The following is a 72,089-nucleotide window of genomic DNA, read 5'->3' on the forward strand; positions in this document are numbered from 1 at the left end:
ATACTTATGTAACTTGCACCGACCATAAATATTGATATTTATTATGCATGTTAAGAAATAGAATACTAATTTTGATTGACAAATTTATAAGGTTTTTAAAATTTAAAGAAATTTTGTATATGTGAAAGATATAAGAGAAATTTAAATAGTGGTTACTCTTGAAGGTGCTTGTTCTAATTAATTAATTTCATTTAACTATCATAATATGTTTGATTTTGATAGTGATGTACACTGTTGCTTACAAAATTTATTTTAATCACTGTCAATTTTTGTTTAACTTATTTTGACAGTGTTATAAACTTTTGTTTTGATACTAGAAAGCAAACGACTGTGCTTAATTTGTATGGTTCTATTTTCATTTTTCTTTTGTTAAATAATATCAGCAGAAGTATTCATTTCTTATGTGAACAAAAAAATTGCTTTATTAATTTCATAAACATAACCAACAGTAGAACTAAACACCAAAATTATGCGCATAATTTAATCATATCACTAACTTCAACTTGCGGTTTTTATTAGTAATCCCATGAAAAGAGTCATAGATGAACAATTCCCAGGTCAATCGAGGAAAAGATATATATATATATATGTACAATTTCCTTTACAACGAATGAACTAATGCTGCACAATATATGAAGGTTGCATGGCATATTGCCATCAATTCTTATAATGAAATACTGCCATCTAATTCTGAACTGCGTTATTTGCAAAGGTTTCCCTTTCACATACTTCCGACAGTTACTGGACGGCACTTAATTGAAAAAGAAGAACTTAGATTCTGCATAATCACTTCCCTTTCTAAAACTGTTGTTTCATAGTCATAGGTAATTAATAACTGGATAGTGTATCCACTCTCCTTCAGCTTTATTTTCACTTGTCTTCAATCTTGACAAGTCAATTCACTTCCAATCCATCTTCCATGCTTTTTATATTATTAGAGATAACTCCACCAAGCAAATGCTAGTCCTCTCAATTGCTAGAAAAATACCTGAAGTATCACCCTTTTGGGCCTTCAAACTACCATACTCAATGATATACTTGAGGAGATACATAAAACTCACTCTCAATGACAGCTGGTCTTAGATCTTCCTCACGCATGAACTCCAAAGGAAAGGAAACAAGATGACCCTTTACACACTTCAATTTCTCTATGGGGTCTATTACTTTTATTTCTCCATTCTCATGAGAGACTAACTTATCAGGGGCTATTCCCAAATCAATGGTTGTATGGCCAAGTTTTTCCTTCCAGTGAACCTTGCTTTGCCGAAGTGCAGCTCTGTATGTTATTGTAAAGTATAACACAATATAAGTAAGGATAAATAGAAGCAAAAAGTGATAGTTAGAAATCACAGAAGAAAACTGAGAAAAATCCACACACCTTGAGTGTATCTGATCACTGGGAATGCAAGCAAAGACTTCATGGTATATCCTAGTATTTTCCTGTCACACTTATAGCAGTTTATATACCATAGGAGTACAAAGTAAAATAATGTGTGTTCACAAAAAACCAAAATTAACATGTGACTATATATTGTTCGTTTAAGAAAATATTTTTTGTTCTGCCAACTACATTAGCCACTGTGTTGTCAAGAGAAAATTCAGCTCAATTGTTAAATATAGGGGTTTAAGGGAGGATCAGATTTCTTAACATCTTGAATGCCTACAATGTTGTTGATAAACAATACTCTGTGAGTAGTAGGCCCAAACCCCAATTAGAGAAGTCTATGTAAGGAGGCCCAAAAGAATGAGAGAAGCCCAATTAGTTGAGGATAATTGTAAATGACAAGGAATAAATAGAAAAGTTAGAGAGAAAGGGGGTGTTCTGTTAGACAAAAGTGATTCGGGTGGGAGAGACCAGACTCTCCAAGTCCTGGAGATATTCTTTGTATTCATTCGATTCTTCCTCTAGTGTGAGTAATTCTGCCCAACAGAGAATATTCAATAAAGAAAAGTTTATTTTTCTGTTTCTTTCTTCAAGAACTGAACCAATTCCTTACATACCCCTCTATAGGTGCCACCATAAATCACCAATATCAAGGAGGAAATATACAAACCAGTAAGGACATAATAATCTGGCAAAGTCTAACCTTTGCAGTTGCTGACCACAAGTCCTTATAGGTTGTATCTGCCACCGGATCGCTGACTTTACTGATCTGTTAAGAGAAAGAAAATATTGTCAGGAGGGCCTTATCAAGTAAGGTAAACAGATGAACATGTCTAATGTGACCACAAATGAACATGAAAACATCGGTTGTGTAGTCAGGGCAGTTGTGAATGGAAATTATGGTTGAGCAAACTAGAAAAGCAATTATGTGTAGCTCATGGTCATGTTGAGCCAATTCGTTGAGGGTGGTGACTATCACTAGGGTGTGAGTTTCACTCAGGACAAGAGCCAGAAGTTTCAAGCTTGTGCCAATGGGTGTGACTGTGACTGATTCCAGAGGGATGCCGGAGTGGAAGCCTCAACTTGTTTGCTTGTGCTTTGGGAGAAAGCTAAGACATGAGGAGCAATTCATAGGGACATACTACATAGCGACTTCTAAGGGTGATTGGTAAGAGAGCCTAAACTTTGAGAAGCACTTGGGGAAGGCTTGGATTAGGCATTGATCTACGTTCAATCCACATTAAGTTTAATGAAAAAAAGGAAGAAGGAATAGGCATGCTTTTCCACTCTATGACTAACATTAGAAACATGCCAGTATGAATGTGATAAAACTTCTAACGCAACTTCATTCTTGCACAGAGCGCATTTGTACTAGTTCATCAATCCAATAATAAGAAAATTAAAAGTCAAGGTATCTAAATTTCCCTAACTTGTTTATTCTTACCATTAATCAATGACAAATAAACTGCTAGGCAAAGCCTGTGTTTGTTGCAACGATGTAGCCAAAAAACTCATTTGATAATTTTGACTTACCTCTCCAGTTTGAAGACCAAGGTGCTCAGACCATAGGGAGCAGCGGAGGCTATAAGAAAATTTCCCAGCCTTCCATGGACTTCCATTCATCAATGATTCAACATATTCTTTGTCTTCTATGAGCACTCCAATCTGGTTGAAGAACATTATAAAAATTACACATGCTCTTAGAAATAGTATATTATAGTAACAAAGCAAACATCAAATGCACCTCAGAGTCTCTTAATCCAAGCAAACTCCGGTCATTTATATTAGATGATCCAATAAAAGCTACACGGTCATCAATTATCATCAATTTACTGTGTACATATACCTGTACAAGTATGGGAATATACATCAAACAAGGAGAACATTTATGCAATTAAATCATTGTAAAAGCTAAACACAGGAGATCCACACTGCATTGTTTTCAAGCCCTTAGGGTATTGGTGAAATATTTGATGAAACTATCCCTAATTTGATGTTTTTGATAAGATACCTGACTTGTAGCCATAGGACCATTCTCATAAAGTCTACCATGAGATCGTAGACCATAGAAAGAAATATAATCATGTGTCTTAGAACCAAGTATAGCCTCAAGATTGTGTAATATGGAGTGCTTTTCTCTAGAAATTGTCCTATACTGCCAGTGGGTTAAGGCTCTCACAGTAGCCGCACCACCATCATCCAGACCACCCTGTTAATGACAGTTCATAGCAATAAAAGATCCACGTCTACAGAAAAGAGAATTGATATTATAAGAAGGTAATCATTACCTGGAATCCAGGCAATAGGGGCATCACAATTATAACTCTAAAATCTTTCTGTTCTTTGTGGGCTTGCAAAATTCGCCTGTATAGTGCTTCCAAGACACGGTTCTGTATTATGTCATCCCCTGCTAGACCTGATATGAAAAACTGGTTCTGAATGGAAAACAAAATGAGAAAGACAAAGAGAAGGAGGGGGGGGGGGGATGGGGGATGAGTTTTTATTTGTCAGAAGTTTGAAATTCTTCAGTACGTTACCACTATGATACATGCATAATATAAGCAACAAGTCAACTTAATTCAATAGTTATCACAGACCTAATATTGCTTTAACACAGGTTATTATCTTAAGGATAGGGATCCTCAAAGTGCACCTGCACTTTAGAGGGTAAAGTGGCAATCACCAATGTAAAAAATAATACTGAGTTCTATCAAATCTAGAGTCTGTTTCCATGTTCTTGTATTTTATTAAAATCCATATTTTTGTTTAATAGACATTAACAGTGTTAGCATCAAAAGTGCAGTGTGTGTCTTGATCCTTATATTAACATCTGCTTGTCAGCACTTCAACATAATTTGTAGGTTGTAGGTGTCGCATGTGGTATTAAGTTTTGCTCTTACCTAACCTGTACTAAAATAATTCCCAAAGTGGTACTTTTTAAATATGGCTTGCAGATGATGATTTTATATCATGGCTTTGGATCTTGATCTTGTCTGCCAGGCTTCAACCGACCCGATACAAAGATTGGGAAATGAATACCTTACTGACTAACTTTCATACGTTTACCGCATAACAACCCCAAAGGCCAAATATTTTAAGATACTCCTCACAGGAAAAATTTATAAAAAGAAGCAATGCTACTCAATCATATATGACATTCAAATTTGTTAAGCACAATAAAATAAAAAAAATTCCCTTATGTTTCCTCAAGTATTTGATAATGCACAAGAAAAAAAAAAAGTTAAACATTTATATTGAGATCACCATGAAGATATACATTTCATTTGTTGCAATGCTAAACAGGAGATAGTTATCAATATTGAAGCAAGCTCAAGGGAAGTACAGTTCCCCATAATTAATTTACCTCAATGTAGATAAAATGCTTTGCTTTTTGAATGAGAGAACAATATGCAATGTGAATGCTTTCTTCAGGCTGACTTGTTCCAGCTGACCACTGGCTGACGCTTCTGATGACCTGTGGAATTCACATCCAACCAAGATTGTGGCCGATAAATAATTATGCAAAATTATATTGACATAAATTAGGACAGTTCCCAAACTAAGAGCCAATATGTTGTGCTAGATTCCGTGCATGAATATGAATAAACAACTGTAAATATGACCAATTTTTTTGGTACAAGTAAATGTAATCACATTACAAACCCAAACAGAAACAGTAAAATGATTCTTCCCAGAAATATTCTAAGAGCAAAATTTGCAAATTTCTTTTTATAGTTTTTACATCTTCTGTATTAAGCAAATGGTTTCGGATAACTTTATAGGCTTGCAAGTTTCAATTTTCTTCTTTCTCAACTTTCACATGGCATGTCATCCAAAAAATAGTTATTCTTCACACTATTGTAAAGTTTTTCCCCTTTTATAAGGAATTTCTGCAAATGTAGAATAATGTGTATTTGTAATCTTATGTTGGTGACACTGGACTGTTTTAAGAAAGAAACTATTTATTCAAGGGCTGGTACAAAGATGAAAAACTTTAAATTTTACATATAAGATCTAGAAGACATCATAACTAACCTGACAGTGGCAGGTAGTACGTGGACCAACTTGCCCATATTCCAAAGTAGTGTCATCATTGGTACGTCCTGAATTTTCCCACCAATTGTCTAGAGCATCAACAACAGATTGTTCCTCCAAATTGAAAGGAACAACTTCATCTTGAAACCCTTTCACCTGGGTGTCTGAAACTAAAGTTTCATGTTCCAGCTCTTGTGACAATAATGGAGAATTTTCACTAAAATCTGCATTATCTCCATTTGAAATAACTAGTCCACCAGCTTCCTGAGGTAGAAGTAGTGGTATATCTTGCATTGGAGACTCTGAGGAAAATGAATCCTGCCTTTCTATTTCTTTCGGCTTGTCTTCATCTTTCTTTTCATCAATGTCTATCTCTTTGCTTCTTCCCATGTAATGAGGGAGGACCATGTGATGGTGAGGCATAAGTAGTGGAATTTCATGTTCATTTGGAGCTTTAGTTCTCTGTGATGTGTTTCAACACATAAGAGAGGACGAGGATGATAATTAAAAGAAACATGTAAGATGAAAAAACATCATTTATACCTTAGCATGGTTCCAACGTTGAACAAAGTGCCGAGCAATGTCACGACAAGGAGGTCCCCAAAGAGCACAATGGACATCATGCCATGGCATACGGGGACATTTCTCACGATCCAATTCATCTCTCATGGTCTCTTCCCATGAATTAGGTTCGGATTCTCTATCAATGAACAAAAATTACAGAAATTATATAATATTTCTGAAATCTTAGAATAGCACCGAGCGACAATCCAAATTTTGGATGTCATCACTCATCAACAAGACAAAACAGCAACGATCCAACATGTCTAAATGTAATACGTATAAGACATGGCTAAATGCATTACATTGGAGCGTTAAGATACTTGGACCTTTTCTTATTGTAACATATACAGTAGCTACACTGTTTCAAAAAAAAAATTCCATGTTTTTTTATAAACAAAATAGGAAAAAAGACCTTGGGTTGTAATAATCCTTTCCAGGCCAAATTACAGAGGGGCAATCACCCACTTTATGCTCAGGTGTGTCATAACGACCAAAGCATAAATCTAATCCTCCAATATAGCAAATCTTGTAATCAATAATGACAAGTTTTTCATGGTGTGACCTGTAAGAAGCCAAGCCAGTATTCATCATATACACTTGAAAAAGGTTCACCTGAATTTATGTTAAGATGTTGTTCAAACTTCATTTATACATACCATAAATATACACGAGCAGCAAAATGATCTGGATAGCGCAGTACCCTCACATTCTCATGAATTTTGAGCAGTCTTCTCATACTGTACAAGCTGTTGATTTTTAAAGCTAGAGAAACTTCCTTGTAGAGAAGCACATAGATCTGTATAATCATAAGCAGAATTCTCTTTACTAAAATTCAATCTTATAAAGCATAGAAGCTTCTGACTATGAAGATCACAGACAGAAGTGATTAATATCAAAGAGAATAGTATGTTTACCTGAACCCCTTGCTTGGCTTTTTCTTCTAATAATGAGTCTAACCTAAAGGTAGAAAAATAATGAAAAGGCCGTCTCAGATATAGCTCTGGGCACAGCCACCAACCTGTAATGAATATCTGCATCCAGTTTCCATCCTCATATTATTAAGAATTGAATTAGGAAACTAAAAGAACTTATATTTACTCTTGGTAATATATACCTCTGATTTTGCATCTTGAATTGAAGAAGCAATTGCTTCAAATGCTGCCTGCCCATCTACAAACCATTGGGCTTGGCTCCCATCTTCTGTCAAACCTCGTGTGGGAGCAAATGAACCGAAGCGATGAGAACAACACCAACCCTCCAGGGGTCTTAGACCAGCTTCATTAATTGCAGTAACCCAAGCTTTTACTTTAGCATTGCTGGTGGTTCTCAACCATATGCTCCTATTTCCACTAGTAACCTATTAATAATTTAAAATAATTTTTAATAAATTTTGGAAGCAAAAATGAAATTTGTTGTCACAGGTTTTCTCCAATAAACTGGTTGTTCTTGTACTAAATTCTTCTGAGACCAATAGGCTATAGATTCTGCAGCATTAAATTTGATGACCAATATTTCTAATGGTTAAAGAGAAAATGAAAAAAGAAGCTGAGAACAATTTCTGAAGAAGGTAAGCCTTTGATCCTCTTTGTTGTTGACAGTTGTCATATTAGTTAACAGGAAATCTAAAAAGAGTTACTTCATAATTTTGTAATGTCAAGTTCAATATACTTTCTTTGACTAATTACGATAAAAAAGAATAGATAGTCCAATAGAGACTAAACTATTTTTAATCAAGGTCGAAAAGACTAAGACAAATTTGATCACCTTGAATGTATTTCGTTCCTTTATAGGATCAGCTAAATATATTTTGGTGCCTCCATCTTCCTTTGAGGGTGGGAGGACATCAAAAGTAATTACATCCAATGGTTTGTTGTGTAAAGGATCATCCAGCAAGGCCAAAAACCCAGGTTTCAAAACAGCCCATACCTGTGTGCAGACAATGTAATCTAGATTATATAACTAAGATTAAATGAAATGAAAAAACCAGTTGCAGAGACCATGTATATATAAAGTGGGATTTTTATATTAGAGGTATTACATGTTTTAAATCTGTTCCCTAATTTAACATTTTATGAAATCATTTCAAATTACTATCCATTAATGTTAACAAATTTAATCGGTCAAAATGAACCCAATAGAGAAAAAAAAAAAACATTTGATAGGTCACGGCTAATACTCTATACATACTGACAGAGTAGTTCATTTATTTGTCAATATTTTTATAGATCTATCCGTCGAGCTCCATACAGAAATATGACTTGAAACATAACATGTAGTGGGCATTTACAGCCAATGAAGTCCAAGAGAATATTGTAAAATGTATAAGCACAATATTATGACAGTAATATTCAATTTTCTGTTAATGAAGAACAATCCAAGAGTGCTCTTCTTGGCAGCGTACTCCCTTGATATGATAAACCTACAATACTCTTCTAGGGCAGAGTATTCCTCTGGCTCAAATATCATATATACTTTCTAAATAAGAAAAACTCAATATCATAAATTAATCAAAAGCCTCAAATATTTTCACCAAGAAAACAACTAACCTAATCCAAACGATAAGAAAACTCTGACCTAATATCACATAATCCAAATCAAGATAAAATCCCTAATATGATAAAATCAACAAAGTCTAAGATAAAATCCCAAATAGCAAAATAATATCGAATCAAAATCCTACTTACGAAATAAAAAACCTAAAAACAAAAACTACTAACCCAATTTACAATCACTATATCATCGAGGTAACTGAAGGTGTTTATAGAGAGAATGCTAGAGATAAACCATGTAATGCCAACTAAATGTTGTGTTTAAAGCTAAACATTATCTAGTATCTACCATTGCTGACGTAGCATTGGAGCATTCAGCCATAAAACTCAGTAATGCACAATATGTGACAGCAAATATTCACAGTAAAGGTAAGGATTAACTGTATGTCAGGAAAATGTTGACTTATATTCCACTTAGACAAGTGAAAATAAGACAAGTACTTAGAAGAAAGGTCAGTAAATTTATATCCAAAGATCACTGAGATAGCATAGGGCATTTATAAATTGTCACTAAAATGAACTTCAGAACCAAACCTTCTTCCACTTGTTATTAAAACAACGAAACCAATCACAAGGGAAGCATGATACATATGAATCCTGTGAAATATTTGACAAATGGTTCACTGTTATATATCCTTCTTTCAGTTTTGGACCATACTCCTGTAAAAAAGATAGCCTAGAGACCTCCAAAAACTTGCAGACCTATAATTCAAAACCATATGTTAGGAAAGATAATTTCAGCTCTGGAGAACTCATATTACATACATGGTAAAGGAACATCAAAAAATTAAATCTGTGTATATAAAACAGATTTCTGTGGTCCTGCTATATGTATAAACAGTCATTTGAACCCCATTTTGATTTCACTTTTTTAGATGCAGAACCTAATGCCACCCATGAACAACATCCCCTACATTTGTATGAACATCTGCTAAGTATTATCCATGCAAATGCAACAATTGTCACCTTTGAAGCTTTGTTGTTACCTCTGGAGAATTCACAATATCCAGGTTTCCTAAAAAATGATTCAAATAACCCTGCATTGCGACTTTGGCTCTATCTGCAACTGACTGCTGCCCTCCTAGTGATGGACGAATTATTGATAAAGCAGCAACCGATGGAACATATCTTTACAAAAAACCAAATTAATAAGTATGTTTGTTTGAGACTTTTGAAAAAGAAAACATAAGGAATTATAGCTACTAAATATAAAAGGCTTTATTTGGTATAACTTGATGTTAGAAATGTAAATAACTGTATATTTCTATTAATATAAATAACATGAATATTGTGCCATCAAAATGCTCAGCTTTGGAAAGGCTAGTAGTATTGAGTGTAATCAAGATTCAAGACAGGAAATTCTGATTCAACCCCTTCTGCACCTGGTACCCTATTTTACAAATCAAATATACCATGCTTTGTGACCAAATTAATCATGGGAAGCTCTAGGCCAACACCTAAGAAGTACTTCACATATAAATCATTAAGTTCCTGACACCTAAGTGCAGCACACGTTAAGGCATTGATAGTTTAAAAATGTATCAGATAGCAGATTTCTATTTTATGGAGATAAAAATTAAAATACCTGCTTTTAACACTGCCCTCATGATGTAAAGGCACTGCTCCATCATCAGGTTCTTCATCATCTTGCACCATTACCGTTTGATCTACCATTCCCAAGTTTTGAAGCCATTCTTTTACCTTCAGGAGAAAGTTAAATATTAGAAATTAGGCTGAATCCTTATATAAATATAATGAAGGAAACTAAAACTATTGGAAACATGTATCTTCACTTAATAACAACAGAGTAATATGAAAAGTCATCTAATCATGGAATGGAACTTGTATCGATGTGTGAGACTGGGGAGTAAAATGCAACATATATTGCACAAACCTGCTCTTGCTTGTCGTGAAGGTCTTCAATTAATGCACGTTTCCTCAAGGCAAACTGCAAATACAGAACTTGTGACGCTTTCTTCAGTAGACGCCACTTAAACTGTGAAATCCGAATGAAACAAATGCCTTCACATTAGTTGGATTGAACTGCACCACTTGACAACATAATTCATTACATCAAAAGCTTATATTATAGTCTAGGTCCCAAAAGGATATATATAAATTATTAAGTTGTAAACTGTAATTAACTGGCATTCATATTGTTTCTGAACGACCAAAACTCGTAGAAGGACCCTCAATGAATGTGTAAAGACACATATTGACACCTAGACATATTAAAATCCATAACAAGCCATAGGGGGTAACCATAAATAGATAATAAAATTATTACTAAGAATATCGAATGACACTGTGCAAAATATTCAAATAGGCAAAACAATCCATAAAGAATGATTTCCAATTATAGTTCTCTTCAGTCTTAACATCTTTCCAATTGTAGGCATAATAGAATATGATCCAATGAGGCTACTCAATAGAGTTTATAAAGTGGCTAAAGAAATTAAAATCACCCATCGAAGATCACTTGGCAAAAACAAAAGAAAACAAGACCAGAGCAGTTTTTTCATCTTTCACGCTCAAATTAACCAAATAATATTTGACTCAGCTCCAATAACTTAAACCACAAGCATAAAACTCTTAAAAATTATCATCTCCAACTCATCTTCCTTGAAGAAGAGAAAATTGAAGTTACTTAACATTGAAAAGGAAGAAGAGAAAATGAATGAAACAAGTATATGTGTGTATGCCTGTTTGTACTGCAACTCAATGGTATAAGAAAGGAGTATGGGACTAATGTCTCCGGTGTCTGGTCGCGACACGGAAACGATGGTGGCTTTGGGTAACTCTTCGAAAATCCACCCCGTTTCGTTGCATCGCCGGAAAGACTGAGATGTTGACAATGCTTCCGACGGTTGAATTAGCGGTTCAGACGACATGGACTTTCCAACACACCCACTTCACCAGTTAACTGCTTTATTTAATGAACCGGACCCAAGACAACACAACACAGGTTTTATAGTTTTTGTCGTAGGTTTCCGTTTTTCTTCACTTTCCGTATAAAACTTATAAATATATTTCACAAAATATTAAATTATTGGTATAAAATGACAATTGGTACGTTACCGAGTTTCATATTAGACATTCTCACGGTAATTCGTAATAATGAGAGAAATTAAAAAAAGAGAGTATATATTGTGTGGTAATTTTCTGTTGGAATAACGTTATTTTCTATATTAACTTGGGTGGTTGTGGAATGAAGTAAGAATGCAAGTGTGTATGCTAATGATTTGGTCCTTAAAATGATGCGGCTATTGCTGTTTTTGTGGACATGCTAATGATTTGAGCCTCCTGAAAGCCTCATTGTCATTTGGTGAAACGGAGGGCAACTTGGTAAAAGAGGGAACTGATTAATGCACATAAGCTGAAAATGGACACGGTATATCCCTCTGTTTGAAAGAGAATATCCAACTTTTGATGCTTGCAACTGAGAATATGCCAAAATGGCTTATGATTGATATTCCTTAATAAAACAAATTCAAGTTAATACGGTTTGGCATCTTACCTCAATTGGATGCTTGTTGATTCTATATTCCACCATCAAGAAGCCAAGTCATGATAACTAAACAAATAATTGGTGCTTGTTTTGAACACAAATTGTGTGCCATTCATTTAACAAAATGGATTGCGAACCATCAATTTCTGGTTTTGTGTATGTTATTCACTCAAGTAGCTTTGAAACAGTCTAGCACCAAAAACACGAAATACACAAACACACAAAGTACGACATTGCCTTAACATTGCATAATTGCGTGTCAACTTGGGGCGCTTTAGGTAGTATGCTAACATAAGACCAATGTGGGGTTCTACTAACCCAAAAAATTTATTGAAATGGGAAAGAAACAATAGAAAAACATCCACCATGAGACTAGGACAAATGTTGAACATATGATTAGCTGGAGCAGTCATGCAATATCTCCTACCCATTACATCATTTCGCTTTTGGTGTTTTTCATCTTTTCAACTGTCCATTATAGTATGATTTAAGCCAAAAGAAAACAAGAAAAAGACTATATCACCCACTGTAACCTAAAAGTAAGCTATGTTTAGCCAGAAGTTATTAGATCTATGCTTTAACGCATATACTTTAGTAAGACTCCATCATGTGACCCTAAATCGCTGTGTGAATATCATGCATCACTCTCGCTTGAAGTTTCAAATTTCCTCCATTCTTAAGATTTAAATAAAATTAAAATATTGATATAGTTGTGGTTGCACATGTACTTGATCAATACATAAATACATGCAAGTCACCATTGTGTCCATCTATCCTTAAAGAGTAAATAAACATTATAATCCTTTCGAAATAAGAATTGTAGGTATTTCCGTGTTGATCACGACCAATGGCTTCAAATCACTGGTGTATTTATCTGTTTCTTTCCTTATTTTTTTAAATTAGAAAAATGATAGATCAACAAAAAATAAATAACAATCGGTGATGTATTGTTTTCCATTGGAGGGACAAAGAACATATAAAAATGAGAGATGATTTGGATTCATGTGCAACACGGTCCCACGTATCTCTCACCTTGGAACAATTATAATGATACTACTAAGAGATGCATCATATTAATCCACAACAGATTATTTACATCAGTCGCCTAAATTTCTAAATTTGATTAAACTCAATCCTATATTGAGATAGACCACATTTGCGGAAGTTGTGCATTTCCTTCATTGAGTTAAATTTCAATATTCATGTAATAAGACGACTTAAATATTATTTGGAACACTATGAGTATGTTTGTTTTTCTTTTTAAAAAATAAAAAATAATATAAATTTGTATTATATTTTATTTTTAAAAAGAAAAACTATTTTTAAAAAGAGAAATAATCATAATCTAAGCAAAATCAACCTCATAGAAAACAAATGATAATGTACTCATCGGAAAGTAATTTCATTATTTCAACACGGCAACAACAAAATTTTTTATTTCTTTAACTGAAATTCACAACATAAATCACATGAAAATTAGGCTTGATTAAAAACCGAAGTCTATGAAATAATAGTTTCATTATTTCAATAATGTTAGAATTTTTTCTACTAGTCTGCTAATATTCGGATCACCAAATCATGTGGAAAGGTAAAGGAATATGATAAATTCTCTTAACCGTTCCAGTAGCACAGTAACAAAAGCTAATGAGTAGTGTATACAGAAACTGATCGTGCTCAGTGAACACATTTTAAAATATTAGACCCAATTTCGACAGAGACAATGAACCTTGGAAAGAGAAGCCATATAATCATCAGACCTGCATTGAAGAGTGGACATCTTTCATGTTTTCCTTTTGCAGTCTTTGTCTAGCTAAGAAATGTGTACATATTCAAAATCAAACCTTTGCCCATAAGAAGATTGGCATGCAGCAACTATATGAACTTTAGCAGCATCTGTTTCGTTCTACACATGGAAAAATCATTAATACACAAGATTCCAGTTTGGTCCACTTTCTTCAACTCAACAATTGTGCTTACCAATCCCAAACTAATAATAAAATGCGTAAACTAATAAAAGAATACCTGAGATTCGTAATAAAGACCAGCATATAATGAAGAATAAAAATAGTCACTTTCTCTGCTACTGGAAAATGCAGCCACAAGCTACACAGGCAAATCAATTAATTATGTCAGATTGCATTCACAAAGGCATGGGGAATCTTAGAGTGCCAATAACAGAGTCAAATAAAAAAATTCTATAGCCTTCTATACAGTGAAGTGAAGGTAGATAAGTATTGCAAACCTGGTTATAAGCTAACAGTTTGATAAAACAAACAATGAGAAGGTAAAAATTGTAAATATGGTATCTTTAAGCGTCGAACATATAAATTTTAATAAACAAAAAAAATAAAAAAGAGCCTATGGTATCAAAAGCCAAAAAAATTAGGCTATCAACACTTTTGGTCCTTCACTCTTCAAATGATTCTAAAAAGGTTGAAGTATTGACCTTTTATTTTCAATTTGAATAATGTCACCTTCCTAGATTTCAAATTGATATAATTTAGTCTCTGCCAATATGTTGCAGATGTGATTAACAGTTCCTTGATGATAAATATCAGCCTCCAAACATCCTCATTGCTAATTTTCCCCTTCTTATCTTCTCACCAAAAAGAAGTCGATCTTTCATTCAAATTTCTATTATTTGTATGAAAAAAAATTCAAGAGACTTTCCAAGTTACTAAATTTAGTAATAGATTAATAGGCGGAGGAACAAGCAGTGTCCTCTTCACATATGGCATCAACAGCATATTAATTAATCTTCAAGAAGATAAGCTCAACTTTATAGCATTTGAGCAAACATAAGAAACATATCAGCATTCGTGAAAATTAGATCAGACAAATACAATGGCTCAGAGTTACCAGATTATGAGGTAAATATCCAGGACTAACTCTCCTAAAACTAGCTAAAGCTATTAGGGGAAGACTAAAGCATAGTTTTACATCCAACAGCAATAACTTAATTTTAATTGAGAAGGGCATTAAGCACACCTTTTCAGGATCTCCACCGTCTTTAAACATGTTATATGCTTCCCGCATGACTGGCCTTGGGTCTTTGCCAACCTAAATTCATTTAGAAAGTGGATAATTACTTGAATAGTTACATGTTCCTTTATAAAGTTAACTTGCTTGTTCTTAGTGACAGAATCAATGACTTGCCACAAGATATCGCTTCTTTGCTTCCTCCACTCCATATAGTTGAGCTTCACACAGATAACACCATATGGATTCTTCTGTATCATTCGGGTTTTGTGCAACATCTAACCGAAACTGCTCAGCTCCCTCTTCAAATCTACGGCAAAAGGGATCCAATTCAGTCTCCTTTTGAAATATTCTGATGCAGCACATTGTAACTGCGCTTACCAACACCTATTTCCATTTGAATTTGTCACTAACAATTTCAACAACGATTCTATCTGAAAAAGGTGTACTTTATTTACCTATTAAGGTAGTAAAGTGAGAGCCCCCTTTGCCAAAGATCTGGTAACAATGTCCATAACGAAAATATCAATACTCCAAAGTCATACGAGCTTTTTCCAAAAAAGAGTAATACACTAAATTAATTTTTAAAATTATAAGTATCAATCAATTTAGCCTCTAACATTATTAACTCCATGATTGGAAGAGCTTATAAACAACTTATATAAATCAGCTTAGGTCCTCTTAAGCTGTTTTTAGTTTATTTCAATAAACTTATTGGTATAGTTTATTAAAATAAGTTTTTTCAGCTTATCCTAATAATTTATATCATTAAATTTAAGACATAAGCAATTGATTTAAAAGAAGTTTGTTGAATAAGTGCTTAAATAAGCAATTATCCAAACAGACACCTTAAATATGGGTCATTTTAGTCTATAACGTCAAGGACCAAAAGAACTGTTATTTTGTAACTACGAGGACTAAAATAATACTCTCTCTTTTCCTTTTTATAAAATGATTTTAACAAGAATGTAAATCAATAGAATAAGTTAAAGTAGTTGAGTTTCTTGAGTTTTTTTAAAAAATTATAACAATGCTAACCTCATTTAATACTATTGAACCTAAACTCCCTATCAACATTTACTCTTCTTAGTTTTAAATAAAGTTATCACCAATTTCATTTATTAAGAGAAAATGAAAAAAATATAATAAATATATCATTAAAACAATGAAGTGCCATTTTAACCATTAAAAATTTTATAACAATGAAGTTAACTGATACTCATAATTTGATGGAGTAATTAGAAGTATTATTCTCCAGAAAGTATAAACGTACACGCCTTTTGACGAGGGTCCAACTGAATTGCCTTGTCGAACTCGGCAAGAGACCCCGGAACATCACCCTTAACAAATTAATTACAAGCACAAAATAAGACGTGTGACAAAAAACCGAATTGGCACAAAAGGAAGATGCATAAAAAGAAAAAGTGAGGATGATGAAAGAAGCTGCTACTTTGGAAAACAAACCTGGCGGAAGAGAGACATTCCACGTCGAATTGCAAGAACGGCTTCGCGGGCATTGTTGTTGCCGCCGGTCAAGGCGTCCCAGATGCCGGAAACCGACGGAAGGAAGAGTCTTCGGGTGAGAACTGAAGGATTGGAGCAGAAGATGGGTGCTTTGAATGAAAATCGTAATGGGAAAGACGAAGGGTGGTGCAGAGAATGGGAAGGGAGGACCGAGATAGTGGGTTTAAGGTTGTGGGCAATGGACACGGACACGGACACGGACATGGTCGTGGTCGGAAGGTAAGGCATCAACTTATAAAATCACTGTAGTGATAACGGGTAACTGATGATGGCGGCTTTAAGGTTGTGGGTAGTGAGAGAGAATATACTATTTTCATAAAATTAATTAAATTCCATTCTGATAAATGATTTAGTAAATTCCACAAAACAATTTTAACGGAAATTGCTTAAGATGTTTTACCTAATAAGTATATATATATATATATATATATATATATATATATATATATATATATATATATATATATATATATATATAAGTTACACCGTTGAATTAGTTGGAGTGAGACGTTGGGAATTGCATGAGAGGATTAATTGCTTATCATATTTTGCATAAATATATTTTTCTTCTGAAAAAAAAATCATTTAAAGTTATAAGGTAAAAGTTTAGAAATATATTTATTTATTTTATTTTAATGATGAAGCTTTTTATTATATTCATTTTAAAATTTTTTATATAATAAATAAATGAAAAGAAGATAAAATATCTATTTCAAAATGATAATTATCTTAAATAGAAAATTAAAAAAATAACTCTACGTTAAAGTTATAAAATGACTGTTATTTTAAAACAAAGAAAATTAAATATAAAGACTATTATTTCAAATATAAAAAAAAGACTATTATTTCAAATTAAAAAAATACTTATTTTTTATATTATTTGTTGTCTATTCCTGTATTACGGGACAATTTATTTGGTCTAAACTTGGAATTTAGATATAATATAAAAAAACATAAAATTAAACATTTAACTCTTTTTAGGATCTCAAATCGTATTATAAGTTGAGTCACGTCGCATAAAATAAATAATATTTTAACAAAAAAGAAATAATATATAAAATTTATTAATTAAAATTTTATAATTGAAAAAATAATTAAAAAACTGATTAAATTTTATAAAGTTAAAAAGTGATTTATTATGATAGAGATACTTAAGGACTTGTATTATTAGAGATATTTTAAGGTTGACTTTAAGGAATTAAGAGTGTAAAAATTAAATTAATAAAAAATATAAACCTTATATAGAAAATGGTTAGTTAACTAGAAAAGAAATAATACGTAGGTTTATAGAAAGATTTTTTTAAATATGTGTTCAAAAGTATAACGTTAAGAAGTTTAAAATAAAATAAAAAATTAAAAATGAGAATATTATTTTTAAAAATTATAAAAAGTATTTATTATTTCATGAATATATTAAAAAGAGTATTATTAGAATTATATAATTAAACAATATAATTTTTAAAATTATTATTTTTTAAAGTAAAAAAGTGGTATTATAATAGAGATTGACTAACTATGAATTTAATATTTGAGTCAATAAGTGTAAGCTATTTTAGGTTTTAGAATTTTTAAAATTTTATATTAGTCTCTAATCTCTATTTTCAATTTCAGTATTTTGAATCATACACTATAAAATAATGCTAATATTTTATATTAGACTAGTAAGTGTGAATGTTGAGATAACTAAGGAAGATATTGTTTCATTATTCGATTAGTGGTACCCTAATTATGCAAATCTTCTCATTCTTTTTTACCATATACATTTGCATCTTTGGTTAGCTTCCTTTTCATTATTTTTGTTGTGCGTCTGTTGTTTCTAATTGCTATGTTGATACATTTTGAATGATTGTTAATAGCAATAAAATCTTTATTATGATTTCATTTTCAAGGTCATCACTACTACAATTCAGGGAACGGAATAGTAGAATTTTCTATTGTGGGTTTAGACTAATTATTAGAGTCTCACAAACAAAAGAAAATATTGGTATATTGTTCTTTGAATGTCTAAAATATAAGGTAAATATTATGGTTATTTGTGTCAGTGATCAAAGCCACTTTTTGTCAAAACAATTATGCAAAATTAGTGTTGTATTAGGTAACTCAACCTAGGTCATGTTTCTCGACATAATGATCACTAAACTAAATATCATACACACATTAAATCTAATATAAATTAACAATAATTAAAAAGGGAGGGCTTGAAGGTTGAATGAGTATGATTAATTGAAAACATAGAACGGAATAAACAAATTAAAAGTGATGAATGATAGATCGATTTTCCATTCAATTCAACAATCAAGTTATCATAGGTTACTAATTATTAAATTCGAATTCTGTTTTCACTGTTAGTTTTATCTAAGATGATTTTTTTTGTCTAAACAAGGTAACTTGAGAAACTATTTCTCAATATAGGGTTATTGAGAAACAAATTATGTGTCTATATAGGAATAAATAAGTGTAATAAAAAGTATCGTTGACACATAATATTTTTTAATTTTTTAATTTTTAGTGTCAGTTTAATAAATAACAACACAATTTTTTTAAATATAAAAATAGTAGTGTCGATGTATAAAATTGACACTTTTTGTTAGCTTCCACCAATATAAACTTTGTTGTTGATAAGACGAGAGAATACAGAGAGGAACTTCTCCTCTTAGACTTCCTTGTATATTCCTATCTATCCTTTATGTTGATTTAGTATTCTTATTTATAATTTGTTTGCAAAGGCTACTTACATATTGTTAGTTATAGTTATCTTATTCTGTTGTACCAAATCCTCTTCGTGGTGATGCCTAACTGCTGTAACTGTATCAATATCCCTAGGTCTGAAATGAGCCTTGTTCGCAAGGCTCGGAAAAGGAGAATCGACTAGGTGCAAGTTGGGATATAGTGAACGAAGGAGATCAACATTTTCCCACGAAGCAGCATGTTGATCATGCTTATCCCAATCGACCAAATATTGGATTACTATTGTCGTGCCATGTGCAAGATTGCGAACACTAAGTATCCCCCTAGGATAGGGTAAGGTGCTTTTTGAAACTCTTGGGCGGATACTGCGAGTGGTTGTGAAGAAGTAGGGCCATGATAGGCTTTGAGTAAGCTCACGCGAAACACAAGGTGAACAGTGCAATCAGTAGGGAGAGCAAGTTTGTATGCCATTGGACCAACACTGTGTAGACCTTGAAATGGGCCAACATATCTACGATCCGATTTATGGCTGAGTCATTTGCCAAGCGTGTGTTGGCAATGTTGTTGCGGCTTAAACCAAACCTAGTCCCCTGTCCTAAAAGAACGATCTTGGCAATGTCGATCAGCAATGCGCTTCATGCGACGTTGGGCTTTTACAAGCTGCAAAGTAAGAGATAGAAGCAGCTCGGTGCGGAGCTGGAGACTCTCATCCAGGGAATCAACTGTTGCCAAACTTGGTGTATAGCCTGGGATAGGAGAAGGTTCATGCCCATAAAGTACTTGGAAGGGGGTCATACCTATTGCAGAATGATAAGAAGTATTATAACAGAACTCAGCCCAATGGAGGTAGGATGTCCAAGCCATAGGGTAGGAAAAAACAAAGGCACATAGATATTGTTCTAAGCATCGATTGAGCACTTCAAATGGCCATCAGTTTGTGGATGATAAGCCGTGGTCGTAAGGTGGTGCCGCTAAAGCGCATTAGTTGGGACCAAAATTTGCTCAGGAATATAGAGTCTCGATCTGAGATAATGATTACAAGAAAACCGTGGAGTTTGACCACTATACTAGTAAATAGCTTAGCAACAGAATGTGCATTGAAATGGGTAGGCAAGGCACCGAAATGTGTAGATTTAGATAACTTATCAATAGTAACAAGTATGACTGTAGATCCTGCCGAACATGGTAGCCCAATAATGAAATATATTGTAACCATTGACCATGCAGATGTTGGAATTGGGATAGGTTGTAGTAGGCCTGCTGGTTTCTCACTGGAATACTTGCTTTGCTGATAAGTTATGCAGTTTTTAACAAATTCTTTAACATCTTTATGCATGTTGGGCCAAACAAAAATAGTAGCCAAATGTTTATAAGTTGGTAAGGAAACCTGTATGCCCACCCATTGGAGTGCAATGTATTTCTTCCATGAGCCTTTGCTTGTATTGAGAGTGGGCTGCCAATACTATACGATCTTTAAAAAAGATAGTGTCATTTTTTATAGAGTATCCTGGAAGTGGGTCCCCTTTATGGAGATCATTAAGAATACGTCGCAATTCTGGGTCATTTTGAGCTTCAGATTGTAATGCCTTGGTCAAGTTGCAATCAAGGGAAGATATTGCTGCTAAGCTGGTATTAGATTGTGGTTCAAACTCATGTTTGCATGATAATGCGTCAGCCACCACGTTAGAATTGCCACTACAGTAAATGATATCATATGTGAATCCTAAAAGCTTGCTAAGGTACTGGTGTTGCTCTGGAGTTTGGACAGTTTGGCTCATTAGTTCTTTTAGAGTACGATGATCAGTGAGGATAGTAAAATGGGTTCCCAAGAGATAATGACGCCACTTAAAAATGGCTTGAGTAACAGCATAAAGCTCACGAACATATGTTGAAGAACGAAGAAGCTTTGGGGAAAGGACCTTATTGAAAAAGGCAATTGGATGCCCATCTTAAGAGAGAACTGCACCAATGGCAATTCCAGAGGCATCAGTTTCAACTTGAAATGGTATGGAGAAATTTGGAAGGGCCAAAACTGGTAAGGAGGTCATGGTGGCATTGAGCGAATCAAAAGCACACTGGGACTCTGGAAGCCACTGGAATGTTGTTTGTGTCAACAAAGAAGTTAAAGGTTGTGCTATAGCAGCATATCCATGAATAAAGCGTCTGTAATATCCTGTGAGGCCGAGAAACCCATGTAACTGTTTAAAGTTTGTTGGTTGTGGCCAGTCAAGGATAGCTTGTAGTTTAGCAATATCTGTGCATACTCTTGTTGCAGTAATGACATGACCAAGGTACTCTACGGATGATTGACCGAAAACACATTTTCTTTTCTTTGCAAAGAGTTAATGGTCATGCATTCTTTGGAGGACCTGTGATAAGTGCTCCAAGTGAGATTCCAAGGATGGGCTATAAACAAGGATGTCGTCAAAAAATATAGTGACAAATTTGCCAAGAAAATCTTTGAACACTGAATTCATCAAAGACTAAAATGTTGCTGAAGCATTGGATAGGCCAAATGGCATAACCGGAAATTCATAGTGCCCATGCGGTGTTCGAAAAACGGTTTTGTTGACATCATCAGGATGCATGAAAACTTGGTGATAGCTTGCACGAAGATCCAATTTGGAAAAAATACATGCACCATGCAATTTGTTTAAAGGTTCATCAATTGTGGGAATCAAAAAATGATCTTTTATGGTGGCTGAATTCAAGGCACAATAGTCCATGCAAAAACGCCAAGTTCCATCTTTCTTCTTAACGAGGAACACCGATGACGAGAATGGGCTTCGACTATTGCGAATAATCCCTGCGTTGAGCATTTCTTGGACCAACTTTTCAATCTCTTGTTTTTGGAAGTGTAAGTAACGATATGGACGTACGTTAATGGGTACAATGTTTGGAAATAGATGGATTCGATGATTAACGTGGCGAGGTAGTGGAAGAGAATCAGGTTCCTGAAAATTTGTCCTAAATGGTCTAGAATATGGGTGATAGGTTCTGGAATGGTTGTCTGTACTAGGGTAGAGGTGTCCACATGGAACAGGGTGACGATATTGTCTTGGCCAATCATACGATGAAGTTAAGGAGGAGAAATTTGCTCCATAAAGTGAGGAGATTGACCATTCAACTTGATTTGTTTGTTCTACCAGTTAAATGCCATGGTAAGGGCTTTATAATCAGTGAGAATGGGACCAAGATTTTGTAACCACTGAACTCCCAGGATCATGTCAATTTCGTCCATGTCTACAACAAAGAAGTTGATAGTAAAGGAACAACCTTGTACTAAGATTGGTGTAGCCTCGCATTTATGAGTGAATGTAAGAAGGGCACCATTGCCAACCATTACGTTGAACGATGGAATGGGTGACATTAGAATCTTTAAGCGGTGGACTATGCGTCGCTTGATGAAGTTGTGGGTGCTGCCGCTATCAATGAGGAGATTAACGTCATGTCCAGCATAGGTACCTTTCACTTTAAGCGTCTGAGGGTTATGCTGGCCAACAATAGCGTGTAGACTAATAGTGGTATCTTGCATACAATATGAAGGTTCAGAATGTGTAGTGGGTTCCTTAGTGTAATTGATTTCTTCCATCAATTTTGGGGAATCTTCATCAGTGCCCACCATGAGAAAGCAGCATGCCCTGCAATGATGTTGTGGGGTATATTTTTCATCACAATAAAAGCAAAGGCCCTTCTCTCTTTTATCTCAAAGTTCAACTGATGATAGACGACGAAAAGGCACTGTCTTAGGTGTAGAGTCTATGTTCTGAGTAGAAGGTTAAGCAGAAGGGGTAGAAATAGTTGTGCTCGAAGCAGGATTTGTGGCACTGCACGGGTCCAAATGTTCTAAACTGGGCGTGGATTACGTACAACCCCAGAGGTGGCAGGCACTGAACATGTGGATACCTGGTGTTTGGCTTCATGTAAACGTGCCAAAGACGTGGCATCATGATAGGTTTCTGGTCTTGCTAGCAAGAGTTCATAACATAAGTAATCTTGCAATCCTGCAATGAAAAAGCTTATCAACGAAGCTTCAGAGAGACCAATGACACGAGTGGAGATTACCTCAAAGAGCTACAGGTACTCACTAACTGTGGTCGTTTGTTTGCAATCTTTGAGTTCAGCACGAGGATCTTGGAATAGGGTCAGACCAAAACGAAGTGAAATGTCTTCCAAGAAGTTCTCCCAAGAAGATAGCATATCATTTTGAAGCATCCATTTATACCAGGCATGGGTAAGGCTTGACATGTGAAGGGAAGCAAACTTGATACGTTGGTGTTTCGGGGTTTGATAAATCTCAAAGAATTCCTCAATCTTGTACACCCATTCGTCGACATCCAAACCATCAAAATGTGGAATGTCGATGGGCATGCCTTTAAAGTGCTCATGGTCTAGGACGAGGAGTGTTGTCGTTAGTGTTGGGAGTCGTGTTTTGGTGTCGAAGAGTGTAACCAATATGTTGTCGTCATTGTTAGCCTGATTGCATATTAGTAATCATGGTTTCAATATGTTTCATGGCAGCATCCATGGTGTCAAGTCGCTGTAGTTGTGTCGCTGTGTCTTCTTGAAATGTTGTGGCACATTGCTGTGTTGCTAAGAGTTCCGCACGCATATCCTGAAGGGATTCATCCAATATTGCAAGGCGTGTGCCGTCGACCATAGGAGGCAATGAAAGTACCAATGTTAGCTTCCACCAATATAAACTTTGTTGATTAGACGAGAGAATATAGAGAGGAGCTTCTCCTCTTAGACTTCCTTCTATATTCCTATCTATCCTGTATGTTGATTTAGTATTCTTATTTATAGTTTGTTTGCAAAGGCTGCTTATATATTGTTAGTTATAGTTATCTTATTCTGTTGTACCAAATCCTCTTTATGGTGATGCTTAACTGCTGTAACCGTATCACTTTTCTTCCCGCTACCACGTGTTTCTAGTGTTGTAAAATAAAAATATGACACACAAGTGTCTATTAAATTCAATCCGACACTTGTGTAATTAAAAATTTTATATTATGATGCATGAGAAGTGTGGCCAGAGAGAGACTAAAAATTGTTGGATGTGGCTAGAGGCTACATAAGGAGTGTGATGTTGGTATTATTGATAGTTTTTAGTGTGGGTGAGATGAGTAAGATAGTTGAAATGTGTTAGTAAGAATAGTTGAAAATAGTAGTTGAAGAAGTTTTAGTAAGAGACTCAAGAGATGGAGAATTGATGTCTTGATTACTTCTTCTTCATTGCATTTACAATGAGGTAGCATGCCTATTTATAGGCATCATCCACCATTTGGTTCAATATACTAGAGCTATCTAGAAACTTGAAGATTTACAATATTCTAGAACTTTCTCTAGAAGCATCTACATACTAGAAGATACAATTAGTTTTTCCTAGATTGTTCTTAGTATTTTTTCTAGACTATTCTAGAAATTTGTATCAATTTCTAATACTCCTCCTTGGTGCAAATTTCTGTAACTCCAAGCTTCGTGCGTAGCTGTTCAAATTTTGGTCTTGGTAGTGCTTTAGTAAAAATGTCTGCAACTTGATCTTCGGTTGTGCAATACTCGAGCTTGATTTCTTTAGTTCCTTCTGCTTCCCTGATAAAGTGATATTTGATTGCTATGTGTTTTGTTCTACTATGATGCACTGGATTCTTTGTCATTGCTATAGCTAATTTGTTGTCGCAGTAGATTGTAGTAGGCTCATTTTGTTTTTCTCCCATTTCTTCAAGTATTCTTCGTAACCATATTGCTTGACTTGTAGTCTCAGCAGCTGCTACATATTCAGCTTCTGCTGTTGATTGCGCAACTGTTGCTTGCTTCTTTGAAGCCCATGAGATTGTTCCTGATCCTAGTGAAAAGGCATAACCAGATGTGCTTTTCATGTCGTCGATCGATCCTGCCCAGTCACTGTCGGTGTAGCCAAGTAGCTTTGAGTTGCTTATAGTTCGGTACCATATACCATACTCTTTTGTGCCTTGTAGATATCTTAGGATTCTTTTTGTTGTTCCAAAATGAATTTGGCTTGGACTTTGCATGAATCTTGAAAGAAGACTTACAGCATATGTTATGTCTGGTCGTGTGGCTGTGAGATATAGTAAGCTTCCAATCAAACTTTTGTAACGTGATGCATCAGCTTCCGGTGCACCATCATTTTTCTTCAGTTTCTCATTTGTCACCAATGGAGTGCTGACTGTCTTACATTCATTCATCTTAAATTTCTTGAGTAGTGCTTCAACATATTTCTTCTGTGAGATAAATATTCCTTCTTTCTTTTGTTTTACCTCTATTTCGAGGAAGTAGTTCATTAAGCCAAGGTCGGTCATTTCGAAGGTCTTCATCATATCTTCTTTGAACTTAGCTATCATCTCCACATTGTTTCCTGTGCAGATAAGATCATCTACATACAAGGAGACAATGAGTATATCATACTGACCTTGGATCTTGGTGTATAAAGTTGCTTCACTTTTGCTCCTCCTGAATCCTTGGTCTGCAAAGTATTGATCAATTTTGCTGTACCATGCTCGTGGAGCTTGCTTCAATCCATATAGAGCTTTTTTCAGTCTTAGTACTTTGCCTTCATTACCTTTGCTGACGAAGCCTTGCGGTTGCTCCACATAAATCTCTTCTTGAAGAATGCCATTGAGAAAGGCAGATTTTTACATCAAGTTGATAAATGTTCCATCCTTTTTGTGCAGCAAGAGCAATCAGAGTTCTTATAGTATCCAGGCGAGCAACTGGAGCAAATGTCTCGTTGTAATCAACTCCAAGTTGTTGTGAGTATCCTTTAGCTACCAGCCTTGCCTTGTACTTTTGTATGGTGCCATGGGGATTAAGCTTGGTCTTATAGACCCATTTTACCCCAATGATATCTTTATCTGTGGGGCAATCTATTAGCTCCCATGTGTTATTTTTCTCAATCATTTTTATCTCTTCTTCCATTGCCTTGACCCATACTTCTTGTTTTGATGCTGCTTCAAAGTTCTCAGGTTCAGTTATGGCCAGGTTACAGGTCTCATATATATCTACCAAAGATCTAACTCGTCTTGGAGTAGACTCTGGTGAGGAATGTTGTTGTTGTGGAGGTGAAAAATTCTCACCTGAGACTTCTTCAATTTCTTGAGGTTGCTGCATTGGTATGAAAACATTTTTCTGAACCTTTTCATCTTTCCAATTCCAAGCAGCATTTTCATCAACTTCAACATCTCGACTAATGGTGAGCTTCTTGGTTTGCAAGTTGTAGACTCGATATCCTTTTGACTGTGTGCTATATCCCAAGAAGATACCTCGTACGGTTTTGTCTTCTAGTTTGTGTCTCTTCTCTTCTGGAATGTGTATGTAGCAAATTGATCCGAAAATCCTTAGATGTTTTGCTGATGGTTTTTGCCCACTCCAAGCTTCAATTGGAGTTTTATCTTGGACAGCCTTAGTTGGACATCTGTTAAGTATGTAGACAGCAGTATAAACTGCTTCAGCCCAGAAAGTATTTGGCAATTCTTTCTCCTTCAGCATGGATCTAGCCATCTCCATTACAGTGTGGTTTTTTTCTCTCAGTTACTCCATTTTGTTGTGGAGTATATGCGACAGTAAGTTGTCGTTGAATGCCTTCATCCTCACAGAATTTATCAAACTCTTGAGATGTATACTCTTTGCCACGATCACTTCTTAATACTTTTATCTGTTTACCACTTTGCTTCTCGACAAGGGCCTTAAACTTCTTGAAAATTCCAAAGACTTCTGACTTTGCTTTGATGAAGTAGACCCAAGTCATTCTAGAAAAATCATCGATAAAAAGGATAAAATACCTGTTATCATGTAGTGATGGTGTCCGCATTGGTCCGCAAATATCTGTATGAATAAGCTCCAATAAGTCTTTTGCTCTCCAAGCTTTTCCAGTAGAAAATGGCAATCGATGTTGCTTGCCAAGGAGACATCCTTCACAAGCTTCATTATTTTCTTCAAGATATGGAAGATCCTTCATCATATTCTTTTGATGTAGTAGTTTTAAGGCATGAGTATTGAAGTGGCCAAATCTTCGATGCCAAAGTCGTGAAGTATCAACTTCTGCTTTCATGGCAATATTAGCGCCTTGTTGAAAGCTTATTGGAAAACTTCGATTTCTTTTCTCCATCTTTACTTGGCCAATCTCTTGCTTTTTGTTGTCATATATCTTACATGTGTCTCCTTTGAAGTGAAGAGAATAACCTTTCTCCATCATTTGGCCAATACTCAAGAGATTTTCCTTGAGGTTGGGGACTAGTAAGACATCAGTAATAAGTTTCGTACCTTTCTTTGTCTTCACCATAACAGTGCCTTTGCCTTTTGACTCAGCGATAGTACCGTTCCCCATTCGAACTTTCATTTTGATGGATTCGTCGATATCCTTGAAGATGTTTATATCTTTGGCCATTTGATTGCTGCAACCACTATCCAAGTACCAATTTCCACTCATTTCAGTACTGGGATCTTGGGTAGCATAGAAAAGATGTGATTCTCGATCATCCTCTTCAGCGAAATTTGCTTGATACTTGTTTTTGTTGCGACAATACTTTTCCACATGTCCAAATTTCTTGCAGTGTCGACATTGTGGTTTTCCACGATATCGACATTCTTCTTCAGCATGATTTGTCCTCTTACAAATACCACATGGAGAGTATTTATCTTGATTGTTTCTAGAGAAATTTCTAGAATTCTCTTTGTTTCTAGAAGTTTCTCCATTATTCTTTCTTACTTCATTCCCTTTATTCTGAGACCGTAATTTGAGCTTTGATTGAAAGACATTTTCTATTGAGTCCTCATCATGCCTTTTCAACCTTTGCTCATAAGCTTCAAGGGACCCTACCAACTCTGTCACTGATAGAGTAGATAGGTCCTTTGTTTGCTCAATAGTGGTGACAATTGGATCATACTTACGGGGAACTGTAATCAGTAATTTCTCAACAACTTTTTTGTCAAGAATATTTTCTCCGTAAGCTCTCATTTGATTAACCATTTCTTTTATTTTGGAATAGTAATCCTTGACGGTCTCAAACTCTTTCATTTTTAATAATTCAAACTCTCGTCGTAGAGTTTGGAGTTTTATAGCGCGTACCTTTTCGCTTCCTTCAAACTCCTCCTGCAGCGTACTCCATGCTTCTTTGGCTGTTGTAGCACCCATTATTCTTGGAAAAATTGCATCAGTCACAGCTTGTTGTAGAGTAAACAAGGCCTTTGAATCCTTTTGTTTATTTTCCTTCAATTCTTTTCTTTGAGCTGCAGTAAGGGATGATATGTCTGAGGGAGTAGTGAATCCTTCTTCCACAACATCCCACAAATCTTGGAAAGTGAAATATGTTTTCATTTTTGTGCTCCAAAAATCATAATTTTCGCCATTGAAAATGGGGACGGGAAGAGATGATGGTTGAGTAGTGCTAGCCATGGGTTAGGAAATTCTTGGAAGTAGTTTATTTTAATTTTGAAATAGTATGGTAATATTTCTACGCCCAGTAGATGACCGAACGTAGCTCTGATGCCACTGATAGTTTTTAGTGTGGGTGAGATGAGTAAGATAGTTGAAATGTGTTAGTAGGAATAGTTGAAAATAGTAGTTGAAGAAGTTTTAGTAAGAGACTCAAGAGATGGAGAATTGATGTCTTGATTACTTCTTCTTCATTGCATTTACAATGAGGTAGCATGCCTATTTATAGGCATCATCCACCATTTGGTTCAATATACTAGAGCTATCTAGAAACTTGAAGATTTACAATATTCTAGAACTTTCTCTAGAAGCATCTACATACTAGAAGATACAATTAGTTTTTCCTAGATTGTTCTTAGTATTTTTTCTAGACTATTCTAGAAATTTGTATCAATTTCTAATAATTATCCATTGCAATATACTTATGGATGAAACATGGGTGGCAAAGATATCTGACTTTGGATTGGCAAGGCTATTAAAGCCAGAATATTCGAGAATGAATAAAGAGGATGATGGGATGAGCAAGTATTTAGCACATGATGTGACACTCTGCGTTTTATACTCGAAATATGTATAATACTTTATATTCTTATAAAACAAATAAAAGATTTTCTGTTTAAACTGATAAGATAAAAGTGAGAGAACCTTTAAAACTTTTTCAGAATATGATCCTTTCACAAAATCTATTAATAAAATAAAATAATGCAAGGTAAATTGAAGAGATGATTCAAAAACAACTACTAGATATCATTTCTATTTACACATTGTAATAATTTATAAATTGTTATTCAAAAGCTATAGGATTTAAAATAAATAAATACATAACTAAACTGAAATAAATCTTAGAAGCAGTTAATGTGCAAACATAAAAAAATCAAACTGGGAATATAGTGTTAGTCGTCTCCACTATCCTAGCTCTCTATCTCAGCTATATCCTCGGCAGTCAACTCTTCATCTTCCCCGAGATAAGCATCTCTAGGGTCCACCACAACCTTTACACTGGTGAAACTTGTTCGGAGGGTAAGTGTACCCATTGAGAAGTAATAAAATGTTCTAAAATAAGTTTCCGAAATATCGTTTCACAAGGATTGATTTTTAATTACTAAAAATTTCTTAATTCAATTGTTTGAGCCTAGAAGATATGAAATTAAGTAAGAACCATAATTTAATTATAAAATTAATTTTGAATAAAAGCAAATAATGCAACACATGTCTTAGTTGAACTTATAGGAGAGGAACCTAGGGTATATGAGTTTTCTCATTCAATCCTTCATGTTATTTTTCTGTTTAACTTTAAATTCGATTTTCTTGTGATTACCAATCATTCATACAATTACTATTAATACTCAATAGTCATGCAATATTAATATTCTTTTCTCTAAACTAACATCCTCAATGGTTATGGAAGATATTAATTCAAGAAAACATTAATTCAAGAAAACATAAAGCACCTATGAACTTGTTAATTTAATAACAATTAGAAGAGAAAGATTGGTTTGGTCCACCTAATCCTTTGTCTCGTTTTATCCTATAGATCCATTAACTAACCGAGGTACGATCAGATAACAAAATCCCATAAATTCACAGAACAAAAATCAAATATAGATTCAAACATCAAAACCCCATAAATTCATGAACAATAGTTCTCATAGCCCTAGCTATGGACTTAGTTACCTATGTTAAACAAAAAACTAAAACGATCATAAACAAAGTCATAAAAGAAATAGTAAACTAGAGTGTGAGATGAGTTTCTGGTCTTTAAGTACGATCATTCGAAGCTCTAAGTCTCGCTAAAAGTATGTTAAAGATCCCGTGTAAGAGAGACGAGATGAAAAGGTGTATCGAAGAGCCAAAGAAAAGATGTAAAATAGTGCCTCATAGGATGCCTGAGGTCTCTCTTTTATAAGGTTTGAAAATCTTACAAACTCTTCATAATTAGGTTTCCAGCAAATGAGTACGACTGTGCAAGGCCTTAAGCACAACCGTGCATGGGCTCGAAGCACCCTCTGTGCTTATTGAAAGGGTTTGGATGTGTTGACTATTGTAAAACTCTAATCTTCTATCAATTTGAGTCCAAAAATTGCACCCAAAATCTACTAGCGGTCTCTTTATACCAAACTGCACCATTAATATATAAATTAATGTAAACTGTAAATAAAATAAAGGTTAGATATCAATATATAGACTGTAAAAGATAGCCTAATTACAGACTTTTCAAAACTCTCAAAGGTCCACTGAGTAGGTCTTCCCAAAAAATCTTGATCATGATAAGTATACATATTATTTACAATCCTTGGAGGCCTAGCAGTGCCTCGATAAATATAAAAACACAGGATATGGTGAATTCTACTATTTCTAGAAAAATCAAAAGGTACATCATAATTTAAAATCATTTGTAAAGTATATAATTCATCATTTCCAAAATCAACATTTAAACTAAGATGTGCAAACTTGTGATATTCCCTAAAAACATAGTTCAATCTATTATGTACAGTATACTTTAACTAATTCTTCTTTAGGGACTCGTCATCCTTGTTTCCTAAAATAGTTAGTAAGGATGAGCATCTATTTTACCATTTAACATAACTCAATTTCAATGATTAGTATCATAACACAATCATAATCATGGAATAAAAGATAACTTTATAATTTCAACTACAAATTAACATATCATCAATTCTCATATAACTTCATACACATGGAAATCTATCACAAATCAATACATTTCTCTCTTTCAAATACACACTCCTCATGCACTGTGATCATTAATATATAATGCCTCCAGTAGTTCTTAAGGTCTTACTCAGTTAGGTAAATAGTCGCCGATTAGCCCATGCACACAGATACAACATATATAATAACGGACCCGTTAGCAAAGGTATAGTCAGGAGTCTAACTAGGAAATGAGTGTAAGGCCATTTGACACATTCGCTCTCAGATAGAGCGAGTATAAATACGTGAATGTCGCTCACCACTTTACGTTTATCCCATATTTCCCACCGTCTTCGAACTCTATACCCCTAGTGTATCTCTGTAACTATTCAAACTAAATTCATCCAGTATTTTATATTTATCCCATATTTAGCACTTTATACTCATCCCATATTCATTTCATTCTCCAATCACAAGATTCTAAACTAAGTTCTTTCCATTCATAGCATAGAAATACAATTTCTAAATATGTATTATCAAATACAATATAGCCATTTCCAACTAACATATCCATAATACATCCAACACTTTCAATATGCATCATTATTTTTATACCCTACATTGAGTTCTCATCATGTATTTCATATCAACACAACATAATTACTCAAACCAAACAATCAAATACTTATATCATCAACTTTTCCTCACAAGTACTATTATTCAAACATATATTTTTATATAATAATCACATACTAATGCTCCTATGAGTAGAAAATATACACTTTAATAAATGATAAAATGGAGCTCTCCTTACCTTTGGATAAAGGTTTGGAGAATGATTAATGCAGAATATTACTTAGCATTAAAAGTTTTTCCTAGATATCATGAGATCCTTAGGAAATAGAAAACGAAGGGAAACAAACGGACATCCAAAATCAAGTTTAGAAAAACTTACTTGGAGTCGTTTATATCAAACGTCCAAGTTGGGCAACGATTGAAGTTTGATGAGGTTTTGTCTGAGGAAAGGAAGTGGAAATTTAGAGAAAATGGAGAGGGAATGTGACTTAGAATGCAAAATGAAATTTCTCATACTCAAAATCCTTTAAATATCCTCAAACCTTGTGGCTCTCACTTAAGCAAAAAATTCTCGCTTGAGTGAGGAGGACCTCTTTGTCCTTCAATAAAGAATGTCATCTTGATGTTAGAAGGATTGAAAGATATTCCAAATCCGCCCTTTCCACTACATTTCATGGTTTTTTTTTGCACCAAATGAGTAATATAAATTTTTTGCATCATAATATAAAATTTTTAATTACACAAGTGTAGGACTGATTTTAACCGACACTTACGTGTCATATTTTTATTTTACGACACTATAAACACGTAGCAACAGGAAGCAAAGTGTCAATTTTTATACATTTGAAACTAATATTTTTATATTTAAAAAATTTGTGTTGTCATTTATTAAACCGACACTAAGAATAAAAAAATATTATGTGTCGATAATACTTTTTACGACACTTATTTATTCCTCCCTAGACATGAAATTTATTTCCCAATAATCCTATATTGAAAAATAGTTTTCCAAATTACCCTATTTAGGCAAAAAAAAAAAAAATCTAATTAAGCACTAATAAAATTACAAAAATCTTTGAATAATAAATAAAGTATTAATTAAATTTAGGTTAGTCAGTTAAACATTTCTTAATCTTGATTCAATTATTATTAATTAAATTTTATTCAAACTCACACAAGAAGTTAAAGCAACTCAAATATGATTGTCAATCCCAAATCTAACATGCTAAATTAAATATTAATATAATTAAAAAATTCTTGTTAATTATGTATTAAGGGCAGATATAGAATTTGAATATCATTGAGTACGCATGTTCAAATACTATACAAAATCTGAAGAACTAAATTAAGAATAAGAGTAAAATAGATTTAAAATCGATTAAGAATAAAACCTTAAGTTTCAATTATTGAACTTGAATTAAAAAATTAATCCTCAAGTGTTTAGACTTCCATGTCCCATATTCATTAAAAAAAAAAAAAAAACATAGAAGGATAATGCGAACAATAAAGAATACAAACAAAAACTAATGTTGAAAATTGAAATCTTGAATATGAAAATAACAAACAAAATTGAAAGTAATTCTAAACGTGCTATAAATGAGAGGAAAACTAAGTTATTTATAATAATTTTAATAAGATATAATCTGATTAATACAAATTCAAAATTAATGAACCCTAATGAAATAAATTAAGTCCAATAAAATTGAAATATAAAGATTTCTATAAAGAAATTTGAACGTAATCCAAACATGCTAAATGAGAGAAAACTAAACTATTTATAAGAACTTTAATAAGATATAATCTGATTAATACAAATTTAAAACGTAATGGACCCTAATAGAATAAATTAATTCTAATAAAATTATAATATAGAGATTTTTATGTGCAGCTGTCATTTTTCTGCAAAATTATACATCATATTGAAGCTCCCTAAAAGATTTTTCTAATGGAACAAAAATTATCTCAAAATTTGACCTATAACTCAAGATATCATCAAAATAATAAACATTGTGAGAGATGTTAAAAAATTGAAAAAATATTTTTATCTTTCAAATCTTATCAAGATCTCTTTAATAAATTTAATAAATTCAAACTAATTAAACACTAGTATGATATAATTAGGCTACATTAACTCTTAATAAATATGATTAAAATATAATTTATTAGTGAATAAAAGTGGTTTATTGGTGTGTTGAGTTAGAGTTTATGTGTAATTGTTTAACTTCTTACATATAGTGCAAATTAGTGACTATTGCAATTATTTTATGGGTTGATAATGCTCTAGCATAGAGGAGATGCGAGATTTAATGCTTATCTAAGCAAACTCTCCCCTTGAAATGCAATGATTGTGGATGAAGAATTAAGAAAGAATTTGGCAACCAAAGTTACATATTTACAGGCTAAAATTAGGGAATTAAATTTCTTTGAATGTTGCTATATATTTTGATGTGTATTAGTATAGTAATTATGTCCATGATTTGTGTGAGAGATGAGATAGTAAGTTGTTTGTTGTCAGAGAATGATGTAATTTGCTTTAATTAGGGAAAAAAAATATACTTTCCCCATTTTATGTTTGGTCATGTGTAATTTAAACTCTAACTTTTGAAAGTGTATAATGCCAAGAAGTCCTCTATTTCTTAAACAAAAATACTCCTAAATTCTTACTCCTCCCTTGTGGTGGCAAGTATAACATCCTTAATTTCTTATTCAATTTTTGATAAAAAAAATTAAAATTTACGACCAAATATGAAAAATAAAATGAATTTCTTATACAAATAGTATGAAAATATGATAAAATCAAAATCTTATTTTGCATGATTCAATTTACCAAAAGATACAAAATTATTTGAAACAATAAAAGATGTATGTTTATCATTGCATTACGATTCACTAGATAAAATTACACTTCAGTAGTAGAAAATATACATTGAATTTCATTCATGTAAGGTTTAATATTTACAGATCACTACCAAAATACACCAGGACTTAATTTTACATAATTACAATATCAACAAAATAATTTAAATCCTAATGAGCAGTCTAAATCCATACCAAAAGTATTGAGGATACGATCCTAATCATCATTCTCAAACCAATCTTCTATCTCTGCCAATTCTTCTAGTTCAAGTCCTCGTTGTAACGATCTCTAGTGTCAGCAATGACCTCTTATGCCAGTCACCTGTTCTCGAGGTGAACATGGCTAGTCTTCCTATATGGTCATGATTGTGGAAGGTGTACATATAGTTTACAGCATCTGACGTCCAAACTGTTCTTGTATATATGTATAGACTAAGGGTATGGTGGATTCTACCATTAATAGGATAATCAAAAGAAACATTATATCCTATTATCATTTATAGAGTAAAGACATCGTCAGATCCACTATTACTATCTACTATAAATTTATAGTGACAGATCTGCTGCCACTCTCTAAATACCTAGTTGAGTTTGCTATTTACAAACCATTCAGACAATCTAATGGGTCTATATGGGTTGATCATCCTGGTTCCCTAAAAACATTAGTAAAGATGAGTTCTTTCCTCACCACTAAAACATAATCAGTTACGATTCTTCATAATTTCAATTTCATTGATAAATACATTAGCAAATGCCAAAACACATATATTTCACTCACATAATCAATTTAAATATTACAACATTGCATATAAAAACAATATATTAGTACTTGTCATAAACTCATCCATATTTAGTCACGTAATTAATAAACTTCTCTCCCAATCATGCATTTCCTCGTGCACTGTGATTATAGTTATTCGATGCTTCCAACATTTCATGAGGTCTTACACATGTAACAACTTAAATTTAATTTTAAGTAAATAAATTTCACAAAAATGGGAATAATGAAAATTTTCCATTCAACCGATTTTCCAATGCATAAGTTTGGTAAAATATTTCAAATAAGGACGAATTACAAGTTTATATCAGAAGATTGCTACAAGACTAATTTTAAATATATCAGAGTTTCCAAAATAACTTTCTAGTCCTATAGTAGTTCCATCCATCCCTTCACTGAGTTCGATGCTGATCGTCTTGGTCACTTGAAAAGTAAATGTAAGGGTGAGTACTCTACACTATCCAACACGCATAAGCATAGAGACTCATTTGACAAACTTCCACACATTTCTATCATAATATAAATCATTCATCATACAAACACAAAGTGATAACTTAAATATTCCATTCTCATTAACACACAGGTGTGTTCACTGCACCATCAAGCAATCCATACACACACGTACGCTCACTGCACGCTTGGACACTCATCGTGGCATTGTGATCAGATTCCTGATATCCGCAACCTTAGGGACTTACTCAATTTCACACCATGGATGGTCGCCGGATAGCCCTCACCTCACAGATACAACATGTGAGGTCACGAGCCCCTTGACAAAGGTGTTAGTCAGAGGTCGAGTCTGGAGGAGAGTGTGTGGCCTATGGTGCACCCACGCTTACTGTTGGTGTCACCACCAACCCAACGCCTTACGGCACGAGCTGACGACAGCCATGCACCACCTATGTCTGGGTTCTCGAAGGCACCCCTGTAACATCCCCTCAGCGAGCAATGATTTGGGGAGAGAATTCCGGGGAGAAAGCAGTCTGGAGATACGACCCGATAACGTGCCGTCTCGTGTATCAAGGAATGATCTCCATGACCATGGGGCCTCTCGCTGAAGACGGTTGGAAGCCTAGTTGTAGTGACCATCTTTTTGCTGATATCTGCGTACCTTTACCATCTGAACGGAGCATTATCATTCACTCACCCTCTTCTTCTCCTTCATCTTAAGAACCCCTTGCCAAGAGATTGAAAACTTTTGTCAAAAAAGGTAAAACCATTATCGATCTGGACCCAGAGCCTACCCCTCCTCCTAGCCCTTCTCCTGCCCCTGAGTTGAAAGATATTGAAGTTATTGAGTCTTCCATTAGGCCAGTGTCTCGCCACTTCCCACGGATCAAAGCACCTCCTTCCGACGAAGTGAACCCTCCATCTGATGCCCTTCACCCCACCACTTGCTTCTCAATCGCCTCCACCCACTGTTGGCTGGATTGATAGCGACCCGAACAACCTGTCGCCCTCTCCTCGTCCTCAGCTAGTGGATGATTCTCATGACTCTGACGGAGTAGAATCTGACCCCAGCGAGAATTCCCTTCCGTTAGAGTTTTATTTGTAGTTGTTGTTTTATTTTCGTCATGGATAAATACTGCTCATAGGACTTGGGTTGTCTTTACTATTTTGGAATACTTGACTTTGGGGTTATTTGGCTTTGATTTTTTTTTCCCTTTTTCCTCGGACACCTTGGCTGGATGGTATATATATTTATGCATTTTTCTTTTATCAATATATTCTTTGTTATATTTCCAAAATTTCATCTCTAACGGTATCGTTGTTATAGAGTTATAACAATTAGAGTAACTAATATAAATGACTTGTACGTTGTTGAAATGTGAGACTGGGTAATATATATAATTTTACGATGAGTGAACTCGATGCAAGTACATTGTTATAATGGTTATCTTTTAATTAGTTTGAGTTATTGTGATAAATTAAATATTTGAGTTGGAATGTGAATACCGTAAATTGATGCGGTTGGTGTGGAATCGTATAATAAAGAATTGTTATGTGATCATTCATGGAAGTACTTTTGAGCAAATCTTGAGGATTAAGAGACGAAATTATGCCCCTAGAGTGATGGATGACGGTATATAGCTAGTAGGATCCCTCCATAATACTGTTTGATTGAGTTCTCTTACGCGTATAATTTAGGTGTGCCACGTTGTAGAGTCTTAAGTTATAATATGAGTATATGGGGTTTTGGTAGAAAATAGGTGTTACATTTTAGTGGTATTAGAGTAGTTTAATCCATTCGGCCCTAGGTATGGTCCTAACTGCCCATACTTGTGTGAATTGATTGACGAATTGTTTTACCTTAGGTTTTATTATTCTGATTAATGGTGATTCTTAGCTTTAGGGTATTTCTGCTGTCTTACCTGCCTGCGACTTGTTTTTCAGAGTTCTATGGCTTGGAGACAGAGGAATGCGACTATTGATACCTTAGTCGAAAGAGTAGTGGGTATCCTGGAGAGGCAACACGAGCCAGCTTTGAATCGAGGACTATTCGAGTTTCGTAAAAACAAGCCCTCTCACTTTTGTGGAGGATTTGACCCTGATGGAGCCTAACTCTGGCTGGAGGAGTTAGAGAAGATATTTGAGGCCATGGCATGTCCGGACGACGAGAAGGTCGTTTATGCTACTTTCATGCTCGTGGGTGAAGCAGAGCATTGGTGGAGGATCGCTCGCCAACAGTTGGTGACGGATGGGACCGCTATTGATTGGCCAACTTTTCGGTGTAGATTCCTTGAGAAGTACTTTCCTGAGGATCTTAGAAGGAGAAAGGAACTAGAATTTCTAAACCTGAAGCAAGGAAGTACAAGTGTAGGGGAGTACGCGGCCAAGTTTGATGAGTTGTCGAGGTATTGCTCATACTTTTCCCATGCTGATAACCGAGCTAGATGCTCCAAGTTCGAGAGTGGACTTTGACCTGATATCAAGTAAGCAATTGGCTACCAGCAGATTGCACATTTCCCCGCATTGGTAGACAAGTGCCAAATTTATGAGGATGACAAAAAGGCAAAGCAAGTTGCATGGAAGAACACTGGACCTCAAAGGATTGTGGGGAGTTCTGACTTTAAGAGGAGAGAGATACGAGATGGGAAGAAGCCGTACCACCGCGCCAACTATCAACAAAAGCAAAATTCCTTTGACACTAGACGACCAGACCATGAAGGATAGAGGCGACCTGAGTTGTGCTGTTTTAGCTGTGGAGGACCTCATCTCCAACGAGATTGCTGCCAAAACTTTGTGACTTGCTTTAGATGTGGTCAGCAAGGCCACTATAGCTCTTCTTGCCATTTGGCGAGGAATGATGCGGGAGGAAACGACAAAGGGAGAAATTGGAATGGAAATCGTAGCAATAGTGGTCAGAATCAGACGGGAAATCGTCGTCAGCCAAATCCTACTAACTCTACGAATCCTTCTAGAAGACCTAACATGAGGGGATGTGTGTACACAATGAGTGGTATTGAGGCCACTCACTCTGATGACTTGATCCAATGTGCGTGTGTTATAAATGGTGTTTCTTTAAGAGTATTGTATGATTCTGGAGGAACGCATTCTTTTATTTCCAATGATTGTGTGAGGCAGTTGAAGTTGCCTATCTCTCTTATGACCGGAAACCTTATTGTCTCTACCCTTGCCGGTCCCTCTATTGCCACCTCCCTTGTTTGTCGTGATTGTCGTATTTATTTGGAAGGTCAAGAATTCCTTGTTAACTTGATCTGTTTACCCCTCTCTGATTTGGATGTCATCCTAGGTATGGATTGGCTTTCTGCCAACCATGTTATGTTAGACTGTCCAAATAAGAAGTTAGCTTTTAGTTTGAACAATGTTGAAAGGACTAAGGAGGAAACTCGAGAAAGCCAAGATGGTAATTGTACCCGTGATCCAAGGGATGCGAAAACGATAATTTTCGCGGTTTTTGCTATTGACGATCCTAAGGATGACCCTGTGCTTGATGAGATATCCGTCGTTCATGAATATCTTAAAGTTTTTCCCAAAAACGTGCCTGGATTGCCTCTGGAGAGAGAAGTTGAATTCTCTATAGACTTGGTTCCTGGCACTGGACCAATTTCCATGGCACCCTATCAGATGTCGCCCGTAGAACTTACTGAGTTGAAACAATAACTGGAAGAATTATTTGAGAAGCAATTCATTAGACCCAGCGTATCCCCGTGGGGAGCCCCAGTTCTGCTTGTTAAGAAGAAGGATGGAAGTATGCGACTTTGTGTGGATTATCGTCAGCTTAATAAAGTAACCATCAAGAACAAATATTCTTTGCCTCAGATTGACGACTTGATAGACCAGTTGAAAGGAGCATCCGTGTTTTCATAGATAGACTTGAGGTCAGGATACCACCAGATTCGAGTCAAGAAGGACGACATTCCAAAGACGGCTTTTAGAATGTGATATGGTCACTTTGAGTACTTGGTCATGCCCTTTGGCGTGACTAATGCTCCCGCCGTGTTCATGGATTACATGAACCGTGTGTTTCACCCTTATTTGGATCGATTCGTGGTAGTCTTTATCGACGACATTCTTGTCTACTGACGAAGTCCTAAAGAACATGCGCATCACTTGAGAATTGTCTTAAAACTCTTGCGAGAGAAAGAACTATATGCTAAGCTCTCCAAGTGCGAATTTTGGCTTGAAGCGGTGAATTTCTTAGGGCATGTTATTTCTAAGGAAGGCGTTGTTGTTGACCCATCCAAGGTAGAGGCTGTTCTACTTTGGGAACCACCCAAGACAGTGACCGAAGTCCGTAGCTTTCTGGGACTTGCCGGATATTATCATAGATTCATCGAAGGTTTCTTGAAGATTGTCACCCCTCTTACCCATTTGACCCAAAAGAATCAACCTTTTGTGTGGGATAAAAAATGCGAGGCTAGCTTTCAAGAGTTGAAGAGGAGATTGACCTCAGCTTCGATATTGATTCTTCCAGATCCCCAAGGGAAGTTCGAAGTGTACTATGACGCGTCTCACTAAGGACTCGGGTGTGTACTAATGCAAGAACAAAAGGTAGTGGCCTACGCGTTCAGACAATTGCGTCCTCATGAGAAGAATTACCCGACGCATGACCTTGAACTGGCTGCAGTGGTCTTCGCCCTTAAGATCTGGAGACACCATCTTTATGGATCAAAGTTTGAAGTGCCTCTTCGACCCAAAAGAGTTGAATATGCACCAACGAAGATGGATGGAATTTCTTAAGGACTACGATTTTGAACTCCATTATCACCTTGGAAAAGCCAATGTTGTAGCTGACGCCTTGAGCCAAAAAACATTACACGCTTCAGCGATGATGGTAAATGAATTTGAACTCCTTGAACAATTCCAAAGTCTCAACTTGGATGTTCAATTAAGGCCTAACAGCATGATTTGTGGAGTACTTCGCGTGACCAATCAATTCTGAGACCAAATTAAGGCCGCTCAAGAACAAGATGAATTTCTTCAAGGGAGATTAGAAGCCAAGGAGAAAGGATGAGAACCCAACATATTCAAAGATAACCAAGGAGTGATTAAGTACAAGGAAAGAATCTGTGTGCTAGAGAAAGACGAACTTAGACGAATGATTCTTGAAGAAGCTCATAGGAGCCAAATCAGCATTCACCCTGGAACGACGAAGATGTACCGAGACTTGAAAAGAGACTTCTGGTGGCCTGAAATGAAAAAGGACATTGCTAGTTTTGTAGTTTCATGCTTGACTTGTCAGAAGGCCAAAATAGAGCATCAACGATCGGCTGGAGAATTGCAACCCCTAGAAATTCCTCAGTGGAAATGGGATGACATTGCGATGGATTTCGTATCGAGATTTTCAAGAACACCGACTGGACATGATACGATATGGGTAATCGTGGATAGGCTTTCCAAGTCTGCCTACTTTATTCCTATAAATGCTAGATATTCCATGGAAAGGTTGACTTAACTTTACATCAAGGAGATTGTTCGCCTGCATGGGATTCCCAAAAGCATAGTTTCTGACAGGGATCCACGTTTCACATCGAGGTTTTGGATGAGTTTACACCAAGTTTTGGAGACAAAGTTGCGTCTTAGTTCAGCATATCACCCCCAAACTGATGGGCAATTCGTGAGGACTATTCAATCGTTGGAAGACCTGCTACGAGTGTGCAGCCTGGAGGATGGCCGAAGATGGGACGAGCACCTACCGCTAATAGAGTTTACCTACAACAACAACCACCACTCTAGCATCGGTATGGCCCCGTTCGAAGCATTATATGGACGTAGATGTAGAACGTTGTTGTGTTGGTACGAAACCGGAGAGCAATTACTCATTGGCCCAGAGATAATCCAACACACTACTGAGAAGATTAGAGATATTCGGGAGAAGCTGACGGCAACTCAAAGCAGACAAAAGTGCTACTACGATAAAAGAAGATGTCCACTGAAATTCGAGGAAGGAGATCATGTATTTTTAAGAGTCACCCCACACACAGGTGTTGCTCGAATCCTGAAGTCTCGAAAGCTTGGTCCTAGATTCATTGGCCCTTACCAAATCCTTAGGAAGATAGGAGGATCTTCGTATCAAATTGCCCTACCTTTGAACCTGTCCAAACTCCACAATGTGTTTCATGTATCTTAACTTAGGAGATATATTTTTGATCCGTCCCATGTTATTGAAGTTGATCACATACCCCTTAAGGAGAACTTAACCTTTGAAGTTACACCTCACCGGATCGGTGATCGCAAGATCAAGCGACTTCAAAATAAGGAGATTTCCTTAGTCAAAGTAATGTGGAATGTAGCAGATGAAAGTCAAACCACGTGGAAACGTGAAGAAGGAATTAGGGAACGCTACCCGCATCTCTTCGTATCAGGTCGGTGTCAAATTTTGAGGACGAAATTTTTTTTTTAGAAGGGGAGTGTTGTAACATCCCCAATTTTGGTATATATACTTAAGGTTGTCCGAATTAGTTTACTTTTATTAGTACTACTATTATTATTATTATTTTGATTGTTTCTCGTTGCGTTTTGATAATTTTGTGGTTAATTGATTTTTCTTAAATATATTCCTTTATGATGATGATTGCTTGAGTTATTTGAGTCTTTGCTGCCCAAATTCTTACGAATGATGATGGGGTAATGGTCGGCACATTATATGTGTATGTATATGAATGGGGTTGTTATATGATCATGTGATGAAATTACCTTAAATAACCCTAGGTTAATGGGATTAACCCTGGGGTGAATTTGTCCTTTGGTCCAATAGGTGGACCCCATTTTACTTCATGACCATTGTAATTAATTTTTACATTATTCTTTTTATTCATATTATTTGATTGTGTTATATACCTTCTTAAATTATGTGGAACTACATGTGTGACTTTTCCTCACTTACCTTAAATGTCCACTTGGCCTAGTTAATAGGTAGATGCGAATCCTTCCATTTATTTTCTCTAAGTGTCATGCACCCTGAGCTAGTCAATTAATGAGAACCACCACTTTTTACCCTAAGTTTCACGTGCACCACAAAGGGCCCAAGAGACACTGTTCAATCTTTCCTCATGGATAAATACTGCTCATAGGACTTGGGTTGTCTTTACTATTTTGGAATACTAGACTTTGGGGTTATTTGGCTTTGATTTTTTTTTCTTTTTCCTCGGACACCTTGGTTGGATGGTATATATATTTATGCACTTTTCTTTTATCAATATACTCTTTGCTATATTTCCAAAATTTCATCTCTAATGGTATCGTTGTTATAGAGTTATTTTGCGAACAATTAGAGTAACTAATATAAATGACTTGTAAGTTGTTGAAATGTGAGACTGGGTAATATATATAATTTTATGATGAGTGAACTCGATGCAAGTACACTGTTATAATGGTTATCTTTTAATTAGTTTGAGTTATTGTGATAAATTAAATATTTGAGTTGGAATGTGAATACCGTAAATTGATGCGGTTGGTGTGGAATCGTACAATAAAGAATTGTAATGTGATCGTTCATGGAAGTACTTTTGAACGAATCTTGAGGATTAAGAGACGAAATTATGCCCCTAGAGTGATGGATGACGGTATATAGCTAGTAGGATCCCTCTATAATACTATTTGATTGAGTTCTCTTACGCGTATAATTTAGGTGTGCCACGTTGTAGAGTCTTAAGTTATAATATGAGTATACAGGGTTTTGGTAGAAAATAGTAGTTACAACCCCTCTCTTTCAAGAGGATTCGCGACATGTCAAGCCTTGGTAAGGTTCTTCGCTTTGCATCGAATTTTTCACACCCCTAGTGTATCGCTAACCATTCACAGCTTTCTAATATATTCAAATATAATCACAATCATAATCACATTACAATATTCACTTTCACACACGGCACGTAGGCCCACATTCAATTACATCACACTCAACATCAAATTTTCATAGAAACCCTGGCATAGTTAAGTCATTCCATCACAATCCATACCCATTGACTCATTTCATCATACACACCATTTGATATTGATCACACTATATTTTACATAAACATTCCATCAAAATCTCACCACAATCAAATTGTTTTCAATAAAACATACATCCTCCTATGTTTCAATCATTCACATTCACAACCATAACCATACAAATGAATTTTAAGTATAAAGAGATAGGGTAGAGTTCCCCTTTACCTCAAATCGAAGACCCAAAGCAATCCAACGATAGAAAATGTCCCCCACATGGATTTTTGTCCTCCAAATGCCCCAAACTCAACCACAACCTTCAATCTTGCTCACAATTGACTTTGGAGGCAGTTTACTCGGTGAAATAGGGTTAGGAGTTGAGAGAATCGAAGAGAGTTTGAAGAGAGGGATGAGAAATGAGCTTCCTAAATCTTAAACCCCTCAAATATCCTTTCTAATCGTGACACCCTCGCTATAGTGAGATATTCTCACTGCGGTGAGTTCCCTCGCTGCAGCAACACCCCTTCTCGCTATAGCGAAAATCCTGCACTCTGATTTTTGCATAATCTCGCTACAGCGAGACCCTCTCACTACAACAAGACTGTACCCATAAATGCACCCCCTATCGTTCTCTCGCTATAGCGAGAAAGCCACAATCTCACTCCCTTCTCTCAGGGCCTTCTTGCTACAACGAGAACACTCTTGTAATACACACTTAACCTTTTTTTATCAGTCCAACATCTCTAATCTCAATGCACAATGAGCATCCACATTTATCACATGTATACACATATATCCACATTATGTATTCACACCACCATCCAATACACATCATCATCACATACTCAGGCACACAAACACGTGACAACTCGTGTGTGTGTGTGTATATATATATATATATATAGTAATTAAAATATTATTACGAAATTTGGGGCATTGCACATATACCATTAACATCTGTTCGGGAGATATTTGGAATAACTGCTTCTATATGATCCATAAAGTATCTACTATTAATTATAATAATAATATAAATTTGTTAAATAAAGTAAAATTCAAATAATTAAATTAAGTATAAGTCAAAATACTTATTAAATATATGGTTGAACTTCTTCACAATTTAATAGGATATGTAAATGTGCAGCAGCTAATTTTTTATCATTTAAATATCGACTCATACAAGTACTAGCTGAATGACTAGAATGATTGAAATTGATAAAAAAAAATGCAATTGATCTTTACCTCCATCATCATTTTAACTAACTTTATTTCTCAATGATTCCACTTGAGATTCTAAATAATATGAACAAAGAGACGTCTCTTGACATATATATGCCTTACAAATGAACCTTCCACGTGCAATTTATTTTTTAACAATTCATTTTAGCTTATATAAATACTTAAAATAACATCATAATATTAATTACTAATTAAAAAAAATTAAAAAATAAATCTACAAAGTTAATTATGTAAATATTTACCTCTCAAATGAATACATCAAATATTAAATAGGACCTCTTACTTTTGCTTCATAAGGCAGGTGAATTAGTAAATGTTCCATCGAGTTAAAGAATCTGAGTGAAAAGATTCATTCCAATTTATATGATGTAATGCTAATATTTTGTTCTATCAACAACAAACCATTAATTCACAATACTATTGAGCATAAATGCTTAAAAATTTACTTAACTCAGCAATAGATTTCCACACTTGATGTGGTAATGCACTAAAAGTAATTTGGTAACAAACATTCTATAAATACATGACAACCATGACTTTTCATTGTTAATAGTTTGTCTTTTCTTATATTTATACATCTATGCAAATTCGAAGCATATCCATTAGGCATTTTCAAGTCACTCACCCATTTACATATAACCCTTCTTTGGTCCTAAGAAAAAATGAATTTTGCTTTAGGCTTAACAATTTTTCCGTAGAAGTTCTTGAAATTCTAATTATTTTTGTCAACAATACTTTTTCAAAGTGATCTTGTCTTTAATGTCTATCATTGTCTTTAAATGAATCATAAATCAGTTGCTAATTTTTAATGAAAAATAGTCGCTAAGTTGGTGATTACATTAATTAATGGCATTTAAATATTTTTTATTTTACTAGTTGAAAAATCAGTCTTTGAATTGGTCATTAATAGTGACTGATAATTCAATTTCTAATTTTCTAAAAAAATTTGTTGCTAATTTGTTGCTAAGTTAGTTTGACATTCTCTAAATTGGTTGTAACACTTCTATTTTTGTTATTTATTAATTTTATATTTTGTGTGCATTATTAATGCATATTTGATAAGTCTGTAATTAGACCCTATTTTACAGCTCATATATTCATATTTGACCTTTATTTTTTTTTGAGTTTTACACTGATTTATATATTAATTGTGCAGTTTGGTATAAAGAGGCCACAAGTAGATGTTGGGTGCATTTTGTGCCCAAATTGATAGAAGATTAGAGTTTCGTAGTAGTCAGCACGCCCAGACCCTTTCAACAAGCACGGGTGCTTCAAGCCCATGCACGGTCTTGCTTAAGGCCTTGCACGGCCGTGCTCATCTGCGAGAAGCCAAATTATCAAGAGTCTTTAGGGTTTTCAAACCCTATTAAAAGGAGATCTTAGGCATTGTAAAGGGGACAATTTTTACATCTAGTCTTTGGCTTTTAGATACACTTCTCGTCTCTTTTCTCTTGCACAGGATCCTTGGCACATGCTTGGCGAGACTTGGAGCTTCAAGCGAACGTACTTGAAGACCGAGAATTCATCTCATTCTCTAGTTTGCTATTTCTTTTAGTTATGGCTTTGTTTATGATTATTTTAGTTCGTTTCTTTAGCATGAGTAACTAAGTCCATAGCTAGGGTTATGGGAACTATTGTTCATGAATTTATGGGGTTTTGACGTTTGAATCTAAATTTGATTTCCGTTTCGTGATTAGATTTTATCCTATTGTGCTTCTTTCTTAATCCTAATTAATTATATCGTCAGGCGACCGTACCTCGGTTAATTAATAGATCTATAGGATAAAACGAGACAAATGATTAGGTGGACCAAACCAATCTTTCTCTTGTAATTGTTATTAAATTAATAAGTTCATAGGTTCCTTAAGCTTCCTCAAATTGATGTCTTGCATGACCATTGGGGATGTTAATTTAGAGAAAAAAATATTAATATTGCATGACCATTGAATATTAATAGTATTCGTATGAATGATTGGTAATCACAAGGAAATCAAATTTAGAGTTAAACAGAAAAATAACATAAAGGATTGAATGAGAAAACCCATATGCCCTAGGTTCCTCTCTGATAAGTTTAACCAAGACGTGCATTGTATTCCTTACTCTTAGTTTTATAATTGATTTTATAAATTTTTGTTTTTAATTAATCTTGTATCTTTGAACCTTAAACAATTGAATTAGGAAATTCTTAGCAATTGGAAATCAATTCTTGTGGGACGATATTTCAGGAACTTAATTTAAGAACCCTTTATTACTTCTCGGTGGGTACACTTGCCCTTTGAACAATATTATTTGAAATTAGAAGAGTTTTAGGTGTGAGTTGCAGGATTTCTTGTTATAGCGAAATATGTCTCGTTGTAGCGAGAAAGAGTGTCCAGAATCAGACTCTCTGATGCTCTCTTGCTATAGCGAGAATCCTTTGTTGTAGCTAGGGATGAAAACAGGCTAGGCCGCCTGACAGGGGCTTGTGGCCTGACCTGACCTTTTTAATAAACAAACCAGGCTCAGGCCTTTTTTAAGACCTGTTTAAGTAAACAAGTCAGGCCTGAGCTGTTTATAAAGCCTATTAAGCCTGACAGATCGGCTTGTATAAATATATATATATATATATATATATATATTATATAATTTAAAAATAGAGCTATCAAAATATATTTAAATAATAAATTTATTTAATAATATATTTTTATATTCTTAATTCTGTTATTATTAAATTAATATATTATGTTATAATTTTATTTATTTATAATTATAATAACTAGAAATTATATTATATTAAAAATTAAAAAGATTTATACATGATTACACTTTTTAAATAATAAATTTATTTAATAATAAATTATTATATTTAAACAATTTAAAAAATAGTTAAGTCTTTGAACAGGAGTAAGACATAATCAAAACTAAACGAAATAAAATTATATTAACATATTTTTTATACTCTTAATTTTATTATTATTAATTTAATTATTTAATTATTATATTAATATATTATGTTATAATTCTTTTTATTTATAATAAATAGAGATTGCTTAAATCTAAATTATATTTTATTTGAAAGTAAAAATTTATTAAAAAAATGATAAAAAAAAAAAATAAAAAACTTATTATAATATATATTAATATATATATATATATATATATATATATATATATAATCAGACTATGTAGCAAATAATATAAATAATATAATTATAAATAAATTATATAATAATATATATTTTTATAACATTCACATGTTTTAATTAAATTATTGGTCAATTTATCAATTTATATGTAATTTATAAGTATGTGTTTTAATTTATTGTATCAGTAATATTTTCTATATTACATTAATATTATAGTGTAGTTAATTTTACATTTATTTGTTAATTTAAAATAAAAAATTAATGAGATAAATAAAATTAAATATTTTGTAATTATTTTTTAATTTAATAGTTATTATTGTTTTCATTTTATATATATATAGTACATTAAGTTTAAATTTTTATATTAAATTTTATTACATATTTTTTAATTAAGATAAAAATTTAGAAATATAAGTTATTTTAATTTAAATATAAATTTTAATAATTCTCCTATGCTCATATGTTATTTTTCTGCATCTATGAATTTTATAATATAAGTATTTATCATCTACAATTTTTATAATGACGATATTTATTTACTTTTTAAAATATAATAATTTTGTTAGCTGATTCAATAAATTTTATAAGTGTTATTTTTTGTAATTATTTTTTTAATTTAATAGTTATTATTATTGTCATTATATATATATATATATATATATATTTTGCAGTAAGTTTAAATTTATTTTTTTTAAAACATATAATTTTCTTTTAATTGATTCAACAAATTGTGTGAATGTTATTTTTTTTTTTATCAATTTTATATATTTACTATAACTTTATTTGTTGAATATAAGATGTCTTTAAATAAACAAAATATGTTTCTAAAATAAAACTAAAATATTTACTATTTATATAATTTTAAAAAATAAATAAAAATAAAAATATAAATTTTATTAATATAAAATATTTATAATTAATACTTAAATAATATTTTAAAAATTATTTATAAAATTATATAAATATTATTATAATTATTTAATAATTATTAAGAACATAAATATAAATTAGAAAAATGTATAAACTAATTTAATAATAAAATATTTATATTTTTATTAATATTAAAATTTTTTTAACAGACTTTGTTAACAGGCTTTAGGCCAGGTCAGGCCACTTAAACAGGCTAAGACAGGCCTAAAATAAAGCCTTTAACAGGTAACAGGTCAGGTTCAGACCTAATAATTATGTTACAGGCCAGGCCTGTTTAGAGTAAAATCTGGCCTGGTCTGACCTGTTTCCATCCCTAGTTGTGGCTAGAATAACAGATAACAAAGGAAAAAATATGTCTGTTTTTTTCGCTACAGCAAGAAAAAGGCTTGTTGTAGCGAGAATGTCACGAGTTGAGGGGTATTTAACGGTTTTTCAAGTTGAGAAACTTGGATTATAAGAGTAGAGCCATGATGACTAATGATAAGAGTAGAGCCATAATGAAAAAATGGAAATGAAATGGGAAATATGAAAAGAGAAATGGAATGAGAAAGGAGTAGTTCAAAGATACACTGAGGGTGTGGAAGATGGAGACAATTTGAGAAACCTTAGAGAAATGAGGGTGGTTGTTCTTCTTGATTTGCGCATAACAACTGAGAGTAAGAATACCACATGCCTCACACTCATTTTCTGACTTAAACTCTTGACCATGCTTTTGCTAAAAAAGGTCGGGTCAGCACACGTTATATCCATATACATGCAACTATCCAACAACTATCTATGCTAAGAAAGACTTCAAGGGATCCCAAGGGCAGTAAAAGTGTGAAATGAGATCTCCGAGTATTAATAGAGAAGAAATGTAATACACTAAATAATTAATGATTGTTGCATATATATGAATATGATTTTATGACATGGTTGATTGTTGTATCGCCTTGCTTGTATTGTGTGACTTAATTGTGGATTTATCCTTGGTAATAAAAATAGAGGTTCATCCTTACATAAATCTTTCAGGAAACCAGGATGATAGCACCTAGAGAGAGAATTAGACTTATCGATAGCTCTGTATAGTGTAGGTTAAATTATGTATTTAATGAATATTAGAAGACTTGTCATTTTAAGTTTGTTGTACACGTGGACAATATACCTAGGAATATTGTTATGATGGAAATGAAATTATACTATAGTATGCCTTTAGATTTTCCTGTAAACAATAGCATCCACTACACCTTATGTATGTACCTTTATCAAGGCATAGTTAGAACTCTGTCAGTTGTGACCTACCTATTCAATTATCACGATCATGATCATCTTGGGAAGCCGACTTGAGTCACCTTCGAGTGAGTTTCGAGTGTGGAAGCTACTGAGGACTCTAGAGATCTCTATCTTGGATTAGATGACGATTTCAATTCCAAAGACCTTGTGGAGATAGAGAGATGGCATGGGAACGACTAGTATCGTCTTCAGTCTTATGGTTGATAGAGTACTCATTAGAACTTGTTATATTTTGTATATTATAAATGTTATAAACGAGTCCTAATGTATTTTAATGTTATATTTTGTAAATATTAACCTCTTGTAAACTTTTGAGAACAATTTATATTAATGTCATTTCACGTTCCTTTCTAACTTTATTAAATTCCCATTGCTTCATTATTTAAATCTTCATAAGTTGAGTAAAGTAAATGAAAGGTTTTATAATCCCTACATTGTATTCGGCTCATAAACAAATTTAATTTAGTTTTTTCTTATTAACTGTGAAATTATTTTCTTATTGCTTGAAATAAAATGAGGATGTTACATCGATCATTAATAGTGACTGATAAATTGGTCTCTAATTTTCTAAGAAAACGGTATCTACTTCATTTGCTAAAAGACAAAACATAATTTGCTAAACAAATAATGTATTTAGTCTCTAAATTAGTCAATATACTAACAAAAAAATATTTAATCAGTAAATGATGATTTTCTTGTATTAAGAAAGAAAAAAAGTGATATAGCTCTTTTGTTTGCCCATGGATAGCCTACTTTTAGCAAGAAAAATTGGAAAATCACAAAGAGTACATTTAATACTTCTTATAAATATCGAGGTTCAAGAAAATCAGTTAAGGGTCACCACCACAATGCAGGAGCTCCTAAGCTAGTTGTCTTTAAGAAGAACTTTTGGAGATTTTGGTGCAAGGTAAAAGGACATAAGGAAGCAAATTGTAAGACTTTGTTAGAAAACAAACAGAAACTTAAAGGTAATCACTTAGCCTTTGTTCATCATGAACCAGTATAGTTGATTCTTGGTGTGTTGATAGTGGTTTTAATTACAACTTACATTGTTGTGTCTTTACAAGGATTCAAAAATTTGAGAGAGTCTAATCTGAGAGAAAGAAAGCTAAGGGTAGAAAATGATCTTGAAGTCCTTATAAAGAAAGTGAGAGACATCAACCTAGTTTTAGGATTAGAATTTGAATTGATTTTTAAGCATATTTTTTTGTGTACCTGATCACGAGTGTCGCCCTTGGACAAATTAATAAAAATTGAATTGCATAAAAAATATGTAGTAAGTGGTGCAATCCGAGTTGTCTCCCAACGATGATAACGTTATACGATTATAAAATTTTTAGAGGAGGTTTGATTTATAGAATAACTAATTAGAATCAAAAGTTAAAAATAATTAAAAACTCTAATCCAAGAATTTAGAAGAACTACGATCACTCTATCACCAGATTCCAAGAAGATGCATCAACCAACAAATTAGTGATTAACATTAAATTTGAATGAAACCTCAAAAGTATTCACACGAGAACCCTCATGCATTCGATTAACACACAATTCGCTCAAAGTTCAGAAACCTCTAGAACCTAATCGATTTGTGTTAATTTAATTCACCAATGCCATTAATCTTAGATCTCAAACCTGAAAATCTAATTCACACTCCTTCAAGAATTAATTACATACATAAACCGAATAATATGTAATCAAACAGCTGCACAATTATCAATCCAAATGAAGGACTTCAATTCGAAATCATAATTAGCAAAAGAAGAAAGAAGGAAGAGATGAAACCGAATTTGCTGTTGAATAAATTGCAAAACCGATCCTCAAGAGTGTCTCAGCCCTCTTTCAATCCTTGGACTAGATGGAAATCTAAGCCTTCATGGATGGAGGGAAACAAGTCGTAAAAGGGGAGAAAAAAAAATGAAAAAGAGAAGAGAAGAGAGAAGAAGACGAGCCAAAAAAATTAAATTCAAAATTTAAAAATTCTGTTCGTCACTTTGTTCCATTTTTTCTGCTATAAAAACGGCCTCCTTTTGGTTCATGGCCTAAAGGACAATTGTAGCCTTGGATGTTAGCTTCAAAACGCCACTGGAATGGGCTTAAACGGATATCTGTGGACTGAGATATGGCCCAAATACTGCACCTTGCTCAGAATCCGCGACTGCAGCGTTTTGACTTTTTCCAGGCCTAGTTTCAGCTTCTTATCATCAGAATTGGTTTCTGAGCTCTTCATAAGAATTGTGCGACTTTCTCTAAGCTTTCCTACAAATCAAGAACCAAAATGAAATGAGTTCTACAACTCGAGATATGTTCCAGAAACTAAAATAGTATCAGAATTTACCAAATACTGGAAAAATTAAATAAAGCCCAAATAAAATTCAAACATCATAAAATGATCCAATTCAAACCAATTAGGCACAAAAGAGGATTAATGAGCTAGGAATGAGAGGAAATAAGGTTATAAAAATTCAATTGATTAATACCTACTTTTAGGAGAAATTTGATTTCTATTTCTTACTTAGATAGACTTGGTTTTAGTTTCATTTTTGGTGATAGGAAAATAAATATGGTGTTCAACTCCCAAATTATTGGTTATGGATCTATATTCATTGAGAATTATGTTGTTAAAAAGTTTGAAATTGAGGAGAATTCCTTGATGTTGTGACAAAAACGCTTAGGTCATATCTCTAAGGAAAAAGTTGAGAGGTTGACAAGGAAAAATATTTTACCCTCATTGAATTTTAATGATTTTGGTACTTGTGTGAATTATATTAAGGGAAAGTTTACCAAGACCAAAAGGAGAGGTACAATTAGAAGTGTAAATATCTTAGAAATATTAGTGACTCTCTAACTTGTACAAATTGTGGTAATAAGTATTTCATTACATTAATTGATGATTTTTTTTATATGGATATTTTTATTGAATTAAAGAAAATATATGAAGCACTTGAAAAAATTCAAAACTCTTAAAAAGTGAAGTGAAAAAAGTACTCAAAGATATGATGAAAAGCATGATAGTGGATGTAATTTGGTAGAATATTTGTGGGTGAAGTCTTGAAAATAACTCTTTACATTGTTAACAAAGTTCTTAGTAAATTTGTCGCTAAAACCTTTTTTGAACTTTTGATTGGAAGAAAACCTAGCTTGAACCATCTTTGTTTTTTCATTAGGTACCCAGATTAAGGTAAAGGATACGTGTTCTTCTGTTCTGTTAAGAAAAGGAAAGTAGTATAGTTCATTAAGGCTAAGTTTTTAGAGTTTGATGTGGCATATCTTAGTATGTCATTCAATAAGATTTATGTCTTACCGCATAAGATTGCAACTTTGTCTCACAACCTATTTAGCCAATTGCATAGATTCCGTTGAGAAGTTCATCTAGAGACAAATGACTTGTTATTGGTGATGACTTTATAGTTTATCTCAGTAAGGATGCATATGACATTGGAGACATTATTGATCCAAAGAACTTTCAAAAAGTTGTATAATGCTCACAATTTGAAATGTAGAAGCATGTGATCAATGAGGAAATGCAGTTCGTGTTAGTTAATGTTGTATGGAAGCTTGTTGAGTGCCTAAAAATTGAAGGCAATTGGTTGTAAATGGGTTTTTAAAACAAAGGGCTCAAAAGGTAATATTGTGAGATTTACTCAAAAGGTAATATTGTGAGATTTAAAGTCAGATAGTAACAAAGAGTTTCACATAGAAGAAAGACATTAATTTTAATGAGACTTTTTCACGTGTTTCAACAATGGATTCTTTTAAGATGATCATGACACTAGTTGCTCCCTTTGACTTAGAGTTATATCAAATAGATGTGAAGACTACTTTTCTGAACGGTGAGTTGAGTGAGATAGTATAGATGTAGCAACTCGAGAGTTTCTACGTTGATAGTAATAAGGATATGATTTGCAAAATAAGAGGATCAATTTATGGCTTGAAATATGCTTCTAAACAGTGGTACTTGAAATTTGATAAAGTGGTGACTTCTATAAGGTTGAGAAGAATAAAGTTGATTAGTGTATATATCTCAAGGATAGTTTTTGTATTGTATAAGGATGATATATTGTTAGCTTCTATTTACCTTGGCATATTACATGAAACAAATCATATGTTAACCAAATCTTTTGACATGAAGGATCTTGGTGAAGATTCCTTTGTGTTAGGGATTGAAATTCATAGAGATAGATCACATCCTTCGCTTGAGTTATCTCAAAAAGCTTATATTAATAGAGTTTTGGAGAGATTCAATATGAAGAATTGTAAACCCAAAGATGTTCTAGTTGTCAAAGGTAATAAGTTTAACAAAGATCAATATCCTAAGAATAAGATTAAGCAAGCAGAAATGAACAACAAACCTTTTGGAATTATTTTGGGGAGCCTCATGTATGCTCAAGTATGCACTATACATAACATTGCTTTCATAGTTGAAATTTTGGATAGATACTAGTCAAATCCTATGAATGATCATTGGATAACTGCTAAGAAAGCAATGAGGCATTTACAGAAGACCAAAGAGCACATGTTTGTGTATAGGAGAGTTGATAACTTGGATATTGTGGAGTACACTGATTTAAATATTGGTGGGTACCCTAATGATAGAAAATCGACTTCAAGATACATATTTATACTGGTTAGAGGTGTCATATCTTAGAAAAGGAAGAAATAAACTCTTGTTGTATCTTCTACTATACAAACATAGTTCATTACTTATTTTGCTATTACTACTCATGTTTGATTAAAGAAATCAGTGACAGGACTTCGTATTGGGGACTTCATTGCTTGGCTATTGAAGATTTTATGTGATAATAGTGTTGTAGTGTTTTATATAAGGAATAAAAAGATTTCTAATGGATCTAAGCATTTGAAATTAAAATATTTGACTATTAGAAATCTTGTGAATGACATATCTGAAACAGTATATCATATTGACATGTTGGTTGATCCCCTAACCAAGGGACTTTGGCTCATTGTCTTCAAAACACATATTGACATGTACTCTTTATTTTTAGCAATTGATAATACGTCCTTTCTCTCTCTCTCTCTCTCTCTCTCTCTCTCACACACACACACACACACACACACACATATATATATATATATATATTTGTATATCTATGCATATTTATTATCTCAGTTGTCAAATTTAAAACTCAGTGTTATTAGAGTCATTGCGCCTGTGACTAACACTATATTGGAGTTTAGACATAGTTGTAATTTTGAATTTAGTGTTGTAGGGATCACTATGTTAGTAGTCAATGCCATTTGGAATTGAGGTATCACAATAAAATTTTGAGTTCGGTGTTATTAAGACTGCTATGTCGGTGATCAATGCCATTTGGAGCTGAGACATGATGGTTTTTTAAAAGATCATGTAATTTCTTTAGCTTTAAGGCATTTGAGAGAAATTGTAAGAAGTGATAAAGAAAATGATGACTTGACTTTTGAATTATTTTGGGATGTCATTTCTTACTACACTCTACACTAATGACTAGTCGATAAATTTAGTAATATTTGTAATTATAGAAAGTCCTATATCAATAAAGGACATAATGTCTGCATGATTCAATATTATTTGACTTTGATTAAATAAAATTGTCTTCAAATATTGTATCATGGATCATGTGTTTTTTAAAATATGGCCACATTATAAAATTAGTAATTAGTTTGAAATTTTTTTTGAAAACTACTTTTATTATATTTTATTTTAATTAAAATTATGCAATTGATTTTGTCCAAGTGCAAGAACGTTAGAATTATCTAATAATTCTTTGTGGACTATATCAATTGTTATTTTATTTTTAATAAAAACAAGCTAATTGATGGTGCGGATGAGATGCATAAGTAAGTCTAATAATTAATTTAAGTAATCTATTTGTTTAAGTTTGGATATTTAGTGTGGATTAAAGTGTAGGTCTTAACCCAAAAATATGAAAGGAAACTATAATTAGTACTTTATATATTTGTCTATGCACAACCATATGATCACATGAGTTATTACACAACTTATAGGGATGAGAATGGGTCAGGCTGCCCATCCAGGGCCTATGGCCTAACCTATTTAAGACCTAACTTGACTTGACTTGTTTATTAAAAATGTTAAGCTTAGACTTTTGAAAAGACCTATTTAAATAAAGAGGTCAGACTTAAGCTTTAAAAAAGAACCTTTGAGACATATTGGGCTGACCTAATTAAATAATTATATTATTTTATAATTTTTATTTGTTTATAACAATTTAATATAAATATAATTGTAAAAAAATTATATATACATATATAATATGTAATGTATAACATAATTTAGTATTTATACTTTAATAATATAATAATTATAATTATATTATTAGAGTATCAATTAAAACTTTGTCTGATTTCTAAAATATCTCAATCCATTATTAGAATTTATTCTTTCTTAATTCCTATTCTAGTCTTTTTAATACAAATACTTTTCAACTTCTTAACCCTAGTATAATTTTTTAAAGTCATGATTGCATAAACCAAAAATAAAAGTTATTTTTGACAATTGTTTGTTGGGTTCTACGTTTTAGTCTCACTTTTGATTTTTCTTTTGTAATAAATATCATAATTATTATCTTTGTATTTGAGATTACATAATATAGACATATTACCTGTTATTATCTTTTAGATTATTTGACATATAAAATTTTGTAGAGTTATTAAATATGGTTATGTTGAGATACGATATATGTGAAGCCATTTATATATATATATTTGCTAAACATAATATTTAAATATAATTACTTATCATATATTTTCTATTTTATTAGTAATAGGCCTTTTTACTTGCTTAGGCTATTAGCTACTAGCTCATTAAATTTAAATATAGTATTATAGAAATGTCTTAATGTTAAATAGGCTATTAAATTAAGTTAGACTTCTAAAGAGGCTACACCAAAACTAAAAATTTGACTTATGTCAAATCACTCTAATTTTATGTAGTATGAAATACTCGTTTAGTCTTAAGCCTCATCACCCAGTCCATTCCCATTCTTAAATACTTACCACATAAAAAATTGTAACTTGGGATTGTAATTTATGTCATTTATTACACAATTCAAAGCTTCAATATCTTTATTCTGAGTCATGTCTTCAACTATTGAAATTAAAACTACATTATAATTATCTTTAGTATTTTAATTTTATAAAATCTCATTTAATAATTATTTACTTGCAGCTACTAATATTTTTCTTTTCACGTATCTATTGTTGTATAGATGATAAGATAATATCCGGATATCGTCGCTGAAATTTCATAAAATAAAATAAGCAAAAAAAGATGTTAGATAGTGTATGAGGTGATAGTTACCTGTCGTGCATAGAATAATAAATCTTGGGCGTCTGCGAAGTATTAAAAAGAATAAGTACATGAGGTGAGATCGTGACCATTATCTAAAGTTGACAAATATAAATAAATTATCATCTTGCTTTTTTTAGATTGAGTTAAGTTATTAATTAATTACTCAATTATTTTCCCCTCCATCACAATCACAGGAGCGGATCGGTGTTAGTGCAATGTATTGGCTTTTCTTCTATGACATGACACTTGCAAAACGACACCTGTGAAGTTGGCTATATTGAGAAAAGCAAAGCCTCCATTGTTCGGAAATCAAACCTGGCGACTCAAAATGAAAAATTAGCTAATGAACCTTACATGCCAACTTGCTCTTCTTCAACATGGAAACATTGCCGGAGGATTGTGTTTCAAAGATTCTCTCCTACACATCTCCACCAGACGCATGTAGATTCTCAATCGTCTCTTCAACCATGCGCTCAGCCGCTGACTCGGACCTTCTCTGGCGTACCTTCTTTCCCTCTGATTATCGCCACATTGTCTCAAGGGCCCTCAATCCCCTCACCCTCAATTCCTCTTCATACAAACACCTCTTCCACGCTCTTTCCTGTCCACTTCTCCTAGACAATGGCCACATCGTATGCTGCTATATTAAATTTTATATTTTCATTAAAATTATTATTTTTTATTTTTGTTCTGTCGAGTAATTTATGATTTGTTGTGTTGTGTTGTGTTCGTTTCATGCTTGGAGAGCTTCAAATTGGACAAGTCTTCGGGTAAAAAATCGTATATCCTATCTGCGAGGGCTCTGTCGATCACGTGGAGCGATGAGCCGTTGTATTGGACCTGGAAATCAATGCCTGAATCAAGGTAAACTCGCTTGACTTCTAGTGTCGACCATATCAACGGTGAATTTTTTTAACAAGTTGAGTAATTTGAAGAGAATGATTTTGCAGGTTCACAGAGGTGGCTGAGCTGAGGACATTGAATTGGTTAGAAATAAAAGGGAAAATTGGGAGCGGGATTCTAACGCCAAACACGTCCTACGGAGTTTATCTGATAATGAAAATTTCGCACCGCGAGTATGGGCTTGATTGTGCGGCGTGGGAGTTGTCAGTTGCAGTGGGGAACAAAGCGGAAAGTGGAAGGGCATATTTGTGGCAGAAAGAGGAGAAGAAGAATGAGAAGGATGAGGGAATTGGAATTGCATCAAAAAGAGATGATGGGTGGATGGAAATTGAGGTTGGTGAGTTCTTCAATGGCGAAGCTGAGGAAGAAGTTAAGATGAGTGTGATGGAGGTGAGTTATCACCTGAAGGCAGGACTCATCGTCGAAGGCTTTGAAGTAAGACCCCTACCAGTTTGACTAAGGAAATGTTTGGCATTGAAAAATACGTTTTAAAAATCTCTAAATATCATATTCAAATGAAGGTAGATTTGTGCTCTTTTAAACATGAATCATCCTATGTTTTTTAAAGTTTTCATTTTTAGCGTTAAATATTATTTAACGTGATTTTAGAATATTTTCAAACAACTTTCAAAGTAAGTAATCAAAAAGTTATCTTCTGTGTAAGTTGTATGTATAAATATCTTTTCTTTTCTCCCTAATTTTTTTTTATTTCTTCAAATAATTTGTTAATCCTCAGTGATATAAATTAACACGATATATCAAATTCATTTTGTATATTAGGGCTGTTTCAGTCTCAAAATACGTAAAATTCTTAATTTAGGTCTTAAAAAGTTTTTTTATTTATTTGTTTATAAACATTAACTCAAATGAGTAGTAAATTTTTCAAAAAACAAATCTTAAAAAATCCTGAAAACAAATATATAAGAAGAAAAGAATATGACAACTTCATAAACTTCATAAATATTTTTATTATTTTTAAAAGTATATATTATTTATGAAATGATATTAAATAATTCCAATAATTAATGTTTAAATGAAATATATTAGAAAAACTAAATTAATAAAATCCTACATAAAATCAACGAAATATTAACAAATTAAAATGAATTGCTTTATTAATGATTAAAAAATAATTATATGATTTAATAAAATAATGTTTATCTCAAAAATGTGAAAAATACATTAAAAATAATAATTATTAAATTATTTTTATTAATTTAAATATTTTTTTGGTTAAAGAATTATGTCTTATTTAAAACTCACTTTGAACCTTGGACTGGGCTATCTTGATTTCATCAAACTGATATTATATAAAAAAAATATTTTAAATACGGGTTAATTTTGGTAAACAGTAATTTACATTTTACTCATTTGTTTTCATTAGTTACTTATTACCCATCAATAAAGATTGGATTGCGCCAATCAAACTCTCCTTTAATTTTTAACATTAAAGCCATTTTTAAAAGCATATTAAGAATCCAGTTATTTTATAATTGGATAAAAATGAAATTGATAAAATTGATTTTAAATAATATAATTGAAACGTGTGACTAAATTAATTGGAATTACAATTTTTATATTAAAATATGTATCATAATATTGGAAATTAATTTTAAATGATAACCAAACAAAATTTTTAAATGAAACACATTTAAAACAAAAAATGAAACACATATTTGATTATTTTTAAATAAAAATAAAAAACAAGTCATTAGATTATTAATGTGGGTGTTTAGACTAACTGAAAAAAATATTTTAACAATTAATTATATCTATAACAGAATATACAAAATAATTTTATGTTTAAAAATGTTAGATGAGAAGTAACTTTAAAATAAAATATTATATTTATTTTATATAAAAACTCATTTTAGAAAAAATTACAAAAAAAATAATGTATGATAATTAGTTTTATATTTAAAAATTAATTATTAAAATAAAATAATTAACTATAAAAATATTTTTAATTATAAATGCTAAAAAAATTTATTTAACTAAAATATTTATAATAATTAATTAAAAATTATAATTTAATATTTTATAATCATCAAATAAATTTGAATGATAATTCTTATATGTCATTTCAAATAATTAACTAAAATAATATATCCCAATTCCAAACTTTAAAGTGTTAAATAATAATAAGGAAACAAATGTATGGTCTTTATGTGATAAGGATCCCTTGTAAAAAATAATTAAATTAATAAATATAAATATTTTAATACAATGGTAGAATTATGGCTTTTTTTTATATATATATGGGATTATATATTTATAATTATCAACATTTTAAAATAAAATACAGGAATATGGAAACTATATAAAATCACCGATGACATTTTTTTTTAATGTTAGTTAGTAGGGTAGTTAAATAGAAAAAATCGTGAATAATGACAAATGGTTGCGATATAGATTGTATTATAAAAAAATTTCTATTGATACTTTTTGAATTTTAAGTTATATTGAATTGTTGTTATCCAGATTGTATTATAAAAATTATATTTGATATATAAACAATATCAAATGTTATATTATAATAAATTTAACAAGATATTATGGGATATCTCATGGATTTTTATCTATAATATTTCTAAGACGTGTAAATGGAGTGTTATATAAATATTGTAGGTGTTTGCATATGAAACAATTGAAAATATTTGTTTACCGAGAATTAGAGTCAACCAATCTTATCAAAGCAGCCTAATTCACCTCGTTTTTAAAAGTGAACTAGATTTTTTAGTCTGACTCATAAATGTGTGCCAACAAACTAGTCTGTTCTGTTTTGCCATTAACCCACATTTGACGAGTTAAAATGGAATATGTTAGACACACTATTAAGTGCAAAACCTCTGGTCGATCTACCATTTTAAGGGATTCGGATCCTCTACACTTTTTGAGGGAACTGCAGCCTGCAGTTTAATTTAGTAAAAATATAATTTTTATTTAAGTTAAAAAATTTGTTTAAGCCAAAATTATGAAAAAGTTTAAAACTTCATCTTCTTCCTCTTTAAACTATAGAAAAAATATTTGTATAAGATCATGTAGTCACGCTTTATAGTTATAATACAAAAGCTTAAGTGTTTTAAAACATATAATAATACAACTATTTTTCAACTAATTTCGCAAAGTTATCATTTCTATAATTCTTATCATCATTCTCAACAATTTAACTTAATTCTAAATAGTTCTACCTCACTAATGTTTAACACAAGTAGCACACTAGACAATACATTTGAAATATTTGGTGGAATAAAATATGTAAGAGTATTTGGTAACTAGGTAGTCATTGGTGAGAAACAAAAGTTCATCAAAATTTCTGCAGTTTAGAGAGAAAGAAGATGTTTTAAAATTTTTCGCAATATTGCCTTTAGCAAAAATCATTTTTTTGTTAAATTTTCTTAAGAGAATTTTTTTGGATGAAGCCAAAATTACTTTTGCTAAATTCGCTTAAGCAAATTTTGTTTCGCTTAAGAGAATTTAAACTACATGCTGGAGTTCCCTCAAAAACTGCAGAAGATCCATATCCCATTATAAGTGAGTTATGCAAGTCAACCCATCGAGCTTAACCCAAATTGATATGTTTAAAACCAACCACAATGACTGAAATCACATCACAATTTAGCCCCTTGTAAAGAGAAGCAAGACATGTTGAATGTCATATATAAAGTCTAATTTCATTTACATTTGTCAACAAATACAATAATTTTTCATATACTATTGAATTGTTCTTATTCGGCATTATATTATGTTCCAACAAAAAAATACATATCCACGAATTACTGTATTATTCTAATGTTGAAATTAGTAAGAAGTCGACTGAAATAATGTGTTAATTACTTTAATTTTATTTTTGACCCTACAATATTATTTGATCCTAGTTAGTAGCCTAATAACTCTTTACTTATATTGTAGAGTACTACAATCCAAGCAATATAACAACATCTTTTAGTATGATTATGCATTTTTCAGGAGAATGATGAAATATGTCGTTTAACTTATATTATTTAATAAGTGCATTAATAAGGGGTTTGTTTATTTAAATCTGGCATATCTGAGTAATATGATTAAGTCAATATACTATAAAACGTCATATAATTTAGTTATAGGTGACATAATTGATTAATAATCAAGTTGTAATTGTCTTATTACCTATTACTAGTAATAAACAAAAAAAATAATTAATCGCTAAAAATTTAAGGCAAATACTAATAAATATTTAAAAATACAAATTAAGAATTAAAAAATATTTTAAATTTATATTATAAAAATACTTAATGACAAAAAAAACGTTTATAATATTTTTTAAAATACTCCATTACAACAGCTATATACCAATTTCAAATAAATTTGAGATAATAATTATGTAAAATTTACAATTAATATTTTATATTTAATATTTAATTATTACAACATATCATTTTTATCTTTTTTACGTACCTAAAAGAAACTTATAATTTTTTATTAATTTGTTTTTAATATATTTTATAATATTAAAAATAGATATTTAAGACAAATAATAATACATATTTTAAGAATACTAATTAAAAAATAAAAAAAATTCTTTTAGTTATTTAATATTATAAAATTACATAATAACAGAGAAAAACTCTTAGCAATAATTGTTTTAACATATATACTCCATTATAATTACTATATATCTAATTTACCAAATTTAAGTATTAATAGTTTATTAATATAAAATTTAACATATTAAAAATTATTTTTTATGATAAATTTAGTATCAATAATAACATCAAAACTATTATATAAAAAAATAATAATTCTTTTATAGTTAGAATAACTTACACTGTAATTATGAATTTATTTTGAAATATTTCTATGTGAATTCATGATTGAATCACGAGGATTATTAATTCAAATATAAAATTTAAGGGTTATAATAACATTAATATGACATTTTTTGTAATTTGACATGAATATGAGCTTTGAAAAATTGTTAGTAGTAAGTTCTAGGGTTCTGCTATCTTTAATCTTACAATTTGTTATGAACAATGAAGTTTTTACATAAATATAGGCTTTTGAAAAATTATCAGTGGCAAGTTTTAGAGGTTTGTCATCTTTCAGTACTGTAATTTGGAATGGTGAACAACATATTTATAGAATAAAATATTGTTAATGGTAATTTTTGGAGAAATCTTTGCCATTATCAGTTACAATTGAACGAGGAAGGAGCTTTAGTAGCGAGAAAAAGTCGTTGGTAGTGATTTTTGGAGCTATATAATGATCTTTTCAGCAACAAACTCATGCTTAGAGAGAAAGTTGAAGAGAGAAACCACATGGATGAGTGAATTTGAGAAGAAGAGTGAAAAAAAAAGAAAAAGAAAGTGAAAAAAAAAAATCATAAAACTATTTAGTTTAAATTTTTTAAAATATTATGATTAACATATTTTTTCAATATGACTCGTGATACAACTATAGATTCGCAAAAGTACATTTTGAAACTAGTACGAGCTCAAAGTGTAAGTAATTTTTATGATATATGTTATTAAAAATGTAATTTTGTAATTGATGTAAGTTATTAATAATTTTAGTTAGTAATAAATTATTGGAGTGGTAAATTATTTTTTAATAGTTAGTAATTATTATTGAATAATTTATTTGATCAGTTATGAAAATAAAAAGGTATAATATATTTATAAATTTTTTTTACAAAGATCAGTGTTATAAATATTAATAATAAGATTTTTTCTGATTTTTTTAATTAATGTTATTAAAATGCATTTTTGCTAAATTTATTCGATATTAAAGTTATGAACAAGAATTAAATATTAGTATTTTACTACTAATTGCAATTAATAGTGAGAAATAAATAAATAATTTAGGTTTAAATACCTTTTAATTACCTCCAAATAAGGCTTATTTCATAAAACTACCTTAGAATTTTTTTTTTCATTTTAATGTCTAACTATTTTTTTTAATTTTATACTCGATATTAACCTCCATCAGATAAATGATGACGTGGCTAACAGTTTGCCATGTCAGCGTTGATCTCTCTCACCCGCCTCATCATGAAACCACAACGTCATAATTCCACATTAGTATTAGAGAATATGTATTGTTAATCTTAGGTTACGAAGAGCACCCTGTGAGGATATGATGGAAATTTGGTCCTTCTGACTTCAAGGAAATCAATTGTGATAGTGTAACCCTAGACATGACTAATTTTGTCATGTGCAACAGTGTTGAGGTTAAAATATATGCTGTTTGTGAAGGAGGCAACGATGGTGTTGTTGGAGACAATTTTTCCAGTAGTGAGGAGGAATCTCTAAACAAAATTCATTTAGATGAAAGTGAGGAAGATAGGACTGGTGACATGGATGATGGATTTGACAGAGACGTTGCAGAATTTAGGCGAGTAAAAGGCATAAGGAAGAAGTCATTTGTAAAGAAAGTGAATGAAGATATTGAGGTTGAGGAGGTAGATATTGCTCAGAGTGTTCATCAGCTTGACAAAGTCAATATTCGTGTAGAGGTTGTCTAGATTTTTGGGGATGAAGATTCTATTGAAAAGTCGACCCTTGAAAGAGACTTACCAAGTGTGCTTTAGAGTGATGGTCAGTCTAGAAGAAGGGTGGTTATTGGTGGTAGTGTTGCAGGTGTTGGGGGTGGGGATGCTGCTGTTGGGAGTGAGAATGCTAATGTTGGGGGTGGTAATGGTGGTGTTGGGGGTAGGGATGAAGCACATCATCAAAATTAGAGATGTACACGGTCAAAGTACATGACCGTGTACATGCGCGTATACTTTTCAGAAAAGTTGTGAACGGTAAATATTAGAGACCAGAGATGTACACGGTCAAAGTATATGGTCATATACATTGGGCGTGTACTTTTAATGGTGAGGTGGATGAGGTTAAAATTTAAAAATGTTGATGTCGAATCCTGACGTGGTGGTTTAACGGTGAGGTATATGAGAGAGATCGATGGTGACGTAACAAATTGTAAGCCATGTCACCATTTAATGACGAAGGTTAACGTCAGGTATAAAATTAAAAAAAAATTAGTTATGCATTAAAATGAAAAAAAATCTGAGGTAATTTTTTGAAATAAGCCCTATTTAAAAGTAGTTAAAAGGTATTTAAACCAATAATTAAGTTTAAGTAAAACAAAGGTTTTTTTTTTAATATTTGAACAAATAAATTTATTATGATGTTAATAATTATTAATAATTTTTTTACATAATTATTAAATACATTATTTAAATACCATAATTGGGATACATATAACTAATAATATAATATTAATAGTTATAATTTAATATTTTAATAGTAATATTATTATTAATTTAAATATTATTAAAATATTCTTTTAAAATATGATTAAATAATATATTAAAATAATAATAATTGAAATAATGTGCTTAGTGATTAATCAATTCTTTTATTTCAGGTACTACTATGATCTCGTTACTTAGCAATAACGCTGTTTAGGTCTGAAATATTTGGCATTTTACAAAATGTTGGACTGTATATTATTGCATAAATATGTCAAATGCATATAAATGGTAAGTTTGTAAATGCACTTGTTGAACGTTGGAGGCTAGAAACACATAGATAAAGCATTTTAATCACAATCGCAATACACAATTATGATATTAGAGAGAAAAAGAGAATAAACTCGAAGCAATTTAGTGCAGAACTCAAGTCAAAATTACAGCATTTGGATTCTGCAGATTAAGTGAGAGGTTTAGCCTTCTATCGAAGCACTTAACCCACACAAGAATGAGAAAAGAACGAGAGAGTTCAAGAGAAAGTAAAAATAAGGATTCTTATTTCGGCTAAGTCTCAAAATCTCAAAGTGTTTTTATCACATATACCCTAAATCAGAATCTTATTAGTCTATTTATAAGCTTTGATTAGGGTAAATTAAATGGCCAAAATGTGGACCTTAATTATAACTACAAGCCCAAATACAATTATCTAATAACAAAGGGTCCAAATGCAATATCGCAACAATATTCAGTAAATCTGCTTCAATTTCAAAAAATCATAAAAAATTGAAATCAACTCTAAATCTAGTTATCCATATATGCATTTTGAAGCCTTGGACGTGTAGAATCCAATGAAACTAAAATCAGCCAAAAATGATATCTATAGAAAAAGTTATGGCCGAAAGAGTAGTCAGAGGTCAGAATTACTAAAAAATATGAAATTAAAGCATTTATTTGTAATAGACCCAATTTATTCCAATAAGTAGAAAATGGTAAAAATTCTAAAAACAAAGCACATTAAAATTATTTATAAACCAAAATAAAAATAAAAATATAAACCTAAATATGTCACATCAATGGATTTTTAATACTAGCCTACCCCATTAATTACATCTTTTTTTTTACCAATCATAATATATTCATCCCTGACCCCTAGAATACACTTCTCTCAACCCCTTCATTCTCGAAATAGAGTTCAAAAATTTACCCTTTCCATTAGTGCCTAAGAAACACACGTGAGAATTCTAAGAGACAAAGACCATAATTCACTTATTTCATCCTAGGTATCGTATTAATGACTTTTAATACTTCCATAAAGAAGGCACCTCCATTATGTGGCTGTTTTACTTTTACATGGCCCCTGCCTTTCCAGAGTACACTGGGCGTCATCTTTTCATCTCCCCATACATAATTATCCTCTAATTAATCTTCCTTACAACACACTTTGTTCATTATCCCATTAAAATCTCTACCCATTATTACTCATCTATTGCATTAACTTTTGAGCTAGACTCGAGAGAGAAGGGCATGATTATTCTCTATTAATTAAGTGTAGTTATAACCAACCGCTTGCATTTAAAGTCTCAGGGAATGCCCAATGTGTAGTGACCAATCCACTTCCATAGGTTTCTTCATTAATACCACATTCGATTATTATCCTTCTTCTTAACTGGACCTGGTATTAAATCCTCGAGAAGCATTTAAATGATTAAAATTCTTATATGGCATTAATGGTCTTAGTAAAGTGCAAAAGGCTTAGGGCTTGTAGTGGAAGATGAAGTGGCATGAGAGACTAAAAACGCATTTAATGAAGGGTTAGGTGGTCGTTCCTTGTATTGACACGTGATTATTGAAAGGGGGCTAATGCCTGATGCAAGAAAGTGAAGTGGCAAGAATTAAGTGTAGTGGCCTCTCTATTTACTTACGCATATATATGTATATATAAAGGAACTCGACCCTTTTTGCTATCCTTTCCATCCTCTAAAAAGAAAAAGGAAAACACTACTCGTAAGGGACGCCGAAGAGGACGAAGGACTTGAATGCCACTTTTTCACCTTGACCTTCCGTCGATGCTCTCGCTCAAGCTCGTCACCTTCTATCCTCCAAGCTAGCAACCACAAACTGTTCGCCCAATACCTTGTCTCAAAGGCAAAATTTCTACATTATTTTCTTCTTTTCATATGATCAAACTAAGGTAATGGGGTCCACGTGTTTGTGCTGGAATGTGTATAACTATTGTTCATAATTCTAAACACTAGCAGGTGTACTAGGAATTGTAGCAAGTAATGAGTAAATTGAAGATCCAAGTATCGTCTCCACAGAAAATTAGGAATTCAATTACCAATTCACAAAGCAAATACTAGTTGAGTCATACAAATTTGGAAAGGATGTAACATATAAAAGCAATGAACCAGAACAATACAAAGAATTAAACTTACAGTAAAAACAGAATATGAAAGTGATAACCATGTCGCAATGGTATCAAACAAACTAGATTTTCTTAAAAAAATTTCAATACAAGGAGTAAACCTAGGTCATCTCACAAGGACATAAGATACATTCTGTTTCTGGTTCCATCATGTGATTTCAGATTAGCTTAGAGAAGGATTGTTTTGAATTAAATTGTAAACAACAGAAACGAAAAGAACAAGGAATAATTATAGCGAAACGAAATATGAAATTTAACCAAATCAAGATCTCAATCATTACAACGCAATTCTCATTGTTACACGAATATAATTCCAACGAATTTTCAATCAACACTAATTCAATACGACATTAATAACCCAAAATCTAAATCTAGATTATGAATTTCATCAAAACAAGAACTGCAATCGCAAATCCAATGCTCTAACAAAATTCAGAACAATTGATTTATTGAATTAGGTGAATTCATTTATTTCAAATCTGAAATTCTCATTCTCTGTTTAGAATGCCAACGAAAAATTAATATCATGAAAAACGTAATTATCCTAATCAGAAAAGAGGAGAAAAAGCGCGAATTCAATAGAACCTAACTCGAAACTCAAACGCAATGTTGTTCTTAAAACCTTGAACCGATTGATGGATTAGCCTTGCTTCATGATCATGTTTGCTTCGGCCAAAACCAGAAAATATGAAAAGATGGAAGGTAGAGAGACGAAAATAAAGGAAAGAATTTAAAATAAAGACTTGTAATTCTAAAAAAATTGCGGGAAAAGAAAAACAAGGATTCGTACATAGAGTCATAACCTCTATTTAAAGATAAAATAATTGGGCTTAATTAAGGCCCAACTCCCTAATGAGTTTCCTAAACACCTAACTAAGTAAAAGACATAATAATTGGGCTTAATTAAGACCCAACTCCCTAACTAAGTAAAATCAACAATACAATCAAATTCTAAAAATTTTAGTGCAGGGCCGCAACATTGTGACGCAATTTTGGACTTGAAGATGCTCGAACTGGGCTTTTCTCCCAACAGAGAAGTTGTATATCTCTGTCTTATCTTTTCAGGGACACCAATTTTGTCCAATTCCGAGTAGTGTAGCTCTAGATATGGTCTTTGTAAGAAACTGTGTCAAAATAAGAAATTATGGCGAGAATTAAGAAAGATTTATATTTAAATCCTAAATTACTTACTAACACAAATCTAAACTAACACATCAAAATAATGCACTAATGAAGCACAATTAAACCAAAAACATGGAAAGAAAGATGTACTAAAATATGACTATCAGAAAGTTGTGATGAAATGAGATAGGAATGAAGAATAGTTAGGAATTTACTTCACAAGAATGTCAATATTGATTCAACTATACTTCTGAATATTCAAGTAATTGGTTAATTGACAATCAGTTTCACATATAACTAGTTAAAGGTTAATCCCTTAACTTATTGACCCTAACAATCTACTAATCCCCCCTAATCCCTTAAGTGGAGTTCAATTTCATGTTGCATTGAGAGTTAGAACCGTAGGATTGCAGAATTAAGTGTACTTATCCCTAAGAAATCCCTAATTCTGGTTGTTAATTCAGATCAGAGAATCAAATCCAATTCCCATTGGCAAATGTTCCTCTTTGATTAATCAAATGAATTCCCATTTTAAGATCACGTAAAGTGCAGAATTAACAACTCAATTAATCCAAAAACTCAAATTTCAGAAGCAAGAATCAAATCAATACATCAATTCGAGCTCCATAAACTCCTAACTACAAAGAATTACACAAACATTGTGACAGAGAAAGAGAAAGAAGGAGAAGAAGAAAAAAAACTCAGAAAAGTCATAGCCACGAGCTCCAATCCAATCCCTCTTCTTGAAGCTTCGAGGTTCGACCCCACTCCTCTCTCTCACTCTCTCCTGACGAGAATCTAACAGAAAAAATGGAAAATGAACAAAAGACCTCGAGTTCTGAGCTTAAGACATGTATTTATAGAAATCCCGATTCTGCGTCTTGTCACTCTTGCTGATAATAGTGGCCACGCAGACGCTCATGTGGTTTCTGGAGACTGGAACTATCACTTTTGCTGCTAAGAGTTGCAACGCAGAAGGTCGAGATGTTGTGCATAATCACTTTTATGAGTAAAAGTGGTCACGCACAACTTGTCAACTTGAGGGCTTTCTGGAACATCCACTTTCAATGATAAAAGTCATTACGCAGAATACTTTGAAATTTTGCCTTCTCTGGAACATTCACTTTCCCCAGTAAAAGTGACCACGCAGAGCTCGCTAAAGTTCTGCTTTCTTTGGAACGCTCACTTTCGCTGATAAAAGTGGTTATGCAGAGCCTGCTGAGTCTAAGGCTTCTCTGGAACACTCACTTTTGCTAGTAAAAGTAGTTACGCCCAGACTTTACTTCTTCCTTGAGCTCTGGAGTGATCACTTTCATTGACAATAGTGATCACGCCCAGCCTGCATTTCATTGTTCTAGTATTTTGGAGTCTAGAATTGCTATTCTTCCTCTTTCTTTCCATTGATATTTCATTTCTATGAACCTAGCTCAGATTATTCTTACAAAAACAAGCATAAATTTCACAAATGTTAAGCTAACTACATAATAAAAGAAAACCTTCAATCATTCTATTTTTCTAGTTTTCCTGCTGTTTCTTACATGTTTTCCTTATCAAATGGGTTAGAATTACACTAAAATATGAGTCAAAATATGGATTCATCACTACCCCAAACTTGAATTTTTGTTTGTCCTCAAGCAAATCAAACTAAACCAAGGGTAGGTTCCTCCATTTTCAAAATTCACAACTGCTTGTTCAGATTTTTCCAATTTCTAATTTTGTGTTTTCTGCAAAATTTTCAATCAAGTTGTTCTTCCAAATACTCGTCATGATATTCATACTGCATAATCATCATTGCGTAAGAATTGCTATCTAAGTTCATATATTTCATCAAAATTCATGTGAGCACAATTAATAAACATGATCACAGCTTACTTGGAAGTGTTTCCCTCATCACTTAATAATGTTTAGGTACTGTTTTCTCTCTAAATCATCAATTTAACTACACTCTACCATATGCTTGCCCATATTCTAAATTTCCTCTACTTAATACAGTTAATCACACATCCAAAGAACTTTTTTAGGTTATAACATGGCTAAGGTCAAGGTAGGTGTTGAACAAAATAGGAAACAATATATGCAATTTCAAAAGATCAAAAGCATTTTGAGTGAATGACTTTAAAACTAGCATGGGTCTGCATTATTTTTCACTAATACCCTCAACTATGCAACAAACAAAGTTATTTCCGTGCAGTAGAATTTTCATTTCTTTCTCTCTTTTCTTACTTTCATTCACTATTTTCTTTTCATTGAATTTCTTTTTCTTTGTCTGCAACAGTTTGCTGTAAATCTTTCTTTTGAACTCACATTTTGCTCTTTTTACAACTTTGCTGCATAAGCTGCATATTTTTCATTATTTTTTTGCAGCACTTTTGATCTTTCTTTTTGACTTTTTGAACTCAAAACTTAGATAGTTTGCTATTCCTCACCCTAAACTTAGAACATTACTTGTCCTCAAGCATTTAAAATGTGGATGCCACCCCAAACTTAGTTTTAAAACTCATTCTTAATTAATCTCACTATGCCTCTTTTCATTTGAATGGTAAAATTGGTTTTTCAACTAGGTTTATAATGAGGTAATTTCAAGAAAAGGGATAT

General features: G+C 32.7%; 4 protein-coding genes across 6 annotated transcripts; 2 read left to right on the forward strand and 2 right to left on the reverse strand.

Annotated features, from left to right (window-relative positions):
* Positions 1 to 583: 583 nt before the first annotated feature.
* LOC113871225 (phospholipase D zeta 1-like) lies at positions 584 to 11,491 on the reverse strand. 2 transcript variants are annotated; one of them, XM_027508175.1, is made up of 20 exons: positions 11,235 to 11,491; positions 10,427 to 10,528; positions 10,118 to 10,233; positions 9,519 to 9,660; positions 9,067 to 9,234; positions 7,748 to 7,909; positions 7,098 to 7,340; positions 6,898 to 7,014; positions 6,640 to 6,779; positions 6,396 to 6,545; positions 5,963 to 6,119; positions 5,420 to 5,881; positions 4,749 to 4,859; positions 3,673 to 3,819; positions 3,396 to 3,593; positions 3,129 to 3,230; positions 2,918 to 3,049; positions 2,088 to 2,153; positions 1,379 to 1,440; positions 584 to 1,276 (listed from the first exon to the last, which is right to left on the reverse strand). In XM_027508175.1, exons 1-20 carry the CDS (start codon positions 11,421 to 11,423, stop codon positions 1,027 to 1,029), a joined length of 3,216 nt encoding a protein of 1,071 aa, XP_027363976.1. In that variant the 5' UTR covers positions 11,424 to 11,491; the 3' UTR covers positions 584 to 1,026. The 2 variants fall into 2 exon arrangements, with proteins under 2 accessions (XP_027363976.1, XP_027363975.1); XM_027508174.1 differs by having other exon boundaries at positions 584 to 1,440.
* A 2,055-nt stretch (positions 11,492 to 13,546) lies between these two features.
* On the reverse strand, positions 13,547 to 16,833 carry LOC113873250 (lipoprotein NlpI). Of its 2 annotated transcripts, XM_027511298.1 has the most exons (8): positions 16,484 to 16,790; positions 16,293 to 16,359; positions 15,478 to 15,517; positions 15,197 to 15,329; positions 15,029 to 15,100; positions 14,063 to 14,143; positions 13,882 to 13,943; positions 13,547 to 13,797 (listed from the first exon to the last, which is right to left on the reverse strand). In XM_027511298.1, exons 1-8 carry the CDS (start codon positions 16,769 to 16,771, stop codon positions 13,737 to 13,739), a joined length of 804 nt encoding a protein of 267 aa, XP_027367099.1. In that variant the 5' UTR covers positions 16,772 to 16,790; the 3' UTR covers positions 13,547 to 13,736. The 2 variants fall into 2 exon arrangements, with proteins under 2 accessions (XP_027367099.1, XP_027367100.1); XM_027511299.1 differs by lacking the exons at positions 15,478 to 15,517; positions 16,293 to 16,359 and having other exon boundaries at positions 13,616 to 13,797; positions 16,470 to 16,833.
* A 21,309-nt stretch (positions 16,834 to 38,142) lies between these two features.
* On the forward strand, positions 38,143 to 39,669 carry LOC113871606. The gene is made up of 2 exons (XM_027508702.1): positions 38,143 to 38,399; positions 38,802 to 39,669. The coding sequence occupies exons 1-2, from the start codon at positions 38,143 to 38,145 to the stop codon at positions 39,667 to 39,669; spliced, it is 1,125 nt and encodes a 374-aa protein (XP_027364503.1).
* An 18,521-nt stretch (positions 39,670 to 58,190) lies between these two features.
* On the forward strand, positions 58,191 to 59,172 carry LOC113873551 (F-box protein PP2-B15-like). The gene is made up of 3 exons (XM_027511710.1): positions 58,191 to 58,445; positions 58,559 to 58,677; positions 58,764 to 59,172. The coding sequence occupies exons 1-3, from the start codon at positions 58,191 to 58,193 to the stop codon at positions 59,170 to 59,172; spliced, it is 783 nt and encodes a 260-aa protein (XP_027367511.1).
* The last annotated feature ends 12,917 nt before the right edge of the window (positions 59,173 to 72,089 follow it).

This window comes from Abrus precatorius, unplaced genomic scaffold (assembly GCF_003935025.1).
Source record: "Abrus precatorius isolate BTA unplaced genomic scaffold, Abrus_2018 Scaffold7, whole genome shotgun sequence".
NCBI classification, from domain to species: domain Eukaryota; kingdom Viridiplantae; phylum Streptophyta; class Magnoliopsida; order Fabales; family Fabaceae; genus Abrus; species Abrus precatorius.

What these genes read in the sequence shown, in the direction of transcription:
- LOC113871225 (XM_027508174.1), bottom strand. Translation starts at nt 11,423, where the DNA reads ATGTCGTCTGAACCGCTAATTCAACCGTCGGAAGCATTGTCAACATCT. An exon ending in AGCATTTTATCTACATTGAG is followed by an intron (nt 3,820 to 4,748) that starts GTAAATTAATTA and finishes TTTTCCATTCAG; the next exon opens with AACCAGTTTTTCATATCAGG. An exon ending in TGTGGTCAGCAACTGCAAAG is followed by an intron (nt 1,441 to 2,087) that starts GTTAGACTTTGC and finishes TAAGTGTGACAG; the next exon opens with GAAAATACTAGGATATACCA.
- LOC113873250 (XM_027511298.1), bottom strand. Translation starts at nt 16,771, where the DNA reads ATGCCTTACCTTCCGACCACGACCATGTCCGTGTCCGTGTCCGTGTCC. An exon ending in CAAAGAAGCGATATCTTGTG is followed by an intron (nt 15,101 to 15,196) that starts GCAAGTCATTGA and finishes AAATGAATTTAG; the next exon opens with GTTGGCAAAGACCCAAGGCC. An exon ending in GTCTTTATTACGAATCTCAG is followed by an intron (nt 13,944 to 14,062) that starts GTATTCTTTTAT and finishes TTCCATGTGTAG; the next exon opens with AACGAAACAGATGCTGCTAA.
- LOC113871606 (XM_027508702.1), top strand. Translation starts at nt 38,143, where the DNA reads ATGGCATGTCCGGACGACGAGAAGGTCGTTTATGCTACTTTCATGCTC. An exon ending in AAGTTTGATGAGTTGTCGAG is followed by an intron (nt 38,400 to 38,801) that starts GTATTGCTCATA and finishes GACTTGCTTTAG; the next exon opens with ATGTGGTCAGCAAGGCCACT.
- LOC113873551 (XM_027511710.1), top strand. Translation starts at nt 58,191, where the DNA reads ATGGAAACATTGCCGGAGGATTGTGTTTCAAAGATTCTCTCCTACACA. An exon ending in TCCTAGACAATGGCCACATC is followed by an intron (nt 58,446 to 58,558) that starts GTATGCTGCTAT and finishes TCATGCTTGGAG; the next exon opens with AGCTTCAAATTGGACAAGTC. An exon ending in AAATCAATGCCTGAATCAAG is followed by an intron (nt 58,678 to 58,763) that starts GTAAACTCGCTT and finishes ATGATTTTGCAG; the next exon opens with GTTCACAGAGGTGGCTGAGC.